At 32.3% G+C, this 56,824-nt stretch overlaps 1 protein-coding gene across 1 annotated transcript; it reads right to left on the reverse strand.

Moving 5' to 3' along the window:
• Positions 1-2,775: 2,775 nt before the first annotated feature.
• LOC123654495 (calcium uniporter protein, mitochondrial) lies at positions 2,776-32,145 on the reverse strand. Its single transcript, XM_045590394.1, has 7 exons — positions 32,142-32,145; positions 27,003-27,124; positions 25,324-25,479; positions 7,302-7,463; positions 4,496-4,699; positions 3,850-3,957; positions 2,776-3,479 (listed from the first exon to the last, which is right to left on the reverse strand). Exons 1-7 carry the CDS (start codon positions 32,143-32,145, stop codon positions 3,321-3,323), a joined length of 915 nt encoding a protein of 304 aa, XP_045446350.1. The 3' UTR covers positions 2,776-3,320.
• Positions 32,146-56,824: the final 24,679 nt, after the last annotated feature.

A 56,824-nucleotide genomic window follows, 5' to 3' on the forward strand; every position in this document is an offset into this window, starting at 1 on the left:
TACGGTGAAAGAAGTCCCTAAATAAAAATAGGAAAAAACCGTTTTTTTTTCTCGTAGAGAAAACATCGTAAGAATTAAATTAGAGCAGTGTGAAGCGTTTATATACAGGAATTGTTGATATAAGGCTTAATAAATAATTATTTATGACATAATGTTATGTGCAATATAGCATTAAAAAATTAAACCTTGAGATTAAATAAGTAGTACCTTTGTACGAGTATGTTGCCCTCAATAAACACAATTAAAAATATGGTCACAAGTTCACAACACTTAAACAGTCACATTTAAAAATAATCTTACATCATGAAACCTTAAATTAATTTAAAAATATATAATAAATTAAAGATGACATAGTGAAGGCGCATCCAAGAATTCAAACAATCGTTAGATCCATTTCTCATATATATACAAATCTAAAAGTATTTTATAAAAATTGTCATTATTTTAGCCTACTGTAAGTAACAAGTTTGCATGAACAGAAGCTTTGCTCCGACTTAATAGCTAAGTATATAAAATTTTTATAATACTAGAAAACAGTTGAGAAGATACTAGAAGGCAAATCTGCAAATCACAAGAGGAAGCTCCCAGTCGATTATCTGGCAACATATAAAAGGCTTATTCAAATTTTCTCACGATTTTTTAGTCCTTGAGCTAGGTTGATACATATTTAATGCACTTCACTTTATTGTAATGTTAGCTGTAGATTTCCATTTTCAGTAGTTTTCTTAGCTAAATTACATTATTAAAGTTTTATTCAAATATTACATGTTCAATATTACAAATTTATAAAACGGATGAATTCGTTTATGGCAACATTTTTTGTATAATAACTTTTTTGATTTAAAATAATTTAATTTCATCACTTCGTTAGTAGATTAATGTCATTATTTAGATATTGCAAGATAACCGACTACTTTTAGTAATAAAGTGTGCGTACTTATAACTATATCTACGAAGGATATATACAAAATATATTAGACCGTAAATCCAAGGCCATTAAACTTAATTTAAAGTGTAGATACTGTAGTAGATTTTAATAATAAGATATTAAGGAAAAATCACCTTTGATTACATTTTATTTTTTAGATTATATGAGAAGAATATATTGGACAGTCGATTTAATTTTCAAAAAAGAACGTTTTATTTTCTACTGATAGTTTTATTAAGAGTCGCCGAAAAGATTAAGATTCTTAATTTACACTTGTAAATTGCTTAAGCATTGAACTTCAATACGTGTATCATTTAATATTTTATTTAAAATTATACCGTGCAGCTTTTTCAAATGGACTGTTATTTTTATCTATTTATCTCACAGCCTTCATTTTCTTAACGGCTCGCTTATTATTTAATTTTTTTTTTTAATTTCTAAGCGTACATAAAATGGTTATCGATATAAAACTTCAGCAATTTTCTATTTTGCTAATTACTTGAACTATCTGTTTTGTTTTGTTAAAAATATTGAAAACTTCATATATATTTTTATTGGTTTACATAACCACAAAAATAGTAATGATTAACGCTTTTTTTACGACTCAAAATTTTACTATACTTGTGTTAGAAATTTGGACATGTTAGTTATAAAATATAAAAGAATAAATTTCAATAATTTATTTCATTAAAACAAATCAACTCAAGACAGTTCAGAAACGTATATTAATTTAACTAATAATAAACTATATAATTTAAAGCAATCATATATTAAATTCGAGCAAATTCCAAGCACAATATCTGTTTGTGCGTTTAAATAACAATTAAATTTAACTAACTTTATTTATATTTTATTAATAAAAACGTTTTATAGGTTAGTCGTCACACAAATAAAACATTATTTGATTCAAATTTCAAGGCAAGCCAGAAGGAACACAACGAAAGTTTTCTAAAGACTAGAACTACTACTAGGAATACTTGCCAGGAAATGTGTCCATAGAAATTTAAATAATCACATTTATTATCATTTTTTTATTTCATAGAAATAATTGTAGTTGTCTGTTTGTCTAAGCTTAAAATAAGGTTTATAAATTAAAGTTTGTGTTTTTCAAGTTTATAAGCGACAAAATGTTGCAAATCTTAAATTTACTTTTTTTTTCAACGTCATATTGGCACAGACTTACATTTTTTTAACTGTATATATATTTAAAAAAAATTGATTAGGTCTTAAAATTTATAGGAAACAATAATTCTGAGCACGATTAAAACACTTAACAAATTATATATTTATTCTAAGTAAATTTATCTAAACAATTTTATTACAAGATATAGATTACAATAAATAATAATTCCTATATCGTGTGAAACATATAAAAAATCGCTACACAAGATCAAATAAATATATTTGCAGCGACTAATTTCAATAATATATTTTAGGTATAACTTTTGGTTTTGTGCAAAGTTAGAACACAATTGAAAATCTCCATAGAAATAGGCAACGAATAAGACCTTAAGAATACTAAATACATCTGATTACATAGGTACCGTTCTTAAATTACAAGGTGAAGAAATATAGCTTTGAAATCTGTTCCTGCTGCACACAGAATAAGGTATACAAAGGTGGAAAGACTAAAGGTGACTAAAAGATAACTGAATATAGTGGTTTGCAAAACAGTAGAGATAAACCGTTATCAGCTTATTCCTTTACTTTTCCTTACTTTTCTTGATAACAATTACAGCAAAATGTACCTAAAATTTCTCTTGATACTATTGAACTATACATACCAAATTGATGTCTTGATATTTGATTTTTTATTTTCGATTTATAAATTTTTTAAAAACACATTTTTAAATTTCTTTTATATATGATTTATAACAGAACTGTGGTTTTAATAAAAACTAATATAGTGCTTGAATTCAGTACCAATGAGATGTTCATAAAGACTAATTTTTGTGAATTATGTTAGAATTATCTATTTTCCTAAATGACTAGAATCGATTATGTTAGTCTTTTTTATTGTTAATAATATTATTTGAAAAATAATACTCGAAAATTTCTTAATTGACAAAAATAATGCTCCTATGTATATTTTCGACATAATACCGAATATAAAAATACTTTAAATAAAGATAAAAAATGGCCTCAAAATAGCGTTTTATAGACAAATAAAACGTCAAATCGAATATTCTGGAAAAAGGATATTTTCTTTAAAAAAATATTACAAAAATGCCTTTCACTAACCATTAAATCATTTAAAATTAAAAACCACATCTCATGATAACCCATTTAGTATGATATAGTCCAATATTTAAACTAATAATGCTCCGGTCAAAATATAACAAGCTCTAGCCGCGGTTCTAACTTAAAGGTCGTATAACTATCACAACGTGTATTACGTGATTTTCATTTTCTTGGTTGTCTCTTCTAGCATATCCTTTATTTTGGTCAGGGGTGAGCGCTTGATATCTTCTATCTTGTATGTGTCTGATGGAGGCAGGTGGATGTTCAAGGGATCTCGGAGGCGAGCGAGGTCTTTTTGTAATTTATCCACCTAGAATGATAGAAATTTGAAAGTGATAGCAATTTGAGAACTTTTAATCTAGTTCCTGTTCTGCACTACAGTTAATTAAGACAAGTAACACATTGGTCCACAAAAAATGATTATGCGATTCATATTGATCTTTTTTTAATTTTAAATTATAAAGAAATACACATGACATATTTTTAGCTTAGTAAGTTAAGTATTTTGGAAATGAAATTAATCTCATACGAACACATCTTGATATGATACGAATATAATAAAAGACTGCAATGTTCTTTTCTAATACCATAATAAATAATATTATATTATTAACCTACATGTCAAACCGAATGTGTGTGAAATTTATTGAAATGAATATGGTAGTTCAAGAATGTCTTACCTCATCCTTCAAATGGTTATACTGAGCAATATCGAGTCCGATTTTTTTCGCTTTCTTGTGTAACGTAATAAGGTGCTGTCTATCTTTTACATCCGGCAAAATGTATTCCTATATACAAACAATAAAATTATTAAATGTAACTATATAATGCATTAATTATTAAAAAAAATATATATTATTGTTGATATTGGTTATGTGGTTACGGCAGTAAAGAATATAGCCAACTCCTATCTTCTCGTGGGTGTCGTAAGAGGCAACTAAAGGATAACACAGTTTCACCACCACCTTGGCACTTAAAAAGCCGACCGATGGCGGGATAACCATCCAACTGCTGGTTCTGAAATACACAGGCCGAAGACGGGCAGAAGCGTCTTCGGTGCGACAAAGCCAGCCATGGCCACCAACCCACCTGCCCAGCGTGGTGACTATAGGCGACACATATCACGCCATTTTTGACGCGAACTTGTGGAGGACTATCTTCAGCAGTTTACTATTACTTTACTATTACTATTTATTTATTTTTTGTGACTGGCGACAAACACAAAAAAGCTGCACATGTTAAAAGATAATGAGCAAATTAAAAAATAAATAAATAAATAAACACAGTAGAGCAAGTAGTAGCTAAACGAGTATTAGAAATATTTACCTGTTTAGTAAGTACAAAGTACGCATATGCAGCCATAGCTGTGCCATACGTCACGAAATAAGTGACAGGCTCCATGATATCCCAGGAGTACTCCCACCAGGTGAGCCTCGCCAGAACTCCAAATTGCACCCCCATGAGCCCTAGACCCACCCACGTCAAGGCAGAGGTACGGCGAGTCGTTTCCATTTCTAAAGCCATACGTTTCTGGAAAGGTTTCGTACACCAATTACAAATTAAACATTTAAAGTGCTTTTATAAGTCTAAATCTAACTATATATATATATACTAGCTGTGCCCGCGGCTTCGCCCGCGTTGAAATCAGGGTGTCACAAACTTTTCCCGGCAAACTTCCATTGAAACTGTCATTCAAATCGGCTTAGCCGTTCCCTACACCTTCCTCTCGAATCGCATGAAAATCCGTTCAGTAGACTTTTGGGGATATGGATATTAAGATGTAGGCATTTTTTTTATTTCAGTCACTTGAAATGCTTATTACACTGAGTAACTTTTTAAAAGGCACAATTTAGTATAATTTAGTAGTTGTTTTTATAAAACCTCTATACACCACATTCTTAGTTTTATTTTCAGGCTGCAGTATAAATAACCTATCGACGAACTTATAATTGCTGTATATGTTTCATACAAACTATCAACCCCAATTAAACCCCCTTAGCGGTGGAATATCGCAAAATCTCTCTACTCTTCTACTATAATCTACTAACTATAATCTACCTCCCTGCCAAATATCATCTTTATCCATCCTAGATGGATGGACCCTCCAGCAGTTTTTGGGTTCTCGTGATGAGTGAGTCCTTTCTCTTTTATATATATATATATATATATATATATAGATTACGATACATTATTTGGACAACTCCTCACTATCTATAGAGCATATATTTTAAATTTCAAGTCTCTTACTTCAAAAACATAGGACTTTCATACAAACTTCCGACCCCGTTTTATCCCCTTAGGGGTCGAGTTTCGTGAAATCCGTTCTCAGCGAGTGTCTACGCCCTATAAGGAAATTACCTGCCAAATGTCAAATTTGTAACTGTCATTATTTCGGAGATTTCGTGATGAGTGAGTCAACCTAACATCGCCCGTTTTAACCCCAAAAGGGAGGTGATTTCTGAAGATACATTATTTGGACACCTCCTCACCATCTATAGGGCATACATTTTAAAATTCAAGTCGCTTACTTCTAAAACATAGGACTTTTATACAAATTTCCAACCCCCGTTTTACCCCCGTAGAGGTCGAGTTTCGTAAAATCCGTTCTTGGCGGATGCCTACGTCTTATAAGGAGCCTACTTGCCAAATTTCTAGTTTCTAGGTGTTATAGTTTCGGAGATTTCGTGATCAGCGAGTCAACCTACGATCCCCCGTTTTAACCCCAAAAAGGAGTTGATTTTTAAAGATACATTATTCGGACACCTTTTCATCATCTATAGAGCTTACATTTTAAATTTCAAGTCTCTTACTTCTAAAACATAGGACTTTCATACAAACTTCCAACCCCCGTTTTTACCCCCTTAGGGGTCGAGTTTCGTAAAATCCGTTCTTGGCGGATGCCTACGTCTTATAAGGAGCCTATATGTCAAATTTCAAGTTTTTAGGTTTTATAGTTTCGGAGATTTCGTTATGAGTGAGTCAACCTACCATCCCCCGTTTTAACCCTAAAAGGGAGGTGATTTCTAAAGATACATTATTTGAACACCTTTTCATCATCTATAGAGCATACATTTTAAATTTCAAGTCTCTTACTTCTAAAACATAGGACTTTCATACAAATTTCTAACCCCCGTTTTACCCTCTTAGGGGTCGAGTTTCGTAAAATCCGTTCTTAGCGGATGCCTACGTCTTATAATGAGTCTACTTGCCAAATTTCAAGTTTGTAGGTGTTATAGTTTCAGAGATTTCGTGATGAGTGAGTGACCTTTCGCTTTTATATATAAAGAATATATATTTTTTTTTAATTTTGCACTACTTTAGTTATCAATGTTAGTAAATACATATTTTTAGTAGGGTACTTTTTTCGCGTGCACCCATACTCACATTTAAAGAAAAATATCTATGTTTTACTTCAAATTGCATACCGAAAAAGCTCTGCTTGTTTAATTGCATGTTTTAATTTATGCAATAATTGAACAACACACCATTAGAGCTATATAGAGGTTCTTTACGACATACATTTCATAGACTAGAAAGAAGACACTGAGGACCTTAGAAAACATGGTAAAATTCTTACATAACGATGAATAAAGTTAAACATTCTTAACTATTCTAAGACTAAATACCATTAATGTATAAAGAAAGTTTAATTGCAGAAATCTGCGACAATGTTTCGTAAATGGCGAAGTTTAATTTATATGCAAATTCATTCCAAACCTGAAGCACAATACATACAGCATTATACTGTACAGGTGCAATTGTTGTTCCGGATTTCGACTGATCGACGACCGCTCTGGTGTAATGGTGCGTGTGACGGTCGTGGGTTCGATTCCCGCTCGGAGTGGATCATTGTGTTTATACAAATATTAATTTCCGTTCTTGTTGTTTGTCCTTGCGGGTCCCCCCACCGTGCTTCGGAGAGCACGTTAAGCTGTCGGTCCCGGTTGTTATCGTGCACACCTGATGTGATAGTATGGAATATATCCGCAAACTCGCGTTGGAGCAGTGTGGTGGATTAAGCTATGATGATAGTACAGGCTGAAGCGTTTTTAGCGTAAATATATCGCCCCAGATTAAAATGTAGTCGAAGATAATCTAATCTTAATAATCTTTTGATATGGTTTTATTTTACCTCTTCAAGCGGCTGCAACTCAGTTGATAATTTTTCTAACTTCGCCCTAATTTCTCGTTCCTTACGAATCTGATGCTCACGCACATTCAATGCTTCATATAACTGGTTGACCAAGTTACGCACGTCACTCAATCTGGTGATCTCTTCAGGACTAAGGCGCTCCTGGAAAATAGGGAAATCAATCATAAATATCAGTTCTTAACACAAATATTAAACGTAACTAGCTTGTCTGGCAGTATTTTTTTAATTTACTGTTCTCGTAGTTGCCCGTGCCTTTAGAAACATCTAGAACTAGCATTTCAGGCCAGGAGGCCAGTACCAGACTGCCTGTCAGGTAATATTATTACTAAATATATTTTCGCTTTTCGAGCATCCTAACTCATCCGTGAATGTACTAATAGAATTTATTTTAAGTTTGAAAAGCGGTGCTAATGTTACATCATCATTATCATAATAATTTAAATATCACTGTACTGTCACCGTACAGCACTGTATTTGACAGTTAAACGACATTTTTTTCCTTAATTGTAATTAAAAAAAAAATATATTTAGATTTGTTTATTTAATACTTTCTTTCAAAAGATATGTTTTTAATTAATTTGTTGACCGTCGAATCTATTATTAATATCTCTGGCATCTGAGGGTAGATACAGTTATAATTAATCCAACCCATGATTCAGTACATTAGATCTAAGACAATGTTTCGACGTTCGTATCTATTATCCCCTTGAAATACATTATTTACACGTAGTGAGCTGCCAGCCAAATTGTAGCAGACACACGAATTAAAGAATTGATGACTTCGATTAAATAAATCATTTTTATTTTATTAAATAAAAATGAATGATGATGAATGATGATTTAATATAATATCCATAATTATAACAGACAATTATAAAACTGTTGAGTAAATATAATTTTATTTTTATTACCAAAAATTCCTAGGTTATTACGAACTATAATATAATTGTCAAATTGGTTCACCTACTCTCTAATAATGCGCTTATTAATAGTAAAAAATGGTAAAATACTCATACATAATCATATTTGTTTCAGTAAATATATTTAAATTAACAAATAGTTTAAGCAATATATTAAAAAATTAATTAAAAAAATATTATAAACAAAATACAAGATTTAAAAAACTTTCGCAATATGATCCTATTGGGTATATGTATAGGAAAGGTTCCAAGAAAAAATTATAAAGCAATTATTTAAGTATTTTTTTAAGCTAACAAATAATGAAAGGCAATTAGTTTTTTGTTACCTTAAAAAAAAATAAACTTATAAACATTCTGCACCGTCACCTACATTTGAAGATTTATTATGGCACGTTTTGTGTCCGCATATATAACCGCAGAACAAAAACGTGCTATGGTAAAGTTAAGTCGATCTCTTAAATGATAACTCCTTACGAAGAAATTGTATTTCAGTTTTAATATCACGCAATAAATTTTACTTCTCAGAATTATTTTACGGATTTCGGATGGAATTTTGAAATTCGACGTTGCATAGGTCCCCCGGGTTCAACATAAGCTGAGTGACCTACCTTTTTGTGTGGTACATCACTGAGCAGATATTTTGTTTAGTTTCAGTTTAGTGATCTGTATAGTTATTACAATAAGACACATTTTCGACTTAGATTAATAATACTGATTTGAAAGATTTTCTTTGGACGTGAGAGTAGAAATGTTAAAGTTTATCGATTAGAAAAATATCTATTTACTTCGTTGATTCTCAAAGCTTTTCATCATTGACTTTTTGTATACTAGTTATTAATATTATTTTAAATTATACACTTACATTAGTTTTAAGTCATCAAGTTTTTACAAATATTTGGACAACATCCAAGTATATTTTTTATCTTTCTCGTGAAAAGAATTTGCGAAATTCCTATTCCAATTTTACTGCTTATAAATACGTGAAGCAAAAACTTTGTAGGTACCCCTTTTCTCGAAAATTGCGCAGACGGAGGAGTATGAAATTTCAAACACTTCTAGTTTATATAGACTAGTAGTGCAGGATGATATTTTTTTTAATTATGCATAAAAAATACATTAAATCAATAAAAATAAAACCTTACACATACTACCATGTATTTCACATGCACACGCATATACCTATACTAGGGCAACCACTAGTTTTTTTAATCCGAAATAGAATGTAATTATAATGAATCCTATTTTATTCTAAGAATTTCAATAATAAAATACACATAAATCAATGTTGGATACATGTTTTAAAAAATAAAACACTTTAGACAATCTTAGTGCAAAGTTAACAAGTCTTATTTCCTGCTTTAACAAAATCGCGTTCGCCAAGTTTCAGTTTAAGCTACTTAGAAACAACCGCGAACCTCTTACCGCTACAACAGTGACAAATGTTATTTTCTTTTTTCTTTATGGAAAATAATATAGCCCATATATAAGACTGTAATTTTTACCTGGGATGGAAGAGTTAATATTTATCACATAAATTTTCTTGATATCATTAAACCTTGCTAATTATTGCCTTACCTACCTTTTCTAGTACTATTTTAAAACAATGTTAGTAATCACTTCTTTTAATATAAAGTAATTTGTACTACCTGTTGGTTTTGACAAAGACATAAATACATTTAAAGATTTGCTTATAAACATTTTACTATCGACTAGATCGGCAAACAAACTTACAGCCCACCAGTAAGCGGCTACCCCTGATCCTCTCCCAGAACCTCTGGCCACCGTATTCAACACAGGAAAACAACACTAATTTAGATCTTTTATTTAGCTGTGATCATCTGTAAGTAGTATTTTCTCAGTCGGGCTGCTCCAGATTTTGAGCAGGATATTTTTATGCTGTGTCCTATCTCTTAAAACGCTACACTATATATTATACATCTACTAAATAAAATATACAGTATGATTCGATTCCGTCTGCATATGTTGTCGCAACTAAGTGCGTGCATTATTCAAGAGCTTGCCGATGGGCATCATTAAAGGCTTTACTGGTTTAGATCTTAATGTGCGGTTCGTTTACTTTAAATAATTAAATGAGGTTTTATATACTTTTCCTTTTAGTTAAATAATTCTTTTTATTATTGATTTCGTACCACGTTAGTAAAATACTAACGTCTGCTAGAGATAAATCGAAGACGTAAAGCAAATACTTAACGTTTTTTGATCAATTATATCGAATGATACTCGTAAAATTAACGTTAATCACTTTATAACGTAACATTACCATTTTTATGATATTAATAGTAAATTCCTTTGAAAACATAACTCGTGACTATTGCATCACTCATATAAACTTCTTCACTTTATTTTTATGATATAGCATAGTACTACGTGCTCTCCATTCTACTCTATACTAAACGATGCGGTCGCCGTTTCCAACTAAGTTTAAGTGCTTGTCAGTCCAGCAAGCAATTTAGTTATTGTCTTCTCTTATAATTGCGTTAGCTCGGAAACAAAAAAAAAAGATTATTGCAAAATAAAAGATTATATTATTGTCATTAGAACAACAAAATTTCATTGTCTGCGACTTATATTATTCTATCGACCCATTTAAGTGAAACGTGCGCTCCAAAACTATAACACTTTACTTTAAAGCAAACGAAAGCTAACTTCGTTTTATCTTTCTGTTTCTTTGTCAGAGCTCGCTCATTACTGTTCACAATTAAACTTAGGCATAGCATTAAGTTGGCAAATGGTCTGTTAATGTCCTATTACTAGGATATTGTTTAACTAATACGATTTGAATATGTCATTATTTCTGCGTTATTATTGACTAGCTCGTTGACGCAGTTTGTAGTGACCCTGCTTTCTGCTCCGCGGGTTGCGGGTTGGATTCCCGTCTGAGTCTGGATGTAACATTTGTATTTATATATATGTGTATGTAATATTTCTATGTATATTTATAAAAAAAAATAGCTATATCAGCCAGCTGTTACCTATAACATAAGCATTAAGTTGTTATGTTATAAGATATTTATTTATTTTATTTATTTATTCATTATTTCTGTGTAAACTTGGGAAACCGTGTTCTATCCACAGGACTAAAACGATCAATTTATAACTAAATCACATGGAATAATTTATGGAACAGTTTAGCCTTTAAGTCATTGCAGGGGAAATAAAGATATGAAAAAAAAAACTTTTTATTTTCTTTCGTTTAGTTTCTTCTAAATATGTATAACAATTAAATAAGTCAATTTGTATTCTAAAGCGTCGCTAGTGGGAAAGTTTTGGGGTAGTTCTGATTTCTTTCATTCTATATGTATTCATTTGGGATACTGAAATTAAAGTACTTAAAATTCTCTACAATCACTATTTAGTTTATTCACAGACCAACGGTTCGGAAACCCCCACTGCAAACCCCACTTTTTACATTCCATAACTTTATTTGTTATTGCTGTTATTTGATAAATTTCACCTAGTTTACTGCACAAGTAATAAAAATAAAAATAAAAAGGACCAAAATTATTAAAATTCAATATCAAAATAAAATTTAAAATATCGTTTCTTATGATCGTATATTAATAATATTACAAATTATAATATGCAAAAATTATATGACCTACGCCAAAACTTTCCTAGTAAAAACACAATTTATCTGAACTATTAAAAAAATGAATTAAATTATCTATATTAAACAAAAAACATTAAAAAAATATTATAAAGTAGGTACTTCAGCTTGGGAATAAAGAATCTGCTACTATTATTTCATGATAGATATTCGTTTGTTTCAACAATTGAATAACACAATCTATAAATAGCGTTGGCTATAATACAACATGTGCTGTGTGGCTACGGCACTAAAGAATTTAGCCACCCCCTCTCTTCCCGTGGGTGTCGTAAGAGGCGACTAAGGGATAACAAGGTTCCACAACCATCTTGGAACTTAAGAAGCCGACCGATGGCGGGATAACCATCCAACTGCTGGCTTTGAAATACACAGGCCGGAGACGGGCAGCAGCGTCTTCGGTGCGACAAAGCCAATACTGCGGTCACCAACCCGCCTGCCCAGCGTGGTGACTATGGGCAAAACATATGAGTTCACGTTATTTTTGGCGTAAACTTGTGGAGGCCTATGTCCAGCAGTGGACTGTATAGGCTGTAATGATGATATTGATGATGATAATACAACATGACACACAATAGAGGTAGTCAAAGCAATAAATTAGCCAATCATAACAGCGCAGTCAAAACCACTGAACTTTAAGTCAACATTAAAACAGTATTTAATAAAAAGTTATTAGGTACAAAAGTAGGTTATGTAAGCTAAATTTTAAAGTAATTACTAAGTTCGTAATTAGTAATTAACCATTGTCAAACACCTCAACAGAACAGAAATAAATAATTTCAACAAAGATTCTAGAAGTATACCGTTGATTGGAATTAAAAGTTCTTGTACTTTTGTTTAATGAATTGCAAGCAATTAGAGTAATTATGATTCGCAGCGTTTTAAATAGAACGGCGTAAAGGTTTAAGCTTATTTTTTGCTGTAAAACATATAGGAATATTATTAGTAGTTGGAATTTACAATAAAGCCAATATTGAAATTCTTCATTACAGCCTATACAGTCCACTGCTGGACATAGGCCTCCACAAGTTTACGCCAAAAATAACGTGAACTCATGTGTTTTGCCCATAGTCACCACGCTGGGCAGGCGGGTTGGTGACCGCACTACTGGCTTTGTCGCACCGAAGACGCTGCTGCCCGTCTTCGGCCTGTGTATTTCAAAGCCAGCAGTTGGATGGTTATCCCGCCATCGGTCGGCTTCTTAAGTTCCAAGGTGGTTGTGGAACCTTGTTATCCCTTAGTCGCCTCTTACGACACCCACGGGAAGAGAGAGGGTGCCTAAATTCTTTAGTGCCGTAGTCACACAGCACTTACACAATATTGAAATATTTGTATGTATATTATATCTTGTATATATATTACAAATATGTAAATCAACCAGCCAGACCTCTCGTTTATCCCGATTATTATAAAAAATATAATATAACGACGAAACGGGCAAAAATAAAAACAAATACAATTTTTTACTCTTTTTTAACTTTTACCGATAACATTGATCATGTTATAAATGCACTCCCCTCCCACTAGCTCCGACGTTAAGTCAGACCAGGCGCCACTTTGTTCTGTAACATAATCCGACCTGAAACATTATTTTTCCCCGCTTGATTTATTTACTTCAGTTTATTTAAACACTAATGTTGTACTATTTTGCTGTTTCCTGTTAAAATTTTTGTTAAGTAGAGCGTTGCTATGAGAGGGATAAATTACTGAAAGACCTAAACAAATAAGATCAAAAGGAGCCATAGATTTTTTATACATAATGCTGATTAAAAGTATATAAAATACACTTCATGAATATATGCTATATTTAATAAGAGTATATTTAATAACAGCTGTGTCCGTGACTTCGTCCGCGTGGAATTTAACAAAAAAGTTTTTGTTTAGTTCCCACATTTATAAAATAAATCACAAGTAACTCCTTATTACATCAGCTATCTGCCATTGAAATTACCATCAAAATCGGTCCAGCCGATTAACAGATTAACAGATTAGCCGGAACAAACAGACATACAGACAGACAAAAATTGTAAATAATGTTTTTTGATATATGTACCGTGTATACATCCATATACATTGAGTAAAAAGCGGTTATTTTAATATTACAAACAGACACTCCAATTTTATTTTTATGTATAGATAGATAATATACAGTATAAAAGTCAAAAAAAAACCTATAAAAGTCAAGAGGTTCTCGCCAAACCAGGTGTACATTTAGTAATGTAATCATTATCAATCATTACAGCCTTTACAGTCCACTACTGGACATAGGCCTCCATAAGTTTACGCCAAAAATAACGTGAACTCATGTGTTTTGCCCATAGTCATCACGCTGGGCAGGCGGGTTGGTGACCGCAGGGCTGGCTTTGTCGCACCGAAGACGCTGCTGCCCGTCTTCGGCCTGTATATTTCAAAGCCAGCAGTTGGATGGTTATCCCGCCATCGGTCGGCTTTTAAAGTTCCAAGGTGGTAGCGGAACTATGTTATCCCTTAGTCGCCTCTTACGACACCCACAGTATGTAAATTGTGTGAAAATGAAGTTGATGAAAAGTAGTAAATACTATATTTCGTTGTTATACTTAATTTTTATTGTATTGAATTCAATGCAAAATAGCATAAAAGCTTTGTAACTGAATAGACTAATACAAGACGTCTTAAAGAATAAAACACCTGCATACTATTACTGTTGTATATTCAAATGAGCTTGGAAATGGTGAGTACTATTTTTGTCTTTAAAATTTATCGCTTGTAGTAAGTAAATAAAATCGCCGTGGGAAACCTCCATCTGTCTATTGGAATAAAATTTAAGAAGTTCATATTTTCAATAAGAAGTGGAATAAGAATTCACCCTTATCCTTTATAGAAAAGCTTTTCTGAAGGAACAGTACGTGTACAAACTGTTATAAGTACTCTAAAGAGCTTTCAGAGAAATACTTCCTCGGAAATATTTATTTATTATAGATTAAAAAAATTATACATTAACATAAAATAAATATGAATAAAAAATTTTATTCATATTTTTTGAAAAAGTTTTGACTGCTTCACTGGTCTCGTCGGCGGAAAGTATCATCGAGTGCACACACCACTTAACTCCAGTCTGTGTATTTTTAAGCCAGCCGGTGGATGGTTATCCCACCATCTGTCTGGCTTCTGTTCCAAGTTTGTAGTGGAACTTTATTACTCTTAGTTGCCTCTTACGACACCCACGGGAAGAGAAGGAGTGGCTAAATTCTATTCTACCGTAGCCACAAAGTCATCAAATATTAAAGGTAGCTAAGGTTTAATATCTTAGAGGATTACTACAATGTTAGTCTATAAAAATGCTAATGGTTTAATTAAAAGAAAAATACTGGGTACAACCTGAAATTTACTACATAAATACTAAATAGAATAGCACATAGGTAAATAAAACATTCCTTTTAGGCACTAAGCCCGAGATTAGTTTTTGTCGACCTTTGTTATTTACAGTTCCTTTGTGTTACGTTTCATAAGCATTATGCCTAAGTACATGTTATCTTTGCAATTACGTATATTTTTAATGCTGTTACTATTGAATACTGTTTCTTTAAATTTACAATAGCCATTAACTTGTGCAAATAAGACTAGAAGAATTAAAACACATTTGTGTAACTTTATATATAAAATTATTACAATAAAATGAGTAAAAAATACTATATTACCTCTGTTTTCAGCTAATAATGTAATAAACGAATCACTTGTGAATTTATTCTTACGGATTGATACTGTAATAATTTGTCGAATTAACACTTTCTTAAATCATTAATGTGACAAAGAAGCGTACGGTTCGTCTGATAGTAAATGGCTACCGTAGCCTATTGAAGCCTGCAAAACAAGAAACAACGCAAGCGCTTTGCCAACACTACCGCAATTGTCAAAACAGCGAGTTTTCAAGAGGTCTATACTACTCAGGAACACAAGATTACCTGAGAACAGTATTATAATTATTATTACTAATAGCCTTAGCGCTCATAATTTTATCGAATGAAGTAGAATTACAACTCAATCTTTTACCTATTTCTAAAAATAACTTCATTAATCAACATAATTAGGTAAAAAGTTGAAGCTTACTGAGTGCAGCATTAAAATGGTTTTGTTTTACTGTGATTTAACTACGTCTAACAGTATTTAAAAGTTTAAAATCCATGTTCTGCTTAAATTCAGTTTACTCTCGGATTTGTTTTGAGGTAATGTAATGTAAATCTAGCAAGCAATGCGACACTTGTGAATACAGATTTTATAGTCTATCTTTAAAAAGGTCAACTGAGTATATTTGTGAGCTAAAGTGGGCCATCTATTTATAGTTATCCAAACATTTGTGTATTTTACGAAATATATCTGACAAATGTAGAAAATCTGGTTCCCTCTTTTAATTAATTGCCATTTTTATATGAACTGTTTTACTAATTAAAAAAAGCACATAGAAAGCAAATAAACCTAAGAAAAGTTGAAGCCAGAATAAGATTTTTCCTATAAATACTTATTTCATTATTATTTATTACATGAAATCGTACAAAATCTATATGTATATATTTTATTTTTTATTTTTAGATAATAGCAAAATTAAAACCATGCATATGCTCTTTTATCAATAAATGTAGGATACTTTATAATAAATTTTATACGTGTTTATATAGAACCGTGATAATTTGAACCAAGCAAAGCGTTTAATTTACTCTGCGGCTATTCAGAGATAATTGATTGTTCCCCTACGCCCGTGTTTATAGGAGAACATGCTCAGATTAGCTATCTATCTTAAAAGGTAAAGGTAAAAGGGCGCCGTATGTATCCGCGCAAGTACACTTTAGTCCGATTAGCTATGATAGCTACCAAGGTAATGGAGGCGTTTGTTTATATTTAATAATTACAAAAATATCTACTTATTACAAATTCATTTCACTTTTTGACTTCAAAAAAAGGAGGAGGTTACTCAATTCCACCATATATAACCCGAACATACATATATATATTGCAGTCAGAACTCTTAACCAGTCAAAAGTACTATTGACTAGCGAAATCAGTCAAAAGTACTTTTGACTGGACAAGTTGGTCAAAAGTGGTTTTGACTGAAAATTATTGGTTATTAGTACTTCTGACTGCAAATTCGCGGTTAAAAATACTTTTGACTGACGCTCTCCGTCAAAAGTATTTTTAACTGCAAAAAAGCGTCAGTCAAAAGCACTATTAACTCGTTAGATGTGAATAAATTTAGTCAAATGATCCTGATAAACCATAATAAATTTATGCCCGCGATCTTTTTGCGACTGCATGTCAATCAGATCGACTTGGCAGCGGCTGTTCATTTCAGTGTGCAGGATCGGTTTCTAAACCTGACCCATCCTTTTCTTGCTTTTCTTCCTTTGGCATACTTCGCACATTGATAAATATATATTAATCATTTCTTTTGTAATATTAGCGTACTTTTTTGCCGTTTCATTTTTAAGTCTATCGCGACCACCATGCCCTATAGAAATATGAGCAGCATCAATAATGTCGTAGATTTCCTCAGCCGGCAAAAATATTTGACAGGTTCTGTTTTTGTAACTCATTTTTTTATACCACAAACTTCAATGTGTTAAAGCGTTGTAGTCTACTGTACTGTAATGGTGTTTCCTTTTCATTAAATTTCACGTCTTCCGCATCCATTGCAAACTTTTTAAATTTTTCTTTTGTCCTCACATTGAAATGACTATCTTTCATATCTTCCATCGCTAAAATTCTTGGCAAAAAGCCTTCTTTCTTTTCGTAGTCACTCATTTTTGTTCTAATATCAGCACGTTCTCCAGTAATAATGAGTAATATAAAAGTTTATATGTGCGTTTGTCGTTATTTTTATCGACCACCCTAACTTTTGAAGAGTTTTGACTGATACAACCAGTCAAAACCACTTTTGACGGAATCATTTAGTCAAAAGTATTTTTAACCAGCTCCATTGGGCAAAAGTACTTTTAACTGTTATTTTAGTCAACAGTATTATTGACTAAAACAAACGGTCAAAAGTACTTCTGACTGATTTCTCTAGTCAATAGTGCTTTTGACTGGTTAAGCGTTTTGACTGCAACATATATATGTATGTTCGGGGATAACTTCGTCGTTTATGAACCAATTTTGATAATTCTTTTTTTGTTGGAAATAAAATATCCCCGGTGTGGTACCATGATAAGGAAACCAGGATCTGATGAAGGGATCCCAGGGAAATCGAGGGAAACTCTCGAAAATCTGCATAACTTTTTACTGGTTGTACCGATTTTAATGATTTTCAATTTAATCGAAAGCCGATGTTTTTGATGTGGTCACATTTAAATTTCATCGAGATCTGATTACAACTTTTGGAGTATTCTTTGATAATGCGTATTTACTTGACTATTTTTTCATCTACCTACGTTGAATTACTTGTCGATATAATTGAAGTCGGTTGTTTAAAAACGTTTTTTTGTGTACCTCAAGGGCATTATTATTATTATTATTTCTTTTATTCAATATATTTTCTTATGATTACATTTTTAAATATATTTGCAAAAAAAGACAAATAAAAATATTTAATAATATAAAAATAGTAGTCCTCCGGTGGCAGGTTGAGGCCCAGGCCACCGGTAGTTAAGGTTCCAGGCTGAGGAACCTCCTCACAATGCGGGCCGTTTCAAGCAACACTGCCTTTTGAATCCGACCCTTGATCCAACAGTCAAGTGAGAGTTTCTTAAGGTGTTGGTCGAAACTCTTCGCTAATAGACCATTAACCGATACAACAATAGGAACAATTATTGTTGAGTCTACATTCCACATGCCGGTAATCTCGTGGGCAAGGTCTAAATATTTACTTAATTTTTCTTTTTCGGCCTTTACGAGATTATCGTCATGTGGAACTGTAATGTCAACAATAATTGCTCGGCGCGCTGATCGGTCTACTAGCACTATATCAGGTTTATTGGCTGCAATAAACCTGTCAGTGACAATAGATCGATCCCAGTAGAGCAATGCACGACCATTCTCAAGAAATGGCGTTGGGCTATAATAAGGCAACTTATTTTCAACGAGGCCGTATCGAATAGCAAGTTGTTGGTGTATAATCCTGGCTACTTGGTTATGTCTGTGCAAGTACTCACCGTTAGCAAGATGACTACAACCAGAAACAATATGTCTATTGGATTCTCCAGGCTTATGGCAAGCTCGGCATATGTCTGGAGTTCCGTCTTTCATGATATGTTTCCGGTAGTTATTCGTCTTAATAACTTCGTCCATAATTGCACAGACAAAACCTTCGGTTTCTCCGAAGAGGTTCCCGTGTTGTAACCAGGATATAGAGCTGGGCTGGTCTACATCTGGGTCTGTCAGAACTTTGTAGAACCGGCCATGTAATTCCTTGCTCTTCCATACGGCCACGCGGTCAACGGTACGCATTACTATAGGCTTACGCCATTTCTCTTTGCCTAAGGACAGCGGAGTAAAGCCCCTATCAACTGCAACAACGTCCATGTGCATATCGCTCTTCATATTTAAAAAGTACTCTCTGAGATTACACACCTCACGATTGTGGAGATTTTTAGCGTTTAAAAAGCCACGACCCCCACATTTTCGTGGGATGTATAATCTCATCACAGACGATCGAGGATGGTGTATTCGGTACGTTGTTAACAGTTTACGGACTTGGCGATCAAGGATATCTAATTTCGTTTGAGTCCATCTCAAAATGCCAAAGGTATAGACGATTAGGGGCATAACCCAACTGTTAAAGGCACGTACCTTGTTACCGCCCGAAAGAAAGCTATTGAGAACTTTCTTCAGCCGGCCAAAGAATCGTTCCTTTACCAGTTGTTTCATGGCTCCGTCATCAAAGCCCAATATTATTATTATTATTAAAAGACAGATATCTATATGTAAAAAGACCCTTATAACAAAAATATTCCTATATTTTGTAATTTATAACGTTGACCAATCCAACTCAGAACTATTCAGATTAAACTACATTTCATCGCAATAAGACGATTCTCGAGACCTTTGAATTCCAGAGAAAGATTACAATGGCGTTAAGATTTATAAAGCTCTCTTTCTCTGTGGAGGATTAAATACAATAACGGATTCATCACTTACCCTTTTAATCCACTGGGCGAAGTCAAATAAAATTCATCAAATTATGTACACTACTATAGTAGTATCAGATAAATATTCATTTCATCGTGACACTTTTAACCTCTTCAGAAAAAGAAAAATCATCTAATAATGCACACTATTGTTAGCAATGACAATAGTAAACGATAAGTGGTAACAGTAATATAAAATAAATAACAAATTCTTTTTAGTAGGAAAAGAATAACTCTTTTTAAATTTCAGCAATATAAGACATAAGTAGATTAGTAACTCATGATATAAAATAAAAATTTAATAGAAAAGTGATACCTAATAATTTGATAAATATTTTAGCACAGTATTGACAGATGACTATTACGTTATCGTCATCGTCACGGTTTCGAGTCCAGCTCATGACAAATTTTAGTAATGTCGTACATTTATCTGTGATGGTTGAGTACGAGATTCATTTGCGTATTTCCAATTCAGATTACTCAAGTGATGGCCATCAAGTTTGAAGCGAAAAAGCATATATAGGATAGTATAATAACTATCACCAAACTCCGATCTTATTCCAATATATACTTTGGTAGCTATTAAAAAAATAACACAATACGTATTACTCCTCTTACCAAATTTCGATGCAATTTTTGGACTGTAAGCTTTTGATCGTTAGTATCAACAAATGGATGCAGGATTCTTAATACATGCAGCGCCGGGTTCGGTTAAGTAAACAAGTAAGCACAATAAGCACGTGCACGTCCTCCTTATTCCCTAATGCCTCTGCAAGTCGATTTTGCATCAGAGCAGAATTGTTTTTCCGCAGAGCTCAAGCAAAATGGTTCCTATATTACGTGTATTTACTTTCATTTATTTAATTTGTCGTCCATCAATCGCGTGAGGTTGGAAGAGGTCGGAAAACATCACGAAACATCACAAGAAGGTGGGAGGGAAACACGTGTATTTATTTTGTTGTGCAAGTAGTCATCTAAAACACCGACGGTTTGCGGATTCGATTCCCGCTCGGGATGAATATTTGTATTGCACAAATATTTCTTGGTTTGGATGTCTGTCCTTGTGGGTCTTCTCATCGTGCCTCGGAGAGCACGTTAAGCCGTCGGTCCCGGTTGTTATCATAAATACCTGATAGCGATAGTACACATCATATCACAAATAACAGGGAACATATCCGCCAAAACGCAGTGGGGCACTGTGGTGGATTAAGCTCCGATCCTTCTCTTACATAGAGAAAGAGGCCTATGCCCAAAAGTGAGATGTTACAGACTGAATGCGTTATTTATCGTCGGACGCGCGATTTCTAAACCAAATATAAACAACTCCTTGCAACCTTGGTGCCTGTCTAAAAAGCGAAGAAATTGAAATACACATTATCATTAACACTGAAACGTCAATACTATCAATTAAAAGCAATCACTAAATTTAACATTAGATTTGAATCCAGAAGGGATCAAAGCGTCAGCAACATATTTGTATTCAGACTATTGTTGCGGCTGTTTTATTAAACATACTACTTTTGTCTGTGTAACATATCAAAACAGAGTTTTAAAATCAAAATCAAAAACAGCTTTATTCAAATAGGCTTCGAATCGTTATTTTACAAATTAAAACTTTAAAAATAAATTATTATTTTTTGTAAAAGTAAAGCTCCACCGATTCGGAATGTGTTTTTTTTGTTTGTTGGAAAGGAGGTATTTTCCAAGGGTGGTACCATGATGAGGAAACCAGGATCTCATCCCATGGATGGCATCCCAGAGAAAATCGTTGCTAACAGAGAAGGCGTTGTTAACAGAGAAGGCGTTGTTAACAGAGAAGGCGTTGTTAATTTTTTTTTGTCTGCCTACGTTGTATTACTTTTCGATGTAATTGAAGTCGGTTTTTTTCGTTTGCTAGCAAACACAATTATTCAAACTAAAATGCATGAGATATCTTCAGACCGATTTTATTAATTGAAGTCTCGAGTCTTTCTATCTCGTTTATCTTAATTATCTTAACGTCTTGACAATTTCGTAGTCGTTTTCACAGAGACTGATTGTGTGATCACAATCGTCTGTAAGAAGTTAAAGTTTAAAGACAATACGCCGACATTAATAATTTACTGCATATAAGTAAAAAATACGTAATATATATGTTTTTGATGTTTTAATATTAATAATAATAATAATAATTTATTTCAGATGTTCATCCATAAAAATTGTTAATAACATTTTAAAACTTAAAAACTAATGATAGTACGACACAGTTACACAATTCGGTCTTTTGTGCAGCTGCACCCACCGATATATCAGTGGCGAGTCCCAACGGGCAACAAACACATTCAGCATTCCGCAGGGGGAGCCGCGGAGGCGGGCTAACTTGGAGGCGCACCGTTTTCGCTCCGTCTCTCGAGGCACTGCCGCGACAGCCCCATCAGAATCCTGAATGCGTTGTTATACTGGACCCGTAGTGGACCTGTATGTCCGTCGCTTGTAGTCAGCCTAAAGACTGCAGGTGTAAAATGACTGACACTATGCTATAAAAAGCGTTAATTTAACTGGCATCGTACACCTTGCAAATCTCCGTGCTAACATGTTCCATCGGACAGACAGCGACCTACGTTCCCTCTCAATATCACAGTCATCCTTTAAATTGTCGGTAACCCAGTGGCCCAGATATTTGAATTTATTTACTGACGGTCGTCTATTCCGGAGGCAGGCTTAATAACATGTATCAGATAATGGCCTGTTGATAGACATATTTTAATTAGGATACGTAAAATAAGACATATGAAAAATTATCATATATATTAATACGCTAAGGTTAAGATGTTTGCATCCCTTTTTAGAAAAAACCTCACAAATACTCCACATAAATTACATATCATTTTATAGATAATTGCTTGCTCTATCGGCATCCACATCACAAAAAATATTATGGCTTTTGTTTTTGTATATTAATTAATTATCTAATATATAAAAGTCTCGTGTCGCGGTGTTTGTAATTAAACTCCTCCGAAACGGCTTGACCGATTCTCATGAAATTTTGTGTGCATATCGGGTAGGTCTGAGAATCGAACAACATCTATTTTTCATACCCCTAAGTTATAAGGCAGGGGGGTTAAGAGGGTTAATAAAATATGTGACAAAACAACGTTTGCGGGGTCAGCTAGTTTAAATTATATATATGACGATAATATTATATTTATTTAGTGCGAATTATTCGCACAGGTATTGCTACTTTATTATATTATTGTGTACTTTTTCAATATAAGTTTTGTCATATTGATACCCGTAATATACCTAACCGTACCGTACCCGTTGTGTACTTTTTCAATATAAGTAAAAATATGTTTAACACATGGACGTATGGCATACACGGTCTAGTTGTCGTGGGTCCTAAGGTAACTTTTTGTCTGTGTTTTAGGTAACAATCGGCTGATATGCACACATATTTTCATAAGAAACATTCATATACTCGTATGTGTATAAATAATTCGTATATAAATAAACATATAATTATATCCAGGCTCAGGATGACAATCGAACCCAGAAACACCGGAACAGAATACAGGTCACTACAATTGCACCAACGGCCTAGTAGTAAACATTATATCACATGAATCTTTTAAGGAAATAACAGTACAAGTAATAATTAATGTGATTAATTAAATAATAAAATGTTTCACTAGCAATAATGTTGTAATCATTTCCGCAATTTCATTAGCAAAAAAAGTATTTTTGATTTATACTAGCTGTGCCCGCGACTTCGTCCGCGTGGAATTTAACAAAAAAGTTATTGTTCAGTTCACAGAGTTATAAAATAAATAAATTTCTAAAATAAAAGTAGCCTAAGTTACTCTTTACTACATCAGCTATCTGCCAGTGAAAGTCCCGTCAAAATCGAGAGATTAGCCGAAAGAAACATACAGAGAGACAGACAGACAGACAAAAATTGTAAAAAATGGTATTTTGGTATATGTACCGTGTATACATCCATATGCATTTAGTAAAAAGCTGTTATTTTAATATTACAAACAGACACTCCAATTTTATTTATTTGTATAGATAATTATACAACAAAGAAAAGCATATTTTTCATTTACTAAAGCATAAAACGCTTAGCTGTTAACTTTAGGTATCTATTTTCACATTTAAATTTAATTAAAAGCAAATTATAATTTTAAATTATAAATCGTAATAAACAGAAAGGGTTAGGATCTAATCTCAGACTTAATTAATAATCCTCGAGACTTTCAACTTTGTTTACTACACTTAACATTTCATTTGTTTCAAATGAAAAACGGTATATGGGAATTTTATATGTAATTTATTGTTCTGAATTCTCTGAAAATGTATACACTTTAAAATCAGATTAAGCGATCATCTTTTTTATTTCGTTGTATTGTCATCAATGTCTGATAACCCTTTTTTTCTTTTGAATTGTATCATACTATAGGTAATTTATGTATACATGTATACCTCATTTCTTAATAGTGTAACCTCTTTTTTATTTATATAAGGTTTTCGTAAATGATTACGTCTACATTTTATTTTCTATTAAATAAATGATGTGCAAGGATATGGATATTTTCGTAAACTCGAAATCTCAATTAAAAAAAAGTTTAATAAAAATTTTAAAAGAGTAAATTAGGAATCTCATATGCAATCATTATAAACGAAATAAATGTAATAGCTACATTCAAGTTATAAGTCTGCATGTAGATGTTGTTGTGTTTGTTATATACTACAAAGTTTTGTTATCTATACAGATGAATGGAATTGCAATGTCTGTTGTTAAGTATATATAAAAATTATGTTACATTGACTATTTGTATACGTTTGGACTCACTGTACTTATTCTACGTCTTGTTGTTAGTCTTTTATGTTACTATCATTTACGTGGCTATCTTATTAACTTAATTTTGTTTTATTTTTTAAGTCGTTTTAATATCGGCTCTTAATACTGCCCTTTTGTAACAGTACTAAGATGTATAGAGAGGAAAACCTATTACTGGCCTTATTATTGTTAGTATTGTGTTAAATGTCATATATATACGAATTGTAACGCTGTTGGTTTTCGAATAAATAAATAAATAAATAAATAAATAAATTAAAAAAAAAAAAAAAAAAAAAAAAAAAAAAAAAAATTATTAAGTAAAATTTAGTATTTAAAAATAACACATTATTATGTTAAAAATACAAGTACAAATTCATAGTTCACAGAAAACGAGAGCCGTTTTATACAAACAATGTGACCTTATTATGTACTTATTAAGTTTTAATATACTTGACTGAATTTTGGGAACTCAAAGACTACTTAATTAGTAACAAAACTACATGTTAATTTAATAAATTTTGACCAGTTGTGTTAGAATACAAACCTGGGTGGGACTCTTGACGTAGTACTCTGTGTCATTGATAAGCAGCCGGAAATCGTTTTCCAGCAGCGACTCGACCGTGTCGCTGGCCGCGATACGAATCCGCTCGTCCGCTGCGAGCGCCACAGCGCGCTCCACACCGCGGTCTTCTGCCTTCACCTGCACAGACAAGTCTATGTCAGACAAGTCTATCTATCTATCTTTCCGTACTGTTACAAAGTGTAAATACTGAGATTAGGCACGGCAGGAAATATCAAAATCTGGAGCAGCCCGACTGGGGAAGTACCTAGAGTTTATTGCTTTCAAACAGTGCTATTTTCCTGTGGTAAGTAAGGTGGGGGGATAGGATCGGCAACACGCTTGCGATGCTTCTGGCGTTGCAGCCATTTATAAGCTACGGTAACCACTTACCACCGTCTGAGCCGTACGCTTGTTTGCCGACCTACCCTGATACCTGCCGACCTTATTTTAAAAAATATTGATTGATAGGTTTAATAGCTTTCAGTTGTACCAGTGGAGCGCGATTGATTCCACCAACGTCACGTAGAGTGGAACTATACGAAAGAGGTTCATCGGTGTATTTGAGATAACAGTTTCAATTGAATTTTGTAAACGGGCAAAATAGTAGTATCTAACTAACTGTACAGTCTTTAAATATCCACTCTCAATATCAAATATCAATGACCCACAGCTTGACAGAAAAACTTTAATGAATAAGTCTTATACCAATAATATTTATCAATTTTTCTACATTAAAATATGATATTATTGTTATTGAATTATGACTTGGAAATCAAAAAGTCCGGGTAGCATTGTATTATCAAGTTAATGTTTTTTTTAAAGTTTATCTCTTGCTAGCTGGCTATGAAAAAATTGAAGAGATCTTGCCTTTTAAAATAGATTATTTTTAAGTCGTAATAGAATCAATTACTTTTTGTGAGATTTTACTTTTAATAATCATTGACTTAAAACGTGTTCATTTTGATTTTAAGTAAATAGAAAATTGCTCGAAATTATTTAATCTAACCAAGCCTAGATACGTTTCCAACCACAATAACGCGTTTGTCTTTTATAGTCGAAATAGTATGTCGGGTAAGTATGGTATGAGAATCCTAAAACATTAATAAAATTTATGTCAGACAATTCTTCAGGTTTCATGACGGTAGTAACAAAAACGGGCCGCAATTAAAAGTACCTAGTAGTGAATATACCTTGCGTGATTTGGTAAACACATTTTATTCTGGCAAAAAATTTTGTCAGAATTTTATCTTCAGACGAACAGGTATTATAGTGTTGTACAGCTGGTAAAATTCAACTACCTAAAATGATATAAAATAAACGTTGCACACATTATTTTTTATAGTTAATATTCATTTGATTTTAATCTTACTTGGGGAATAAATTTATGTTAGTTGGGATTAGGGCTAGGGTCGGAAACGCGTTTGTGTTGCTTCTGGTTTTGCAGGCTTGTTTGTCGACGTAGTTGTATAAAAAAAACTATTATAGAAGGGATCCAATTAGTTTCATTCTAGTTAGCCCTACCTCTAACCAATGCCTTAAATACTCCTATAGTACTGCTCTGTTCAAGCTCAAATTCAACTTTTATAGGTCAAAGAAGAGTCTACGATGGGCCTAGCTAGACCTACTCTCCTCCCTGCCTCAACCACGTCCACGGTACTAACCTGTTCAAGCAGGTCACCGACGGTCTGCGACACGGGACGGAGTGTGAACCTGCATCGCTCCCGACGTGAGGGCAGCGGTACTATTATCACTGGTAAACCGCGTCGATACGTCACTACAACTTCTGAAACAAGAGTAAAACCTTATTAATAACTGCAATTACTTTTACATTTTTCAACTTTTAACTGAATTTCGTCTGTATTTTTATTTGTATATTTTTTACAACATAACCTTTTACTGGGTGTACCGATTTTTATGTTTCTTCTTTTAATCGAAATCGTGTGATCGCGTTTAAATTTATTGAGACCTGAAGAGTGCTTTTGGAGTTATCTTCAATAATGCTTATAATTTATTCATTTCTTTCAAAAATCTAACGTAGATAGTCGTAGTTATAAATGTAAATAGAAGTTAGTTTTTTGGGTTTGCGGGCAAAAATAAACATGTTATTTAGGAGGAGGAGATTGATAGATTTACAGGTCAGGATTTATCTTAAGATAAACACTTTCTCTTCAACGCAAGCAACAAATAAATTTTAAGATAATATTGGTATTTTGAATAAATACGCAAAAATACTTAAAAGCTATTTTAATTTTTTCAAAAGTTTATAATTTTTCAAATAACTGTTTTAGTTAGTTGAAAAATTATAAACTTTTAATGTTAGTTTTTAGTTATATATATTAGATATTATGCGTATTTACTGGATTATTTTTTCATCGACCTACGTTGTATTATACCGCATAAATTTTCAATGAGTGTACCGATTTTAATAATTCTTGTTTTAATGAAAATCATGTGGCCCCATTTAAATTTGATCGAGATCTCATAAGTAATTTTTGAGCAATCTTTGCAAATCGTATTTACTTGACTATTTTGTCGCGAACCTACGTTGTAATACTTGACGATGTAATTCAAGTCGTTTTTTTTTTTTGTTTGCGAGCAAACACAATTATTATTATTTATAAATCCGAACGATAAAACGATATTTCTTATTGCTATTCTACATTTTTAGTACAGTATGGCGCTTAAGGTCTGCAAATTGCTTTTAGCTACGCAGGAATTATACCTAATTTAATGCTTTCTCGAATGAAAGTAGGAAGATACGAAGAAAAATAAAAGATATAAATGAATTTAATCTGCTTATAAAATTAAAAAGGAAATATGTTTCCCGCTTTAAGAATAAAAACTTTTTTAATAAAAAATTATGCCTTAAAACAATGCGTCCATGAACGTCCTTCCTATCTTGCAGATAATATAAAATTCTCTAAATTCTCCAGAAGTCTTTCTCTTATTTATTAATAAAAGAAATATCGCTTTAAATCACTTTATTATATTAATTTTTATTTGAAACTTGAGATTTAAAAAAAAGTTTAAGGGTTTTTTTTAGGTTTTTTTGTTGTTCATTAAATATTTTTTACATGATGATGCCTGAAAGTTTAGTTTAGTTTTTAAACGAGAAATATCGTTTTTTGCACACCTTAGACAATAGTTATCGTAATTTGACAATACAAATTGTAATAAATTTAAAGCAATAATAATGTTTACAGACTCACTTGTGTTGTATTTATTTAGCTTATTATTTTGTCAGTTTATTGAAAACTCGTGTACATTATATCAAATTATACCAGCATAAAAATATAAAAAAGTATTACAATTACAATTGATCTTGTTGAGAGCGTTTCAAAGAGAAGCTAAGAAGGTGTGCATGTGTATGTATCTAAGAATGTACGAAAATTTATTTAGCCTAGCATAAAATATCATCATCGAATAATCAAACATAAAGATGTATGCAAATACTCAAACGAACTATTCACTATACATTTTTGTCTAAATTATTCGTTGAAAATAGTCCCGAGCAAATTAATACGATATAAAATAAAGGTTCTTGAAACCAAAAACAATGCAAACAATAATATAATATTTATTACACGTGAATTCTGGTTGCGGATAGAACAATTTCCGTACATTTGTCGTGACATACGCAATGCGGAAACACTGTTATAAAGAAATACTTTATTTCATGACATAGATGTACCTTTTTTGGAAATTTGTACGGTCGTGTAAATACCATATACTTTCCACATATGTAAAATCGATTAGATTCAAAGTTAAGATAATAGAAAATTATGAAGACGAGCTCTTACTTTACAGTTTTCTATGATTCAACACATACAGTTTCTATGATACAAGTCGACGATGGAAAGGCATAATGTATTATCCGCCATTTAGTAAAATGATCAGGAGAGACGATTAAAGTTTTAAAAACTTTATAACTTTTAAAGTATTGGAGATATCTCTATGAAATTTGTGAAATAGTAATAAAATTTATTACAAATCTATACATTTAATAAAAAATAACGTATGTCTAATATTTGTATTATTTTATGGAGTTAATACAAAATACCATAAAATCTCAGATAGGTAAAATTAGTCTATATCCAAATATTACATCCAAAAAATATCAAGCAAAGTGTTTTATATCCAGAATATAATTTAATATTTTCAAGTAAATTGTTTTATATCCAAATAAATGTGATATTGCTATCGCGTAAAATGACTTAAAAACAAATCCAATCATGACCAGAGAGAGGTAAACACTTTTATGTAACCTTTTCATATCTATGCGAACCTGGTAAAACAGTTGTACAGACATCAGTGTATTCGAACAAAGAGGGTCAAGTAGCTTAACCATACACTTAACTACTATTTAAGCCACAAACTAAACTTTAAAACAAAACAAAAAAAAAAATGAAAAATAAATGTTTAACTGAAATTATATTTATCATAAAGTTACAATTAAAAAACTGAATTAAACTTTCATACTGACGTTTACAAACATAGTAAATAACATATAATTATATTATTAAACTTAAATTAATACTTGATAAAAAAAATTAAGCTACAATATGTTCTTTGGACAGTTTTAATTTGTACTTAACGATTTTCAGTATTTTTAAAAGATTTACAAAAAATAAAATCTTAACACCTAACTATTAAAAAACTTTTCAGTCCACCATAACGAGTGGTTTAATGAAACTTCTTAGGTAATACTCAGTTATCATCTATCTCAACATTAAAAATATCTTCGAAATCTGAGTCTGGTAGAACATCTGCCTTATTGGTGGAGGTACGAAGATTCAAATACTCACTATGATATCTTTGAGGAATGACAAATGGTCAGTTTAAATGCAGATTTTATTTGTAAAAAAAAAAACAAGTAAATTTTGTTTTATTGTATTAAAATAGATTCTAGAAAGAACAGAAAAACGACTCAACGCATAATGTTACCTTATTTTGGATAGGTAAAATGTATTATCTTGGAAACAATGGCATTTTAGAGTAGAGTAAAATGTATTAACTTACAATGACTAACATTTAAAATCGGAGTAAAATGTTTTAATTCTACTGATCAAGAAAAGTCAAGTTGGGTATAATGTATAAATTACAAAAATGATAATATTATAATTTGGTAAATTGTTTTAACATTTAAATTTGGTTAAAGTCAAGCCAGGCAAAGTAGCATAAGATAAAAATTTTAGTTATGAGGTGTTTTAATGACAAAATCCACTATTTACTATAGAGTTAAAACACAAGAAAATATGAAAAACTTCAAAATCACTGGTGTATTAACGACCATAAAAGTCGTCAGATCGAGCTGAAACCAGGACCATTCGAAAGAGTTCATTCTCCCGATTCCAACGGTATATATAACTCGATATCGCCAAAAATGGCGGTTAATACAATATGCCTTTCCACCATCGAAGTGTGTGTTTGTGTGTGTGTGTGTGTGTGTGTTTGTGTGTGTTCGTGTATGTGTGTGCGTTCGCGTGTGTGCGTGCACGCGTGTATGCGTATGCATGTGTATGCGCGTGTGCGTATGCGTGTGTGTGTTTATAAATGTTAATATATTATAATTAAAATTTATTATTTATTTTAGGATTTAAATTTTGATACCTATATTTTTTATTAATCAATGCAATAAGAAGCAGCTGATGATAATTTATTATATAATACATGGTTATGCTTACTTAGGTTCAATAAGTAAAAATATAACTGTACGAAACAACAACTACGAAACCAATGGTTTATCTTAATTACAAAACGTACCTAATAACAGAATAAGCCGTAAGGTACTATACATTATGTCGATTACAATCGAGTTACTTGATTACAGGGTAAAACTATGGTTTACTATTTAGGACTTCAAAGAGATTATTATATTTGAATATTAATTATTGAGGGAGACGGTTCATTTATGTAGTTGTGGCCTCTATTGTGGTAACAGTTTTAATTAATAATTTGCAATTTATGATTATCTTTAGTAATTTTAAGTGCTACTCAGGGTTATATATTTAGGTATAATATTAAATGATACCAAAAACACTACGTTTAATAGGATTAAAAGTTTTTTTATTTTTATTTTGTAGTCATCATCACTTTACCCTATCGCAGTCCACTGTCTCCTGGAGAAAAAAAAATTCTTTTGAAATCCGAAGTGGGGTCTCCGTCAAGCATTCGTGGCATAGCTCTAAAATGCGAAAGACTCCTGCTGCTGAACTGGCTCCACACGTATCAACTCGTCGTTCCTGTGGGCCTAGCCAGTGAGGTCGAGAGGGTGGCGCAGAGCTTAGGCAACTCTGCGTTTTCCTAGTGTCCTAGGCGACACAGTATCTGTTTGACACTGTCTAACTAACTAACTGTTGTTGTAACTGAAGAAGAAGAAGAAGAAGAAGAAGAAGAAGAAGAAGAAGAAGAAGAAGAAGAAGAAGAAGAAGAAGAAGAAGAAGAAGAAGAAGAAGAAGAAGAAGAAGAAGAAGAAGAAGAAGTAAATGTAAAATGTAAAAGGACTCATACTGCGTAGTATAAAGTCAAACGTACATTCGGCGCATCTCTAATATTTATTATACTAGATTGCACAAAAGATAAATTTCAGATATAAAGCTCAGGGATGAATATAATTATAGTTTATATTTTTTTTTTACTTTAATTAGTAAATTTTTGTCGACAGCAACTTATTTTTGCTTAATAAAAATAAAAGTTAAAAAAAAACTTTTGAATCACTGGATCCTATGTTGAATGATTAGAAAATTATAAATATGTATTATTTTACTTATTACTTATATTTCATTTTAAGAGCTTCATACCCATACCGATAGGACTCTCTTGGGACCCTATTATAAAGGTTCCGCTGCTCATCCGTCAGTGCTGTAAATTAAGGCAACCTTATCTAATCTAAATAGGCAGATGTTAAAAATGCTGAACAAAATAAAGATTTTAAGGAATAACATATTTTTTTGTGTTTTCAATGTAAATTTTGTAAGATTGTACGAAACTTTTTCTGTGAAAATCGTGTCAGTACCTGAATTCTTTTTTCGATTTTTGCCTTGCCTAAATAAAAGTCATGCCAAAAATAAAGTTTACATGAAAAAAACCATAATAGCTAAATCTTATTAAGCGGTTTAAGATTAGATATATTAAAGATAAAAAATAATTTTCGGTGGCATATTTCATACAAAACGTGTCAAAATTTGTAAAGACTGATAGCTTTTAAGATTTTTAGTAACTGCGGATTTTGTTGTCGATTCTTTTTTGCAAAATTTCCATTTAGAATAATGTCGATCATCATATGTCTTATCTAAGTACTAGCTGACCCCGCAAACGTTATTTCGCCATATATGTTATTAACCCCCTTAATGCCTTTTATAACTTAGGGGTATGAAAAATCGATGTTGGCCGATTTTCGGACCTACCCGATATGCACACAAAATTTCATAAAAACCGGTCCAGCCGTTTCGGAGGAGTTTGTTAACTAACATTGTGACACGAGAATTTTATATATAAGATAACTTGTAAAATGGCGATTCCGAAGTACTTTTGAAGCCTACTTGAATAAAGAAATATTCGATTTGATTTAACTGTTTTCTTCACTTTCGTTTCTTTTAATAGTGGTAAGATTTAATTAATTCAGTGAACGAGTAAAGGTACTCTATCGTACAATCTTTCCTGACCACTTGTAACTTTCCCCCGATAACGTGTAATTGTAATTTGAACAATCTAAAAACAAAGCTCATTTGAATGCGACGTATCAAGACATCACACCAATGAATACGGTATGGTGGTACAATTAGAACGAAATTGTTTCAAAAGAACGTTGCTACACCGGATTTATGGCGAATAAAAGCTAGCTTATATTATTGTATAAAAATACAGACTTATACATTCAATATAAAATAGCATTTCAAAAGCATGTGTAACTGAGGGCATAGCTGGAAATATGTTGCTCGAAATATGGCGCAGCCCTTCTGGAGAAAAACCTCGACCTTACACACAAGGTTGTTGCAGGTGTCATAACCTACGGTAATTGCTTACCATCAGCTCAGTCGTACGCTTGTTTACCGACATACGTGTATAAAAAATTGGTTGATTGATAGGTTTAGTAGTTTTCAGCTGTGCCTGAGGGGCGAGATTGATTCTACCGTCACGTAGATTGGAACTACATGAAGGAGATTGATCGGTGTAGTTGGTATAAAGTCTCAATTGAATTTCGAAAACAGGCAGGTGAGCCGTACGCTTGTTTGCCGACCCAGTTGTATAAAAAAATCAGTAGCTATTCCTACGGAAATTATTTTTACATTTGATTTTAGTAATTAGTTTAGTTGTTTTTTATAATGCACTAAGCATCCCATATGGTAACACATACGTTTATATTTAAATATAATGCATAGCTTTAATTTGTAGCATGGTATTATTAACAATAAGAATTGTTACGGGTAAAAAGGTTTTTTTTTAATTAGATTTAGCAGAGCATATTTTTATCATTAATAATAATTATGAAAGACCGTTCCAATAATGTTTTAAATTACAAAAAAATTATCAATCAGCGCTCACGTACCACGTACTCCTACCTCATTTTTTAACCTAATACTACAGTATACAATTCTCCCTTAGGATTTAGATTTATTTTTAATGATTCAGTCTATAACATCTCAATGTTTAGCATAGGTTTCTAACTCCGTGTACGAGAAGGAGTTCAGATTTATGTAGAAAAAATATATTTTTTTATAGCGATGCATAGCTATATCATTGGTGGATATTGGTGGTTGCGCTTGCGTCGGATGCAGCCTGATTACCCGCTCCACTTGTCCACTCGCCTGTAAGTACAATCAACTCCATAACACTTAGAAAATGTACAATATGCATCTGAATTAAGTCATTTTCCTACAATTATTGACGAAAGTTTTTAATACTGAAACGTTATGTAAGATTAATGAATAATATTGTTATTTATGAAATATTTATTTACTTAAGAAGAAACATTTGTTGTACACAAACTTGAGAAAAATACACCTTTAAGAAGAAGAAACAAATATACATATACAGCGTGTTATTGAACTGGCGTCCTCATATTTAACTGCAAAATCAGAATCGATCTTATAACCTAATTATGCAACTTACTTGCCCTAATGCTTCAATAAAATAATGAAATTAATTATTAAATAATTAAAAAAATTACAGCCGTGTGTACGTAGTTTCATTCTTTTCCCATGCCGATTTTAAAGTAACGCTTGTAATGAGGTGTATTTACGACTGATTCGTTTTTTTCACGTATAATTTCCGCTATGGTGTGTCTTTGTGTATGAACCTAAACGGAAGGACGGCACATTAATAACACATTGTATATTATATACTTTTTATATAGATATTGCGTGTATATTCAATTCAATTCAATAATTTATGAAACTTATTAAGTTTTTATATATTACTTTAATAGTATTTGATGAAAAAATGGTTTTTTTTGTAAATATAACTAGGTCGGCAAACAAGCGTAAGAGCCTGATGGTAAGCAATTACCTTAGCTTATAGACGTCTGCAACACTAGAAATGTCGCAAGCGCGTTGCCGACCCTATTCCCCCAGGAGCCCTGGTGCACGGAAGGTTTTTTGAGAATTTTACGTCACGTTTTGTATTTCGATTACAAATTATTATTCTTCATATTTTCGTATAATAATATAGTAGATAATATGATACTTATAGGCTATATTAAATGTTTTACAAAAAACTACCAAACAATGCGTAAGCCGTGCACAACAGTACATCACACTATAGTACTTTCATGCCTGTAAAAGGTCCAAGTTACAAGTTTTGATATAATTAATTATAAATATTTATAATCGTAATTTAATTAATTTGAATTTTAGATTTTTTTATTGTGAACGATATAAGCTTTTAAATTGTATAGGTACTCTAATTTACCAATTAAAATATAATAAAAGTTATATTACACAATAATAAAAATTAAATTAAATGAATAGTTATAAAACTTTTAAAGTATATAAAATCTGTCAAATATAAATACGCGCTTAACTTCCGAACGACCACACAAAATTTGATAATTCTGTATTGGGTTTTTTATATTAAAAAAATGTTTAAAAAATAACGATATGATAACGAAAAAAATGGCAGTACGAAGTTCAACGGGTCAGCAATTTTATTACATAAACCAATAAACGTGCACTTCGCTGTCCCCTACAATGTACACCATACCTACTTTATATGCGTTGTCGGAGATCGACTCGGCGCGTGCGCAGACCGGCGTCGTAATTGCCCTGTCACTTTCCTAATTATCGCCATACCGACGTTTCTCCAACATCTCGATCTACCGACCGTTTACCATGCTGGAAATTTTATTAATTATACGTTTTTTGACGATTTTTCTTTAAATAATTGTTCGTCGATTTTGTAAAAAAATAGTATGTTTGAATGTTTCTCTTTAAAGCTACTCTACTTTCCTTTTTTACCTCTTTAGTGAATACTTTGCAAATATATCCCCCATGTTTGCAAAATTTGCTATTTCTTTTTCAGTATTTCGGCTGGCATGATATGCTTCTTTCTACGTGTAGAAGGATTTTTTAACGGGTTTTAATTTTCTATCATTCCCATTCCAATTATTAATATATATATATATATGTTTAATTAAAATGATAGATGTCAAGAAAATTTTCATAAAGATTTGGCGTAAAATTGTTCATAATTTATGCAATACAGTGACAAGACTTATCTATACAAATAAATGGACTGGAAACTGGAGTGTCTGTTTGTAATATTAGAATAGCCGCTTTTTACTAAATGCATATGGATGTATACACGGTACATAACTAAACCAAAATAACATTTTTTACCATTTTTTCTGTCTGTCTGTCTGTTTATTCCGGCTAATCTCTGAAACGGCTGGACCGATTTTGACGGGCCTTTCACTGGCAGATAGCTGATGTAATAAGGAGTAACTAAGGCTACTTTTGTTTTATAATTTTTTTGATTTTATAACTCTGCGAAATGAACAATAACTTTTTTGTTCAATTCCACGCGGGCGATGTCGCGGGCACAGCTAGTTGTGTATAAAATAATATGCATTTATATGGATAAGTATCTATTAGTAACAGATAATTAAAGAAATTAACGTTTTTCTCGTAAAACTAGAGGACAAGGTATTTTAAATCGTAATTACACAGATCTTCAGTTTAAGGACTTGACATTATCTTAGCCATAAATTAAGTGTTACCCTCTTAATTACTGAACCAGACGGCGTTTTCTCAAGCAATCTGTTACTTAATCACATACAATCCATCCTACCATTTCCATGATAAGTTAATACGCGATCACCAACGAGCCTGTCAAGCGTAATGACTATGACAACACACATGAGTTCACGCCATTTTTGGCACGAACTTGTGGCCTATGTTCAGTAGTGGACTGTGGTAGGCTGAAGTGATGAAGTTAATAAGTAAGCTAAATTACATAAATATTTCATATTTAATTTAAAGGTTTTGGATCTAATAATAATCAACGCCTCACACTCAACGGCATAAAACGCAAGGGTCCAGAAACAAATAATACAAAAGCACAAACGCCAATAACAACATACTCTTGATAATCATTTCATTATTGGAAAAATAACGTCCAAAAGTAACACGTAAGGTAAGAGAACATCAATAACAACAAGGTGCTTGAAACTGCGAGGGAGGTATTGTATGTGTCATTAGTCATGTCATTATTCAAACATGCAAATTATGGAGGTAAACGTGGTAGGTAGCGTACGGTCCGCCTGATAGGTAAGTGTTTACCGTAGTCTATGAACGATTGCAATACTAGAAATATCGCAAGCGTTAACTCTAGTGTTTTACTGTACTAATTGTAAGTGGTATCTTCAAAACAGTATTAAAGGTTCATAGTATATAAGAGATCAGTTTATTGCGGCTTCGTCGAGGGAACAAGAGTGACTACCTTTGTTTCGGTCCCTGTTGGATACCGCACATTACAAGCCACAATTTACCAAGAAATAAATAAAAAACACGAACATTCCATCTAAGTGAGCTGTTTTTACTTCACTTCCTTTGTAAAGAGGGATAAATAAATAAACATTCTTGGAAATCTATTGGATATATAAGAGTTTAGTGTTTTGAATGAAAATCTCTTTCGTTTAATAGTTCTTTTGTCCTTGTGCTGGAATATAAGGCACAGTTTAAGTCTCTAGATATAAAAAAAAAAATGAATAGTAAAACGTTCCTAGGATTTCTTGAAAACCACTTTTTTTTTCATCATTAAATTGCAAATGTAAAAAGCCGCGGGTAAATAAATATCTATGCAGATAGGCGAATTATTTTATTTTTATTTATTATTATAGTTATTTGTTGTTATAATATACAACTATACAAAATATATAATTGTGAAAAGTATTTATAGCGTACATTTTTCTTTATAAACCGTACATATACTTTCATAATAATATGATGATAGATGAGAAGCCTAAGTAAATTTGACTAAGAAATAGTTATTGAGATGACGATGTAGACTCGACTCAAGAATAAGGATTGAGACATCCATCAGTATGTGACTTCCATTCATAATGTTGTCAAAACTTTTATGGAAATATTACTAGGCTGTTAGCAAAGTTAGCGGTGATCTTGCTTTTCTCTCTGGGGATTGTAGGTTCGATACGCTCACCGAATCCACGCGTTGTATTTATAAAAAGATAACGATAAACACAGCAATAAACTTGTCTATGTCTGAAACAATCGACTATGTATATGTTAAGCATGTGTATTTAAAACATACGCTTGGGTGTCGCACAGAGCAGACGTGTACTACTATAATTCTAAATCTTCTTATTGTTATAACGCAAAATTGCCCCTTAATCTCTTGAAATTGGAAACTAAAATTGTGAAAAAGTTTTTGTGCACTTACAACTTTTACTACAAAGTGACAATATAAAAGTCAACGAGGTAACGGCTCTTCACCACCTTGAGAAAAAGAGACAAGCTCCTAATTTAATATTAGCTGATTCACCCGTAAGTAGCGGCCAAAGATATACTATGAGTTTATTACGTTCACCTACTGGAAGTGGCCTAAGTGGCAGCCGCAGTGATTCGCAACCGAATTTGTCAAGTTGCAATAAGCTTCCTGAATTCTCGGAATTTTCAGCGGTAGCACATCGTAGTAAGCGCAAATTTTCTGATGAGAATGCTTGTATTAGAGAAGAAATTGCTGAACTACGTACACAAACATCCCAAATTATGATAATTTTAACATCACTTCGGGACAATCAGCAGGAATTCATTGAAAAAATAAATCAAGATGTAAACGATATAAAGAAACAGATTAGCGATATCAAAGTAACTACCGATAATCTTACAACCGAACTAAATAATATGAAATCGCATATTTCGGATATTGTTGGCAAGAATTTGGCTGCAGAGTGTAGGATGAATAGTCTAGAATCTGAGATACAACAACTTAAAACAAACCCAAAGCAAGTTTTAACGGAACTTAATTACGAGGATATTTTAAACGAAATTAAAGAACGTGAAACAAGAAGCAAAAATATTATAATTAATGGGATCCGAGAAGCAGAATCAAGTGATAAAGACCAAAGAAAAAATTTGGACACTAAAGAAGCAGTAAAAATAATTAAAAAAATCAGTGAAGATTTTCCTAGTCCTCAAAAAATATTTCGTTTAGGAAAATATCAATCTGATAAAAACCGTCCGTTAAAGGTTTGTTTTGATTCTCATGAAACAGTCAAGTCAATTTTGCGTGCCAAAAATAAAGTAAGTACGGAATCTATTACGATTTATTCTGATCAAACACCTCAACAACGAAAATACATATATCATCTTAAGGAAGAACTTAAAAAACAAATTGATAACGGCAAAAAAAATCTAACGATTAAATTTATTAAAAATGTGCCTAGGATTGTTGAGATGTCCCCAAAAAACTAAAATATGCGAATGAAAAAGTTTCTAGTAAGCAAATTGTAAACCCAGATAATAATGATACTACTTATGAACATGTCAATGATTACGAAAAACTAACTAAGTCAAAAAAATCACTGAAATTTTTCTATGCAAATATACGAAGTATTGTTAAACGTGGAAAATTTGACGAATTGAAATGTATAGTGAACGGCTTTGATTTTGATTTTATCGTTCTAACCGAAACTTGGTTGAAGTCTGAAGATGAAGCAGCCCGTTTTCAAATAACTGGATATACACACTATTACAATTTCAGAAGAGCTACAAAAGGGGGTGGTGTATCGATTTTCGCTCACAATAAACTTAAACACAGCCAAATGGAAGAAGTGTGTTTGAACGACAACCACTACCTATGGATTTATATTGAAAATTATTCCTTGAACGTTGGTGTTATTTACAGAAAACCTGAATCTACTAATCTTAATTCCTTTTTGGATAACTACTCTCAGCAACTACACAAAAGACGAAGGACTATAGTTTTTGGGGATTTCAACATTAACCTACTGAGATCAGATCGTCAAGTCGTTTTGTACAAACAAATGCTACAAGAAGCTGGTTACAGGTTTCTAAACAGTATAACTGAAAATTTCTGTACTCGAGAAACTTCTAAAGTGAAAACCATCATAGATCACGTATGTTCTAATTTGAAAGAAACGCAATTCCATTTTTCTCTTATAGATTCGTCCATGTCCGATCACAAACAAATTTATGTAGAAATTAAAAAATATTTGTCACCTAAGCCGCAGAAAATAAATTACAAAGCTATTGATTATACGAGGTTATATAAAAACATCGCTGATAGCAGTATCAGTAACGAACCAAACTTATTGTACATCTCATTTGAAAAAAAGCTGATGAGTTGTATTCGTGACAGTATAGTAAATAAAAGCAAAAAATTAAATCCACCAAGACAAGATTGGATAAACCAAACAATTATCGAGGATATCCGTATGAGAAATAACCTTTGGACACAACATAAAAATAACCCCAGTGATATTACTAAAAAAGAATTTAACAAAAAAAGAAATGAGGTATCTGAAAATATACAAAAATTAAAAAGTGCATACTATTTGAAATCCTTTACGGCCTGTGTGAAAAAACCAAAAAAGATGTGGGACCTAATAAACAACTTGTCAGTCAACAAAGTAAAAATTCACTCGTCGACGAATACACTTTTAACTGAAAATGGACTTATAACAGACTCTAAAAAGATTTGTGACTATTTTAACAACTTTTTTTGTAATATTGGATCTAATTTAGCAAAACAAATTCCATTAAGATATCATAACGAAAATGTTTACGTAACGGATATACGCGCAACTGGATCGAACGAACAAACACTAAACAATTTTGAATTTGCAGATACTAAAGAAGTTGCGAATATCATTAGTAGCTTAAAAAATAACGTAAGTGCAGGTATTGACTGTGTCAATGTAAAATCCATAAAATGTATAAAATCTTTAATATTAGATGTACTTACTATCTGTATAAACAAATGCTTAGATGAAGGAATTTTCCCCGATACTCTAAAAATAGCTAAAGTTACTCCTATCTATAAATCAGGCAACAAGTCAGATCCAGGTAATTATCGTCCCATATCAGTACTTCCTGTTTTGTCCAAAGTTTTTGAAAAAATAATATATATGCGACTAGAATCTTTTCTAAATTCACAAAATTTCTTTTATGATAAACAGTACGGGTTTCGACCAAGACGTAACACTTTATCAGCAACTATAGACGTTGTAACAAAGATTAAACTGAATATCGATAGGAAGCAGGTAGCATTGGGAATATTTATTGACCTGAAAAAGGCGTTCGATACTGTTAGCCACGAAATTCTTTTGAAAAAGCTACAATCTATTGGCATCGCGGGATCAGTGCTTAAAATGATAAAATCCTATCTTACAAATAGATATCAGGTAGTCAAGATGGGAGAGACACAGAGTGATCCACGAGTCATTACTTGCGGCGTTCCCCAAGGCTCGATTTTGGGTCCTTTGCTCTTTCTTATATATATAAACAATATCCATACTTTAAATCTTCGCGGCGATATCTCGTTATATGCAGATGATACTAGCTTATTTTACTATGGAAACAGCTTAGAAACTATTGTAAAGGATGCTCAGGACGATTTGGATATCTTGAATATTTGGTTCCAATCTAACTTGCTTACAGTAAACATCTCAAAAACTAAATATATCGTATTTGCTCCAAAAAATAAAAAAATATCTCAAAAGGTATCGTTAACAATAAATAATCAAGAAATAACAAAAGTTGACCAGGAAAAATATTTAGGATTAATATTGGATAGTAAATTGACATGGAAACCACATATCCATAAAATAAAATCTAAATTAACTTCTTTAATGGGAGCTATAAAAAGCATCGTCCGATGTTTGCCACATGATGTACGTTACATTATATATAATTCTCTTATTAAGCCACATATAGATTATTTGGTTGAAATCTGGGGCTCCGCGGCAAAAACAAATTTAGAGCCTTTACAAGTAGCACAAAATAAATTAATAAAAATTTTATTTAAATATAATTTCTTCACCTCCAACCAAAAAATTTACAAGGAAACTGGTCTTATGAATGTTCATCAAACTTATGTTTATTATAATTGCTTATTGATACGTAAAATATTAAACAAGGATTTACACTCTAAAATAACTTTTACAAAAAAACAAGAAATACAAAAAATGAAACTAAGATCTGCCAATGATATTATACTCTACAAACCACGCACTAACTATGGGAAGAGATGTGTAATGTTCGAAGGTACCCAACTGTACAATAAACTGCCAAACGACGTTAAGGGAGCTAAATCGCTTTTTACTTTCAAGAAATTACTCAAAAGTTATGTAAAAAATCGAATAGTATAGTCAGGATCAACTAAGCACTAATATTTCAATTTCATAACAATTAAACTACATGAATGTCATTAAATTAAAACTAAACTACGGTTAATGGAATTTAGCAAGAAAAAAAAAAAAAAAAAAAAAAAAAAAAAAACATAATAATAATAGCATATTTTTTTTTGTTACTTATAATAAAAAAAAAATACTAAAATTATATACATATAATAAAGAAAAAAAAAAAAAATCATACGTTTTCACTTTAAAAAAAAATGAATAAATAAATTAACAAATAAATAAAAATAAATACGTGTACTAATTTTTACTATAATATAATGAAACATAAAATAACACCTTAACAATGACACTTCCAGTTGCGCATATTTCTGTTAACTTGTGTATATATGTTTTAAGCCTACCCTACATACTGTTAATTTCTTGTCTCGACTATAAATTGTTAATATATTGTGATGCGATGTACCCAACATGTAATATTTTTGTTAAATTTTAGTGTTTGTAATTTCTCATGTAAGTGAATTGTATTCTTTTGAGAAATAAACGATCTTTAACCTTAAATGAACAATAACTTTTTTGTTCAATTCCACGCGGGCGATGTCGCGGGCACAGCTAGTTGTGTATAAAATAATATGCATTTATATGGATAAGTATCTATTAGTAACAGATAATTAAAGAAATTAACGTTTTTCTCGTAAAACTAGAGGACAAGGTATTTTAAATCGTAATTACACAGATCTTCAGTTTAAGGACTTGACATTATCTTAGCCATAAATTAAGTGTTACCCTCTTAATTACTGAACCAGACGGCGTTTTCTCAAGCAATCTGTTACTTAATCACATACAATCCATCCTACCATTTCCATGATAAGTTAATACGCGATCACCAACGAGCCTGTCAAGCGTAATGACTATGACAACACACATGAGTTCACGCCATTTTTGGCACGAACTTGTGGCCTATGTTCAGTAGTGGACTGTGGTAGGCTGAAGTGATGAAGTTAATAAGTAAGCTAAATTACATAAATATTTCATATTTAATTTAAAGGTTTTGGATCTAATAATAATCAACGCCTCACACTCAACGGCATAAAACGCAAGGGTCCAGAAACAAATAATACAAAAGCACAAACGCCAATAACAACATACTCTTGATAATCATTTCATTATTGGAAAAATAACGTCCAAAAGTAACACGTAAGGTAAGAGAACATCAATAACAACAAGGTGCTTGAAACTGCGAGGGAGGTATTGTATGTGTCATTAGTCATGTCATTATTCAAACATGCAAATTATGGAGGTAAACGTGGTAGGTAGCGTACGGTCCGCCTGATAGGTAAGTGTTTACCGTAGTCTATGAACGATTGCAATACTAGAAATATCGCAAGCGTTAACTCTAGTGTTTTACTGTACTAATTGTAAGTGGTATCTTCAAAACAGTATTAAAGGTTCATAGTATATAAGAGATCAGTTTATTGCGGCTTCGTCGAGGGAACAAGAGTGACTACCTTTGTTTCGGTCCCTGTTGGATACCGCACATTACAAGCCACAATTTACCAAGAAATAAATAAAAAACACGAACATTCCATCTAAGTGAGCTGTTTTTACTTCACTTCCTTTGTAAAGAGGGATAAATAAATAAACATTCTTGGAAATCTATTGGATATATAAGAGTTTAGTGTTTTGAATGAAAATCTCTTTCGTTTAATAGTTCTTTTGTCCTTGTGCTGGAATATAAGGCACAGTTTAAGTCTCTAGATATAAAAAAAAAAATGAATAGTAAAACGTTCCTAGGATTTCTTGAAAACCACTTTTTTTTTCATCATTAAATTGCAAATGTAAAAAGCCGCGGGTAAATAAATATCTATGCAGATAGGCGAATTATTTTATTTTTATTTATTATTATAGTTATTTGTTGTTATAATATACAACTATACAAAATATATAATTGTGAAAAGTATTTATAGCGTACATTTTTCTTTATAAACCGTACATATACTTTCATAATAATATGATGATAGATGAGAAGCCTAAGTAAATTTGACTAAGAAATAGTTATTGAGATGACGATGTAGACTCGACTCAAGAATAAGGATTGAGACATCCATCAGTATGTGACTTCCATTCATAATGTTGTCAAAACTTTTATGGAAATATTACTAGGCTGTTAGCAAAGTTAGCGGTGATCTTGCTTTTCTCTCTGGGGATTGTAGGTTCGATACGCTCACCGAATCCACGCGTTGTATTTATAAAAAGATAACGATAAACACAGCAATAAACTTGTCTATGTCTGAAACAATCGACTATGTATATGTTAAGCATGTGTATTTAAAATTAAGAAAAAAATTTATAGAAAAAAAATTTTAAGAAAAATTTAGATTTAGTTCAATTACTATGTAATATAAATAGTTATATCTATCAAATGATAATAACAATAATACTCATTATTGTGCAAAACAACAATCAACACAATAACATGTCTATAATATAAAAATGAGTCGCTGAATGTGTTGCTAAGCGCAAAACTCGAGAACGGTTGGACCGATTTCGCTAATTCTTTTTTTAAAATATTCCTTGAAGTACGAGGATGGTTCTTACGGAGAGAAAAATTCAAAAAAAAAAATTTAAATTTCCTGAAAAAGTCTAAAAACAACACTTTTCTATACTCCCATACAAAAGATTTGTGATAATACTTAAAAGTCAATTTGAATTTTAATACCATACGATAAAGTTTGTGTAAGGCGATACGAAGTTCGCCGGGTCAGCTAGTTACAAATAAAAAACAGTGTACAAAGGCGGTCTTATCGCTAGATAATTAGGTAGGTTAATGATGTCTGTTAGATAGGTGTAACTCTTAATTCTCAAGTTTATCCAATACTTTTCTTGCTATAAAGCAGTATATTTCCTTGTTAAGACTTTAATGAAGATCTTAATCGACTACGAAGCAGTCAACAATGACTTTGAAGTCTTTAATACAGGGCGCATGAAACTGCGAAGTTAAATAGTAGAAGTAAACTATCGTGGTTTTCATTTTCAGCTAGCTATTTGTTTAGGTTATACGGGTTTTTTAACCGACTTCAAAAAAAGGAGGAGGTTACTCAATTCGACCGTATATATTTTTTTTTTTTTTTTTTTATGTATGTTCGGAGATAACTTCTTCGTTTATGAACCGATTTTGATAATTCTTTTTTTGTTGGAAAGGAGATATTCATAGTTTGGTACCATGATAAGGAAACCAGGATCTGATGATGGGATCCCAGAGAAATCGAGGGAAACTTTCAAAAATCGTAAGGGTGACTAGTAAATTTAATCATGTTTTCATTAAGTACTATAAAGCACTACTATTTAATAAAGGTCTGGAGTCGATCTGATGATGGAGAAGAAAGATAGTCGAGGGAACTCTTCAACGACTTATAGCAATTACCTGCTGTTTGAACTTAATTCGTTTCTAATGATGAGAACTTTGCATATATATGAGTTATAAGTATCATTTCAGTCTGATGATGGAGAAGAAAGATAGTCGAGGGAACTCTTCAACGACTTATAGCAATTACCTGCTGTTTGAACTTAATTCGTTTCTAATGATGAGAACTTTGCATATATATGAGTTATAAGTGCCATTTCAGTCTGATGATGGAGACGAAAGATAGTCGAGGGTACTCTTCGACGACTTATAGCAATTACCTGCTGCTTGAACTTAATTCGTTTCTATTGATGATAACTTTGCACCTATATGAGTTACAAGTGCCATTAAAGTCTGATGATGGAGACGAAAGATAGTCGAGGGAACTTTTCAACGATTTATAGCAATTACCTGCGGTGTGATCATCTGTCTCGCAGGACCAGGTTTGATGATAGAGCCCATAAACACTCGAGGGAATTTCTCAATAATTTACAGCAGTTACCTTTTGCTGTTTGACGACCGCTTTGATATAATGGTGCATGTGCCGTGTCGGCGGCACCTAAACACCGACGGTCGCGGGTTCTATTCCAGCTCGGAGTGGATATTTATGTTTATATAAATATTTATTTTTGGTCTAGTTGTTAATCCTTGTGGTTCTCCCAACCTAGCCTCGGAGAACACGCTAGGCTGTCAGTCCCGGTTGTTATTACGTACACCTGATAGCGAACTTTACTCATAGTATGTCGACGCGTTAGCGCAGCGGTCACAGCGCCGGCTGTTGCGCTGGCGTTAGTGGGTTCAATCCCCGCGCACGACAGACATTTGTATTGGTCATATAGATGTTTGTCATGATCTGGGTGTTTGTGCTTGTGTATTGTGTATGTTTCCGAACTCCCGACATAAGAGAAAAAGCATCCTTGTTAGGTCTACCCATCACTAAAAATTGTAAAATAAAATAATTTTTAACAAAAAAAAAACCGACTTCAAAAAGGAAACTAAAAAGTGAAAAATAAATTTACTTAGTACAAAGTAATTCGTATTTTGATGTAGTTAATCAGAAATGATTAAATAAATATTTTATAATTTTGAAGTTGGTGCCAAGTAAATACTACAACAACCTGGCTACAATAACAAATACAAACAGCACACACACAACAAACAAGTACAAAAAATATTATTAGATATGTCAAAACAATAACAGAATAATATCAGTATTCAACTTAATAGTCAATGAAATAAATTATGAAAGAAAACTGAATACAACTTATGAGTAGATACTAGAGTAGTTATGGTTTTACTTGGCACCGACTTCAAAATTATAAAATATTTATTTAATCATTTCTGATTAACTACATCAAAATACGAATTACTTTGTACTAAGTAAATTTATTTTTCACTTTTTAGTTTCCTTTTTGAAGTCGGTTTTTTTTTGTTAAAAATTATTTTTGCTATTTGTTTTCTGTTTTCGGTCTCTGAATAAGTAGAAATAGGGCTCACTATATGGTTTCAATTTATTTTTTTATTTTTATTAATTAGTTATAGACAGAAACGAGTATACTCAAATATATGATCTCTGACACCTATTAGCAGCATCAGTGATTTATATGTATATCTATGCTAATATTAAAAAGATTAAAAATTAAGGTTTGTTTTTTATAGATAAATTCTAAAACTTCCTAACCAATTTTATTTCTTTTTGAAAATAGAATCCCACCAAAAACATTTTCATGTAAAATGTTGCCAAGACGAGATCATATGGCTCGCACTGTCAAAAAGTTATCAGATCTCATGTAGAGCCAAACTTCTAACTCTACACGCCCTAACTCTACAAGCCCTAACTTCACAAACTCTACACCTTAGTCAAAATATGTGGCTTGGCCGTTTCGCTACCGTCACGTGGGCGTAAGGTGAAAATTTTTTTCACTGTTTTTTACTTTTCTGTCATACAATAGTTCTATTAAAGAAAAAATAAAAAGAAGAAGAATAATTGATATACATATCATACAAATAAAAATAAAAAGAGAAAATATATTTATATAAATGAGACAGGAAAGTCGTCATCTACAACATCGGCAGCCGGTAGTAACGAAACGGCCAAGCCACATATTTTGACAAGGTGTAGAATTTGTGAAGTTAGGGCTTGTAGAGTTAGGGCGTGTAGAGTTAGAAGTTTGGCTCTACATGAGATCTGATAACTTTTTGACAGTGCGAGCCATATGATCTCGTCTTGGCAACATTTTACATGAAAATGTTTTTGGTGGGATTTCACTTCTTTTTGTAAGTTGCTTATGACAATATTATAGTTGCATTTTACCTCCGACACATTTTATACCATAAATATCATCCAATCTTCACCATATTCGGTTTAAGCACGCTGTTTTTGATTTTATGTTGAACTGATATGCAAACGGTGATCTCCGCCAAAACTTAAATACCAAAATTACAAAATGTAAATTTTCGACATAAACTAATAACCAATTTTTATTTTTTATGTATTTTATTATTATTATTAATAACAAGGAGTCCCTATATCAATTTTTAGACCTCTAGCATCAAAATTTGCGGAAGTCTCATACAAACTTCCATCCCCTAGTTTAAGGGGTTGGGGGGTAAAAGTTCCAAGTTTTAGAATTTTTTTGTTGTTTGTGTACTAATACTAGCTTACATACCAAATTTCAGCTTTCTGGGACTTCAGGAAGTACTCTAAGAATTTTGATGATCATCAGTGAGTGACGAAATCGGGGTTTTTTAGATATCAATAAAATCTAAAATATAAGAGCTATGCAATTGAAACTTTATATGTTTAATAAGTTCACTATTGACATCATATCCTCAGAATTTTGTTTATCTAGTATAATCCAAACCCAAGTTATGAGGGTTCAAAAAAACGACGAAGCACTTCGAGAAAAGATAGGTAGTGCTTTTCGTTTTTTTTTTTTTTTTTTTTTTTTTGGTTCGTCTTGGCGGGGGCACTACCGTGCCCCCAGATCATAAAAATCGTTTAGTACACGCGGGTGAGATAGTGAAAAATGGAAATGAAAAATGAAAATATTTATTTCGCCATAAAGTGGTTGGCAACACTTAACGAATGTCGAAAAGCCATGGTATCAAAAAATGAAAGAGAAGTAGTTTCTTCTGCTAAATTGAAAAAGTTTTTGATTTCGACGGCATACGACAACCGGTATGTCTGGCGCGAACTTGGAGAGGCCTATGTCCAGCAGTGGACTGCAATAGGCTGAACTGACTGACTGACCATCAATGTCCTTTGTAATCTCCATCCTTCATTAGAAATATAATATATCCTTCATTAGAATATCAAATTCATATTGGGGAAATCATTTGTGATGCTTCTATACAATTAAAAGGTATTTAACAAATTAAATAAATAAATGACTAAGCTACTTGGTAAATTACTCGGGTACCCGGTTCTCTCAATTGCCTTTATGAAACGCAATCAACTGTGTTTCACTGTTATAACTTAAAGCAATAAAATCAATCAATCAATGGAACGCAATTATACATACAACTATTAATGGAATAGGGTAGTTCACACTCACTGAGGCAGCCCTAGGCAAAATAAAGTGATTAATGACAGAAAAGTTCTAGCACACAATACCCGTATGTCAATGTAAATAGTTCGGAAATGTTCAAATTTTTTTTTTTTAATTTACTTTTAAATTCTTATCATCCTTTTAATTTTGCTTGAATTTAGCAATGATTGCTAATTCTTGAATGTGACATCATTTCCTGCTTTTAAATTTTTTACGTTTATAAATACTTTTCCTAGTTTTACAAATTAAAAGTCCTTTTCTTAATTGGCAGCTTGCCTTGGTGATAGTTGAGAAGTGCAAATTCAACCTCAGCTGTGGCCAAAATTTGCATACTTAATCATGTTTCATATTTCATTTTGCTATACAACCTTTATTGAGAAATTCAACAAAATTTCCATTTTACAATATCACTTCATATATTTTCTAATAACATTTTTAATCTAATATGTACCTACTCGTAATCTAACGATAACCATTAACGGTGATTACACTTTATCCAAAAAAAAAAAAAAAAAAACGTTAACAATTATTTGTCAAGTGGATTGTCAATATGTATAATATTGTAAAATTTCGAAATATTTTTTTTTTGTTGTTTATAACTAGATGTGCACCACCATATAAACGCCTGCAACGCCAGAAGTATCACAAACTATTGCCAACCTTACCTCCAATTCCCTCAGGACTTCTGGTCACCTTACTCATCAGAGGGACACAACACAGCTTAAAAACAGTGTTATTTAGCTGTGATCTTCTGTGAGGTCGAGGTACTTCCCCAGTCGGGCTGCTCCAGATTTTGAGCAGGAATTTTTTTCTGACCTCTGTTGGATATAGATAATATATGATATTTTGAACATATATAAAATATATGTTTTTGATATGATATTCAAAAATGTTTAGAATTCCTAATGTGTGGGTAACACAAAAATAAAATCGTACATATTAAAAATAGCATGGTGTCGTCTCCTGTCAAAGATTTTCATTGTAATATGAAACTTTGAATAGTTACGGGTCTCTGTAAAGAACTCACTATAGACGGCGCCACGGTTCGCTTAAACCGTAAATAAAAATCATCATATCAAAAATTTCGATCTAGCGAGTACATCGTTCCATAGCTTAATTGGCTAGAGCGGCGACACGGTCAGTCGGAGACGCGGGTTCGAACCCCGCTGGAGCGGTCAATTTTTGATATGATATTCAAAAATGTTTATATATAAAATATGATAAATTTGTAGTACTTTATAAAATAAAATAATATTTTACTGTCATTGTTGTAAGTTTGTGTATAAATATAGTATTTCGAAGTCCAATAACAGTTTCATAAAATCCTGCGAATAAGATTTTTAAACTGCACTAATACACTCGCGTGCAACTGAATCGACTCAAGCCGTATATTGGTATAAAAGTTCGATTTTTAGAAAAATGGCTTATCCGATTTTCTTGTTCTTTTTTTTGTTTGAAAGCCTAAGCTTTTCTCTTAAAAAATGTTATCCTAATGAGAAAAATCGGTTGAGTATTTATTGATAAAATTTAATTTGACAGAAATGCATAAAAAATGAAGAAAAATGAAAACAACAACATAATTAATAAAAAAATTATTTTTGATAGAAGTAAAGTAAATTAAAATTTTCAATACTTTGTATTGCCTCCCCTAGCTTTTATAATGGCTTGCATGCGATTTTTTATTGATTTTATCACTTTTTTCATAAAATCTTGAGGTATCGTATTCCATTCTTCCTCTAGCGTAGTTTTGAGCTCGAAGATGCTTGATGGAGCCGTATCTCTAGCTCGCACCCTCCGTTTGAGCTCATCCCATAAATGCTCAATGTAATTCAGATCAGGACTGAGGGCTGGCCACATCATCGTCCCAATTTGCACCTCTTGAAGAAACTGGCGAGTAACACTTGCTGTATGGCACCGAGCATTATCATGCATCAATAGAAAATCTTTTCCTATGTACCCTGCATAAGGTACAACATGATCGAGGAGAATGTTTTCCACGTACTTTTGAGCTGTTAGACCACCACTCCGACCACCACCAGGCACGAAAACAAGCTCGGTCTTCCCTTCATATGATATTCCATCCCACATCGTGACTGAACCACCGCCATATGATACTGTTTCAGCGAAATAGCATTGCGAGAACTGTTCCCCTGGACGCTTGTATACTCGGTCTCTTCTGTCATTGCCATGGAGACACATTCTGCTCTCATCAGTGAACAGGATGGAGCTCCATTACTCAATAGTCCAATTGAGGTGTTCACGAGCAAATTAAAGTCGGGCTTGACGGTGACCTGCGGTCAGTTTCGGGCCTCTGGCGGGCCGTTTAGGAGTTAAATTGGAATTCTTCAGCCGTCTTCTAATTGGCCACTGACTGACAGCCACTCCTCGAACCCTTCTGAGCTCCTGTTGCACATCAACGCCTGCGAGATAACGATTTCTCAACGAAGTTGAGACAATGAAGCGGTCGTCCGTCTCAGATGTGCTCCGGTGTCTATTGGTTTGTGGTCTCCGAACGAAGCTACCGTACTCTTGAAACCTTCTGTATACTCATGAAACAGCTGATTGGCTCATGTTAAGTTTAAGAGCGACTTGCCTTTGATTATGGCCCATTTGCAACAAACCTACAACTTGGACCGCTGCATCTGAGATATTGTCTATTAGATCGCGATTAAAATACTGGGAGCTTAAGGATATGTATACCTGTCAACGTTTGACGAGTGATTGATAAGAAATATGGGTCACGTGAGCTCTTATACATGATTTAGTCTCGCAACTCATGGGTACCGCAACGGGTAATTTCTGTAACGCTCATGTTTGATCGTATTTATTTAAAAAGTTTTTTCATTGTTTATTTGAAAATGGCTATATTTATGAAAAAAAATATATGTCTTTGGAATAAAAAAAACTTTTACGAAAATCGGATAAGCCATTTTCCGAAAAATCAAACTTATATACCAATATACGGCTTGAGTCGATTCAGTTGCACGCGAGTGTATTTCAGGTAGATAATTTTCTCGCCTAATAACAACATAATCGTGCCTTAACAATTGGGATAATTATTTATTAATTAACATTTAATAATAGCGGGGTGTAAGTAACGGTAACCCAGCTCTTGTAGGTCTAGTATATTGTTGTAAATAATGTTAGTAAAGTTTAATCTAAAATCAGCAATTTGATTATCCTATACTTAAAAATATAAGCTTTAAAATCACACCACACTTCATGTTCTTTAAAATGAGCTTCATTAAAATAAAAAATAGGCTTCAAAAAGCTCCTTTGAATCGTCACTTTAAAAATTAAAATTTTAATTATTTTTAAAAGTGAGCCTAGCAGGTTCTCAATGCAGATTCTGTAGAGAATGACTGGCAAAAAACTCCTCAGTTACGTTTTAAAAAACATATAAACTGTGTTTTTATACAAATTTGGTATAATATCTTAATATATATAAATCTCGTGTCACAATGTTTGTCCTCAATGGACTCCTAAACTAATTAACCGATTTTAATCAAATTTGCACACCGTATGCAGTTTGATCTAACTTGAAAGATAGGCTATATTTTATTTCGATATATACTCAAGTAAAAAAAAAATAAGGCGGTACGAAGTTCGCCAGGTCGGCTAGTATTGTATAAAATACAGCGTCACTAAGTCCACAGATCTTTATAATTATTATGATACACGGTTGTTTTAATTACGCTAAAACTTTATTAATAACACCATAGCCTAAAGTTACCAACCGACAGAGATGCGCCTCAAAAGCTTAATACATCTACACTCTACAGCTTATTAAAAATTAAAAGTTGAAAACGAGCAAGTGCAAATTAGAGCATGTTCCTGTCTGGGTTATAATTTACGTCTAAGTTTTCTGAGGTATATTTAATTTTTTCATATTACACTCAAATATTTTCGTATACTAGCTTGTGACTCTTGTTTAAAATTGTTAGAGTGTAATATCAGTTCTTCAACATAGTTACATACACACACAGATCTACATCTTGTTCTTATAATATAGAGGTACAGCACAGTAGGAAATATCTCGCTTAAGATCACAGCTAAACAACACTGCCCTTAATTAGTCTTCTGTTCCTGTGGTGAGTTCCTGGGGAGGGACTGCAGTAGAGTCGGCGACGACCTCCAGGTGTTGCAGGCGTCTACAGGTTACGGTATCTGCTTGCTATCTGGCGGACCGTATGCTCGTTTATTTTTATATCTTTCACTTTATAGTATAAAACAATGTAATATTTGTTTCGCAATATTGCAGCAATTTTTTTTTAGAAATCATTAGTTTTTTCAAACGAAAAATCATTTTGAAATCGAACTAATCCTTAAATTTTCTCAATCGTCTTCAAAAATAACTTTCTATGATCACACGATGAAAAAAAAAATTAACCAGTAAATAGCAATTTCTTACCGCTAACGATCATAAATTGAGTTCATATTTATTGATGGACAAATAACCGATGTTCACGTATTGCATTGTAAGGTATTCCATCCACTGAAATATTATATATATATTTCAGGTTAACAAATAATTGGTAAAATCTTTAATGATTCTTATTAAGACCATAAAATAATTTAGATAATACACGCTACCTCGGACAATTAAAATACACTAGTGGTCACCCATTGGTTGAAATTCAACCATAATTAATTTAAATTGTTAGTTTGAACATTATTTAGGTGCTGTTATCAAAGACTATACTTCTATTAATAATAAACAAAAGAGTATATATGCGTGTGTGTGTCAACTGTCAAGTACATGGTAGTGTGTGTAATATAAGATTTTAGATGAACATGGTGTGTGTAATATTTTTTTTAATAATTTATATTATATATTGTATTATATACTTTATTGCACTCAAAAAAATTCGCATAAGTGTTCGAAATTTTAGACTCCTCCATCCGCGCAATTTTTTTAATAAGAGGTACAAAGTTTTTGTTTTACGTAATAATATATAGATAACGTGGACGGGAAGTCCATTTAGAAGTCCTTTTGAAAAACTTAAGAAACCACAGACATAAATTTCTCGGGTTAAGCTTTAATCCTCCCTTTTAAGATCACTGTCAGGGACTGAATCCTAACTTAACTAGGCAGTCATATAACTTCCGATTTTAAGTCATTTATGTTCTAAATCGCCTGTAATATAAGCACAATAATGCGTGACATATCGACAAAAGGCATAAAGGCATGTTTATTTTTATCTATTTATAAAAATATCTTATTTTCTAGGTATCTTAACTTTCAGAGGAGAACAAGTTTTAATGATCTCAATCGTACCACGCATCAATAGTACACAACTCTCACTCGATATCAATGACAACTGGTGTATAAATTGGCCGCAAATCACGCAATTTGATTGATCTTGTGTATTTGCATTTTGTAGCACATGCATGTTCAATGCTCACTTGCATGCGGGTAAATGGCTGACATGTAACTAAGAGTGGGTAAACATTTAACGTGTAAATTCAATTAAAAATATGCTGTTAACAGTAGAGTAGCGATATAGCTTCAGCTTCGACCCTTGGAACGGAGAAAGTAGCCTATGCCCAGCAGTTTGATGTTACAGTCTGAATTAAAACCTCCAGTGTGAAATTTTGTTTTGAAGTATGACGAAGTAAAACTAGTCGTTGTTTATGCTGCAATATATTGACATGTGGTGCAGTTTCATTCGTTATTTATCTATAAATGGACGGATGTTGTATATCTTGTGCTGCATCGGGAAATTCGTAATGCAGTATAACAATAGTTACATATCATTGATCAGAATTATTTCTTGACAAAATATGTGATTGCAAATTAAATTAAGATTTAATTCAGATCGAAATTATTAAATTAAGTAAAAACAAAAACGAGTGATAATCACACAACAGCTGTACGAAAATCCATTTGGATATCCATTAGACAGTGAATAGTTTGATTGCAATGATTTCATAAATATCTATTTATAAGAATACTAAACGTGTGTATTTCTTAATATTTCAAACTGTTTCAAGTATGATCATAGAATTTACTCTATTGTTTGTTTAACTCGTTAAATGTTAATGAGATAAATGTGTTATGTAATTTTTCTTTTTGATAAAATCTTATGACTTTTTTTGATGTGTGGCTACGGCAGTTAGAATATAGCCACCCCTATAGCTTTTTTCTCTAAAAAAATACTAAATACTCTATATAAAAAGTTCAATTTAGAAACTAACAACTAATATTCAATTTTATATATTTCATAGAACAGTGTCTTTCATACGAGTATTTTATGCATCATGCTTTAATAATGTCAATTAGTGAGTCTATCCTGTAATCTATACGAATAAATAAAATTGGTATGTTATATTAAAATAACTACTTTTTACTAAATTCATACACGGTACATATAACAAAATTACATTTTTACAATTTTTGTCTGTCTGTCTGTCTGCTTTTTCCAGCTAATCAGTGAAACGGCTGGACCGATTTTGACGGGACTTTCACTGGCAGATAGCTGATATAATAAGGAGTAACTTAGACTACTTTTATTTTAGAAAATTATTTATTTTATAGCTCTGTGAACTGAACAATAACTTTTTTGTTAAATTCCACGCGGACGAAGTCACGGACATAGCTAGTTATGTATAAGAACAGAGAAAAAGTACTTTAATCTTATAAATAAATAATCAAGTAATATTAAATTAAAGTACATTATTCGAAATATAGCTTCTGCTTTAAAAACTTCCTTAAGCAATTAAATTTAGAAAAAAAAAATACCCAAGGAAAAGTTTAAAATTGTTCGTTGGACAGATCCTACTTGACATTTATGTAAATTTTAGAAACTTGGTATCTAACCATTAGGGGACTTAAGAAACTCATTGTAGAATAAATTGAATGGACAGAAGTTTCGCAATGTAGTCAAGAAAGTAAAAAAGTTGTATTGTTAATCTGAATTTGATGACGACAAATGATCTGCGATTGTCATAAAGACGCCTATGGGACTTTGGGCTTTGGGACTTTGGGCTTTGGGACTTGATTCGGGATTTTCTTAACTTCAATCGGCAAAATTGTACAAAAAATATTTTCTTTCAACTCAACTCTTTTCAAAAGTTACTTTATAGACGTAAACATATAGTGATAAAAACTTGTTTTAATTTGTCGCAACCCGCAGCTATTTTATATATTCAAAAGTCTTGTCATGTTAAAAGTTTATTTATGTGAGTCATTATAATTATATGTATAATAAATACCTATAGTATAAGTGCAATTACGCTCGTTTAGCGGTAGCGGAAACCCGGTTTTATTTCAAAACTCTCAACGCTGTAGGTTAATGCGGTCACGTAGCCGCCGGCGGTTACGGAAAGGCACGCGAACTTAGCGGAAAAGAATTGGAAGTCGAGCAGTTATTTACGAAAAATTTCGATCTTTAGTTAAGTTTGTAACATCACCATTAACATGCATTAGAACACATTATATTAAGCTACTTCACAAAAGATTAATTTATGGATAAATGGTATTCCGGAAGCGATGCGAAAACCCTCTAAGATTACTGAAAATCTGAAAATCGGTCTCGCAAGGTATCGATATGGTATGGTATGGTGGCTTAGCGAGCTTAACTCACACCCGGGGCAAAATACCTTTTTAGCCCCCCCCCCCCCCCCATTCGAAAACCATATAATATGTCCAGCAATGTTTTGTTTTGCGGACCATATGGCGCCCCCTTGTGA

The sequence above is a fragment of the Melitaea cinxia genome, chromosome 6 (genome assembly GCF_905220565.1).
Source record: "Melitaea cinxia chromosome 6, ilMelCinx1.1, whole genome shotgun sequence".
NCBI classification, from domain to species: Eukaryota; Metazoa; Arthropoda; class Insecta; order Lepidoptera; family Nymphalidae; genus Melitaea; species Melitaea cinxia.

Coding starts and splice junctions, on each gene's coding strand:
- LOC123654495 (XM_045590394.1), bottom strand. Junction 7,464..25,323: donor ACGTCAAGAGTCCCACCCAG/GTTTGTATTCTA, acceptor CCTATTTTCCAG/GAGCGCCTTAGTCCTGAAGA. Junction 3,480..3,849: donor ATAACCATTTGAAGGATGAG/GTAAGACATTCT, acceptor CTATCATTCTAG/GTGGATAAATTACAAAAAGA.